A 72,089-nucleotide genomic window follows, 5' to 3' on the forward strand; every position below is an offset into this window, starting at 1 on the left:
AAACTGTCTTCGCTTTGATCGTTCCCTGGAAGACCAGTAGTGGTTTCCGAAGCACATCTGGAGGCATTCTGTAATCTGTGGAGCTTCAGAGTGTTGATGAAACACTGAAATTGCAGCGGGGTTAATACAACAGGCACGATTTGGACTTAGCTACATGGGAGTAACGTCTCAAACTGTCTACGATTTGTTCGTTCCCTGGAAGAACAGTACTAGTTTCCGAAGCACATCTGGATGCGTTTTGTAATCTGTGGAGCTTCAGTGTGTTGATGAAACACAGAAAAAGCATCGTCATTAAATACAACAGGCAGCATGCGGACTTTTGTCCATGGGAGTAATGTCTCAAACTGACTACCTTTTGGTCGATTCCTGGAAGACCAAAAGTAGTTTTCGAAGCACATCTGGAGGCATTCTGTAATCTCTGGACCTTCAGAGTGTTGATGAAACACAGAAATTGCTCTAAGATTGAATACAACAGGCACCATGCGGACTTTTTCCCATGGGAGTAATGTCTGATTCTGTCTACGCTTTGATCGATCCCTCGAATACCAGTGGTAGTTTCCGAAACACATCTGGAGTCATGCTGTAATCTGTGGACACAGAAATTGCATCGGGATTGAATAAAACATTCACTATGCGGAGTTTTCTCCATTGGAGTATTGTCTCAAACTGTCTTCATTTGATCGTTCCCTGGAAGACCAGCAGTATTTCCCGAAGCTCATCTGGAGGCATTCTGTAATCTGTGGACCTTCAGAGTGTTGATGAAACACAGCAATTGCATCGGGATTGAATACAGCAGGCACAATGCGGATTTTTCTCCATGGGAGTAATGTCTCAAACTCTCTTTCCTTTGATCGTTCCCTGGAAGACCAGTAGTAGTTTCCGAAGCACATCTGGAGGCATTCTGTAATGTGTGAGCTTCAGAGTGTTGATGAAACACAGAAATTGCATCAGGATTGAATACAACAGACACCGTGCGGAGTTTTCTATATGGGAGTAATGTCTCAAACTGTCTTCGCTTTGATCGTTCCCTGGAAGACCAGTAGTGGTTTCCGAAGCACATCTGGAGGCATTCTGTAATCTGTGGAGCTTCAGAGTGTTGATGAAACACTGAAATTGCATCGGGGTTAATACAACAGGCACGATTTGGACTTAGCTACATGGGAGTAACGTCTCAAACTGTCTACGATTTGTTCGTTCCCTGGAAGAACAGTACTAGTTTCCGAAGCACATCTGGATGCGTTTTGTAATCTGTGGAGCTTCAGTGTGTTGATGAAACACAGAAAAAGCATCGTCATTAAATACAACAGGCACCATGCGGACTTTTGTCCATGGGAGTAATGTCTCAAACTGACTACTTTTTGATCGATTCCTGGAAGACCAAAAGTAGTTTTCGAAGCACATCTGGAGGCATTCTGTAATCTGTGGACCTTCAGAGTGTTGATGAAACACAGAAATTGCATCGGGATTGAATACAACAGACACCATGTGGAGATTAGTCCATGGGAGTAATGTCTCAAACTGTCTTTGCTTTGATCGTTCCCTGGAAGACCAGTAGTAGTTTCCGAAGCACATCTGGAGGCATCTGCAATCTGTGGAGCTTCAGAGTGTTGATGAAACACAGAAATAGCTCTGGGATTGAATACAACAGGCACCATGCGGACTTTCCCCATGGGAGTAATGTCTGATTCTGCCTACGCTTTGATCGATCCCTCGAATACCAGTAGTAGTTTCCGAAACACATCTGGAGTCATGCTGTAATCTGTGGACACAGAAATTCATCGGGATTGAATAAAACATACACTATGCGGAGTTTTCTCCATTGGAGTATTGTCTCAAACTGTCTTCATTTGATCGTTCCCTGGAAGACCAGCAGTATTTCCCGAAGCTCATCTGGAGGCATTCTGTAATCTGTAGAGCTTCAGAGTATTGATGAAGCACAGAAATTGCATCGGGATTGAATACAACAGACACCATTCGGAGTTTTCTCCACTGGATTATTGTCTCTAACTGTCTTCGTTTGATCGTTCCCTGTAGACCAGCAGTATTTTCCGAAGCTCATCTGGAGGCATTCTGTAATCTGTGGACCTTCAGAGTGTTATTGAAAAACAGCAATTGCATCGGGATTGAATACAACATGCACCATGCGGACTTGTCTCCATGGGTGTAATGTCTCAAACTGTCTTTGCTTTGATCGTTCCCTGGAAGACCAGTAGTAGTTTCCGAAACACATCTGGAGGCATTCTGTAATCTGTGGAGCTTCAGAGTGTTGATGAAACACAGAAATTGCATCGGGATTGATACAACAGACACCATGCGGAGATTAGTCCATGGGAGTAATGTCTCAAACTGTCTTTGCTTTGATCTTTCCCTGGAAGGCCAGTAGTAGTTTCCTAAGCACATCTGGAGGCATTCTGTAATCTGTGGAGCTTCAGAGTGTTGATGAAACACAGAAATTGCATCGGGATTGAATACATCATGCACCATGCGGACTTTTCTCCATAGGAGTAACGTCTCAAACTCTCTACGCTTTGATCGTTCAATGGAAGACCAGTAGTAGTTTCCGAACCACATCTGGTAGGCATTCTGTAATCTGTGGACCTTCAGAGTGTTGATGAAACACAGAAATTGCATCGGGATTGAATACAACAGACACCATGCGGAGTTTTCTCCATGGGAGTAACGTCTCAAACTCTCTACGCTTTGATCGTTCAATGGAAGACCAGTAGTAGTTTCCGAAGCACATCTGGAGGCATTCTGTAATGTGTGGAGCTTCAGAGTGTTGATGAAACACAGTAATTGCATCAGGATTGAATACAACAGACACCGTGCGGAGTTTTCTATATGGGAGTAATGTCTCAAACTGTCTTCGCTTTGATCGTTCCCTGGAAGACCAGTAGTGGTTTCCGAAGCACATCTGGAGGCATTCTGTAATCTGTGGAGCTTCAGAGTGTTGATGAAACACTGAAATTGCATCGGGGTTAATACAACAGGCACGATTTGGACTTAGCTACATGGGAGTAACGTCTCAAACTGTCTACGATTTGTTCGTTCCCTGGAAGAACAGTACTAGTTTCCGAAGCACATCTGGATGCGTTTTGTAATCTGTGGAGCTTCAGTGTGTTGATGAAACACAGAAAAAGCATCGTCATTAAATACAACAGGCAGCATGCGGACTTTTGTCCATGGGAGTAATGTCTCAAACTGACTACCTTTTGGTCGATTCCTGGAAGACCAAAAGTAGTTTTCGAAGCACATCTGGAGGCATTCTGTAATCTCTGGACCTTCAGAGTGTTGATGAAACACAGAAATTGCTCTAAGATTGAATACAACAGGCACCATGCGGACTTTTTCCCATGGGAGTAATGTCTGATTCTGCTTACGCTTTGATCGATCCCTCGAATACCAGTGGTAGTTTCCGAAACACATCTGGAGTCATGCTGTAATCTGTGGACACAGAAATTGCATCGGGATTGAATAAAACATTCACTATGCGGAGTTTTCTCCATTGGAGTATTGTCTCAAACTGTCTTCATTTGATCGTTCCCTGGAAGACCAGCAGTATTTCCCGAAGCTCATCTGGAGGCATTCTGTAATCTGTGGACCTTCAGAGTGTTGATGAAACACAGCAATTGCATCGGGATTGAATACAGCAGGCACAATGCGGATTTTTCTCCATGGGAGTAATGTCTCAAACTCTCTTTCCTTTGATCGTTCCCTGGAAGACCAGTAGTAGTTTCCGAAGCACATCTGGAGGCATTCTGTAATGTGTGGAGCTTCAGAGTGTTGATGAAACACAGAAATTGCATCGGGATCGAATACAACAGACACCATGCGGAGATTAGTCCATGGGAGTAATGTCTCAAACTGTCTTTGCTTTGATCGTTCCCTGGAAGACCAGTAGTAGTTTCCTAAGCACATCTGGAGGCATTCTGTAATCTGTGGAGCTTCAGAGTGTTGATGAAACACAGAAATTGCATCGGGATTGAATACAACAGGCACCATACGGACTTTTCTCCATGGCAGTAATGTCTCAAACTGTCTTTGCTTTGATCGTTCCCTGGAAGACCAGTAGTAGTTTCCGAAGCACATCTGGAGGCATCTGCAATCTGTGGAGGTTCAGAGTGTTGATGAAACACAGAAATAGCTCTGGGATTGAATACAACAGGCACCATGCGGACTTTTTCCCATGGGAGTAATGTCTGATTCTGCCTACGCTTTGATCGATCCCTCGAATACCAGTAGTAGTTTCCGAAACACATCTGGAGTCATGCTGTAATCTGTGGACACAGAAATTCATCGGGATTGAATAAAACATACACTATGCGGAGTTTTCTCCATTGGAGTATTGTCTCAAACTGTCTTCATTTGATCGTTCCCTGGAAGACCAGCAGTATTTCCCGAAGCTCATCTGGAGGCATTCTGTAATCTGTAGAGCTTCAGAGTATTGATGAAGCACAGAAATTGCATCGGGATTGAATACAACAGACACCATGCGGAGTTTTCTCCACTGGATTATTGTCTCTAACTGTCTTCGTTTGATCGTTCCCTGTAGACCAGCAGTATTTTCCGAAGCTCATCTGGAGGCATTCTGTAATCTGTGGACCTTCAGAGTGTTGATGAAACACAGCAATTGCATCGGGATTGAATACAACGTGCACCATGCGGACTTTTCTCCATGGGTGTAATGTCTCAAACTGTCTTTGCTTTGATCGTTCCCTGGAAGACCAGTAGTAGTTTCCGAAACACATCTGGAGGCATTCTGTAATCTGTGGAGCTTCAGAGTGTTGATGAAACACAGAAATTGCATCGGGATTGAATACAACAGACACCATGCGGAGATTAGTCCATGGGAGTAATGTCTCAAACTGTCTTTGCTTTGATCTTTCCCTGGAAGGCCAGTAGTAGCTTCCTAAGCACATCTGGAGGCATTCTGTAATCTGTGGAGCTTCAGAGTGTTGATGAAACACAGAAATTGCATCGGGATTGAATACATCATGCACCATGCGGACTTTTCTCCATAGGAGTAACGTCTCAAACTCTCTACGCTTTGATCGTTCAATGGAAGACCAGTAGTAGTTTCCGAACCACATCTGGTAGGCATTCTGTAATCTGTGGACCTTCAGAGTGTTGATGAAACACAGAAATTGCATCGGGATTGAATACAACAGACACCATGCGGAGTTTTCTCCATGGGAGTAATGTCTCAAACTCTCTTTCCTTTGATCGTTCCCTGGAAGACCAGTAGTAGTTTCCAAAGCACATCTGGAGGCATTCTGTAATGTGTGGAGCTTCAGAGTGTTGATGAAACACAGAAATTGCATCAGGATTGAATACAACAGACACCGTGCGGAGTTTTCTATATGGGAGTAATGTCTCAAACTGTCTTCGCTTTGATCGTTCCCTGGAAGACCAGTAGTGGTTTCCGAAGCACATCTGGAGGCATTCTGTAATCTGTGGAGCTCAGAGTGTTGATGAAACACTGAAATTGCATCGGGGTTAATACAACAGGCACGATTTGGACTTAGCTATATGGGAGTAACGTCTCAAACTGTCTACGATTTGTTCGTTCCCTGGAAGAACAGTACTAGTTTCCGAAGCACATCTGGATGCGTTTTGTAATCTGTGGAGCTTCAGTGTGTTGATGAAACACAGAAAAAGCATCGTCATTAAATACAACAGGCACCATGCGGACTTTTGTCCATGGGAGTAATGTCTCAAACTGACTACTTTTTGATCGATTCCTGGAAGACCAAAAGTAGTTTTCGAAGCACATCTGGAGGCATTCTGTAATCTGTGGACCTTCAGATTGTTGATGAAACACAGAAATTGCATCGTGATTGAATACAACAGACACCATGCGGAGATTAGTCCATGGGAGTAATGTCTCAAACTGTCTTTGCTTTGATCGTTCCCTGGAAGACCAGTAGTAGTTTCCTAAGCACATCTGGAGGCATTCTGTAATCTGTGGAGCTTCAGAGTGTTGATGAAACACAGAAATTGCATCGGGATTGAATACAACAGGCACCATACGGACTTTTCTCCATTGCAGTAATGTCTCAAACTGTCTTTGCTTTGATCGTTCCCTGGAAGACCAGTAGTAGTTTCCGAAGCACATCTGGAGGCATCTGCAATCTGTGGAGCGTCAGAGAGTTGATGAAACACAGAAATAGCTCTGGATTTGAATACAACAGGCACCATGCGGACTTTTTCCCATGGGAGTAATGTCTGATTCTGCCTACGCTTTGATCGATCCCTCGAATACCAGTAGTAGTTTCCTAAACACATCTGGAGTCATGCTGTAATCTGTGCACACAGAAATTGCATCGGGATTGAATAAAACATACACTATGCGGAGTTTTCTCCATTGGAGTATTGTCTCAAACTGTCTTCATTTGATCGTTCCCTGGAAGACCAGCAGTATTTCCCGAAGCTCATCTGGAGGCATTCTGTAATCTGTAGAGCTTCAGAGAATTGATGAAGCACAGAAATTGCATCGGGATTGAATACAACAGACACCATGCGGAGTTTTCTCCACTGGATTATTGTCTCTAACTGTCTTCGTTTGATCGTTCCCTGAAGACCAGCAGTATTTTCGGAAGCTCATCTGGAGGCATTCTGTAATCTGTGGACCTTCAGAGTGTTGATGAAACACAGCAATTGCATCGGGATTGAATACAACAGGCACCATGCGGACTTTTCTCCATGGGTGTAATGTCTCAAAATGTCTTTGCTTTGATCGTTCCCTGGAAGACCAGTAGTAGTTTCCGAAACACATGTGGAGGCATTCTGTAATCTGTGGAGCTTCAGAGATTTGATGAAACACAGAAATTGCATCGGGATTGAATACAACATGCACCATGCGGACTTTTCTCCATAGGAGTAACGTCTCAAACTCTCTACGCTTTGATCGTTCAATGGAAGACCAGTAGTAGTTTCCGAACCACATCTGGTAGGGATTCTGTAATCTGTAGACCTTCAGAGTGTTGATGAAACACAGAAATTGCGTCGGGATTGAATACAACAGACACAATGCGGAGTTTTCTCCATGGGAGTAATGTCTCAAACTCTCTTTCCTTTGATCGTTCCCTGGAAGACCAGTAGTAGTTTCCGAAGCACATCTGGAGGCATTCTGTAATGTGTGGAGCTTCAGAGTGTTGATGAAACACAGAAATTGCATCAGGATTGAATACAACAGACACCGTGCGGAGTTTTCTATATGGGAGTAATGTCTCAAACTGTCTTCGCTTTGATCGTTCCCTGGAAGACCAGTAGTGGTTTCCGAAGCACATCTGGAGGCATTCTGTAATCTGTGGAGCTTCAGAGTGTTGATGAAACACTGAAATTGCATCGGGGTTAATACAACAGGCACGATTTGGACTTAGCTACATTGGAGTAACGTCTCAAACTGTCTACGATTTGTTCGTTCCCTGGAAGAACAGTACTAGTTTCCGAAGCACATCTGGATGCGTTTTGTAATCTGTGGAGCTTCAGTGTGTTGATGAAACACAGAAAAAGCATCGTCATTAAATACAACAGGCAGCATGCGGACTTTTGTCCATGGGAGTAATGTCTCAAACTGACTACCTTTTGGTCGATTCCTGGAAGACCAAAAGTAGTTTTCGAAGCACATCTGGAGGCATTCTGATATCTCTGGACCTTCAGAGTGTTGATGAAACACAGACATTGCTCTAAGATTGAATACAACAGGCACCATGCGGTCTTTTTCCCATGGGAGTAATGTCTGATTCTGCCTACGCTTTGATCGATCCCTCGAATACCAGTAGTAGTTTCCGAAACACATCTGGAGTCATGCTGTAATCTGTGGACACAGAAATTACATCGGGATTGAATAAAACATACACTATGCGGAGTTTTCTCCATTGGAGTATTGTCTCAAACTGTCTTCATTTGATCGTTCCCTGGAAGACCAGCAGTATTTCCCGAAGCTCATCTGGAGGCATTCTGTAATCTGTGGACCTTCAGAGTGTTGATGAAACACAGAAATTGCTTCGGGATTGAATACAACATGCACCATGCGGCCTTTTCTCCATAGGAGTAATGTCTCAATCTGTCAACGATTTCATCGTTACCTGAAAGACCAGTAGTAGTTTCCGAAGAACATCTGGAGGCATTCTGTAATCTGTAGAGCTTCAGAGTATTGATGAAGCACAGAAATTGCATCGGGATTGAATACAACAGACACCATGCGGAGTTTTCTCCACTGGATTATTGTCTCAAACTGTCTTCGTTTGATCGTTCCCTGAAGACCAGCAGTATTTTCCGAAGCTCATCTGGAGGCATTCAGTAATCTGTGGACCTTCAGAGTGTTGATGAAACACAGCAATTGCATCGGGATTGAATATAACAGGCACCATGCGACTTTTCTCCATGGGTGTAATGTCTCAAACTGTCTTTGCTTTGATCGTTCCCTGGAAGACCAGTAGTAGTTTCCGAAACACATCTGGAGGCATTCTGTAATCTGTGGAGCTTCAGAGTGTTGATGAAACACAGAAATTGCATCGGGATTGAATACAACAGACACCATGCGGAGATTAGTCCATGGGAGTAATGTCTCAAACTGTCTTTGCTTTGATCGTTCCCTGGAAGACCAGTAGTAGTTTCCTAAGCACATCTGGAGGCATTCTGTAATCTGTGGAGCTTCAGAGTGTTGATGAAACACAGAAATTGCATCGGGATTGAATACAACAGGCACCATACGGACTTTTCTCCATGGCAGTAATGTCTCAAACTGTCTTTGCTTTGATCGTTCCCTGGAAGACCAGTAGTAGTTTCCGAAGCACATCTGGAGGCATCTGCAATCTGTGGAGCTTCAGAGTCTTGATGAAACACAGAAATAGCTCTGGGATTGAATACAACAGGCACCATGCGGACTTTTTCCCATGGGAGTAATGTCTGATTCTGCCTACGCTTTGATCGATCCCTCGAATACCAGTAGTAGTTTCCGAAACACATCTGGAGTCATGCTGTAATCTGTGGACACAGAAATTGCATCGGGATTGAATAAAACATACACTATGCGGAGTTTTCTCCATTGGAGTATTGTCTCAAACTGTCTTCATTTGATCGTTCCCTGGAAGACCAGCAGTATTTCCCGAAGCTCATCTGGAGGCATTCTGTAATCTGTAGAGCTTCAGAGAATTGATGAAGCACAGAAATTGCATCGGGATTGAATACAACAGACACCATGCGGAGTTTTCTCCACTGGATTATTGTCTCTAACTGTCTTCGTTTGATCGTTCCCTGAAGACCAGCAGTATTTTCCGAAGCTCATCTGGAGGCATTCTGTAATCTGTGGACCTTCAGAGTGTTGATGAAACACAGCAATTGCATCGGGATTGAATACAACAGGCACCATGCGGACTTTTCTCCATGGGTGTAATGTCTCAAACTGTCTTTGCTTTGATCGTTCCCTGGAAGACCAGTAGTAGTTTCCGAAACACATCTGGAGGCATTCTGTAATCTGTGGAGCTTCAGAGTGTTGATGAAACACAGAAATTGCATCGGGATTGAATACAACAGACACCATGCGGAGATTAGTCCATGGGAGTAATGTCTCAAACTGTCTTTGCTTTGATCTTTCCCTGGAAGGCCAGTAGTAGTTTTATAAGCACATCTGGAGGCATTCTGTAATCTGTGGAGCTTCAGAGTGTTGATGAAACACAGAAATTGCATCGGGATTGAATACAACATGTACCATGCGGACTTTTCTCCATAGGAGTAACGTCTCAAACTCTCTACGCTTTGATCGTTCAATGGAAGACCAGTAGTAGTTTCCGAACCACATCTGGTAGGCATTCTGTAATCTGTGGACCTTCAGAGTGTTGATGAAACACAGAAATTGCATCGGGATTGAATACAACAGACACTATGCGGAGTTTTCTCCATGGGAGTAATGTCTCAAACTCTCTTTCCTTTGATCGTTCCCTGGAAGACCAGTAGTAGTTTCCGAAGCACATCTGGAGGCATTCTGTAATGTGTGGAGCTTCAGAGTGTTGATGAAACACAGAAATTGCATCAGGATTGAATACAACAGACACCGTGCGGAGTTTTCTATATGGGAGTAATGTCTCAAACTGTCTTCGCTTTGATCGTTCCCTGGAAGACCAGTAGTAGTTTCCGAAGCACATCTGGAGGCATTCTGTAATCTGTGGAGCTTCAGAGTGTCGATGAAACACTGAAATTGCATCGGGATTAAATACAACAGGCACGATTTGGACTTTTCTAAATGGGAGTAACGTCTCAAACTGTCAACGATTTGATCGTTCCCTTTAAGACAAGTAGTAGTTTCCGAAGCACATCTGGATGCGTTTTGTAATCTGTGGAGCTTCAGTGTGTTGATGAAACACAGAAAAAGCATCGTCATTAAATACAACAGGCACCAAGCGGACTTTTGTCCATGGGAGTAATGTCTCAAACTGACTACCTTTTGATCGGTTCCTGGAAGACCAAAAGTAGTTTTCGAAGCACATCTGGAGGCATTCTGTTATCTGTAGACTTTCAGAGTGTTGATGAAACAGAGAGATTGCATCGGTATTGAATAAAACATGCACCATGCCGACTTTCCTCCTTAGAAGTAATGTCTCAAACTGTGTCGCTTTGATCGTTCCCTGGAAGACCAGTAGTATTTTCCGAAGCACATCTGGAGGCATTCTGTAATCTGTGGAGCTTCGGAGTGTTGATGAAACACAGAAATAGCTCTGGGATTGAATACATCAGACACCATGCGGACTTTTCCCCATGGGAGTAATGTCTCAAACTGACTAAATTTGGATCGATTCCTGGAAGATTATTAGTAGTTTTCGAAGCACATCTGGACTCATTCTGTAATCTGTGGACTTTCAGAGTGTTGTTGAAACACAGAAATTGCATCGGGATTGAATACAACATGCACCATGCGCACTTTTCTCCATAGGAGTAATGTCTCAAACTTTCTACGCTTTGATCGTTCCCTGGAAGATCAGTAGTAGTTTCCGAAGCACATCAGTTAGGCATTCTGTAATCTGTGGACCCTCAGAGTGTTGATGAAACACAGAAATTGCATCGGGATAGAACACAACAGACACCATTCGGAGTTTTCTCCATTGGAGTATTGTCTCAAACTGTCTTCGTTTAATCGTTCCCTGGAAGACCAGTAGTATTTTCCGAAGCTCATCTGGAGGCATTCTGTAATCTGTGGACCTTCAGAGTGTTGATGAAACACAGAAATTGCTTCGGGATTGAATTCAACATGCACCATGCGGACTTTTCTCCATAGGAGGAATGTGTCAATCTGTCAACGATTTGATCGTTCCCTGGAAGACCAGTAGTAGTTTCCGAAGAACATCTGGAGGCATTCTGCAATCTGTAGAGCTTCAGAGTGTTGATGAAACACAGAAATTGCATCGGGATTGAATACAACAGACACCATGCGGAGTTTTCTCCATTGGATTATTGTCTCAAACTGTCTTCGTTTGATCGTTCCCTGAAGACCAGTAGTAGTTTCCGAAGCACATCTGGAGGCATTCTGTAATGTGTGGAGCTTCAGAGTGTTGATGAAACACAGAAATTGCATCAGGATTGAATACAACAAACACCGTGCGGAGTTTTCTATATGGGAGTAATGTCTCAAACTGACTTCGCTTTGATCGTTCCCTGGAAGACCAGTAGTGGTTTCCGAAGCACATCTGGAGGCATTCTGTAATCTGTGGAGCTTCAGAGTGTTGATGAAACACTGAAATTGCATCGGGGTTAATACAACAGGCACGATTTGGACTTAGGTACATGGGAGTAACGTCTCAAACTGTCTACGATTTGTTCGTTCCCTGGAAGAACAGTACTAGTTTCCGAAGCACATCTGGATGCGTTTTGTAATCTATGGAGCTTCAGTGTGTTGATGAAACACAGAAAAAGCATCGTCATTAAATACAACAGGCAGCATGCGGACTTTTGTCCATGGGAGAAATGTCTCAAACTGACTACCTTTTGGTCGATTCCTGGAAGACCAAAAGTAGTTTTCGAAGCACATCTGGAGGCATTCTGTAATCTCTGGACCTTCAGAGTGTTGATGAAACACAGAAATTGCTCTAAGATTGAATACAACAGGCACCATGCGGACTTTTTCCCATGGGAGTAATGTCTGATTCTGCCTACGCATGATCGATCCCTCGAATACCAGTAGTAGTTTCCGAAACACATCTGGAGTCATGCTGTAATCTGTGGACACAGAAATTGCATCGGGATTGAATAAAACATACACTATGCGGAGTTTTCTCCATTGGAGTATTGTCTCAAACTGTCTTCATTTGATCGTTCCCTGGAAGACCAGCAGTATTTCCCGAAGCTCATCTGGAGGCATTCTGTAATCTGTGGACCTTCAGAGTGTTGATGAAACACAGAAATTGCATCGGGATCGAATACAACAGACATCATGCGGAGATTAGTCCATGGGAGTAATGTCTCAAACTGTCTTTGCTTTGATCGTTCCCTGGAAGACCAGTAGTAGTTTCCTAAGCACATCTGGAGGCATTCTGTAATCTGTGGAGCTTCAGAGTGTTGATGAAACACAGAAATTGCATCGGGATTGAATACAACAGGCACCATACGGACTTTTCTTTATGGCAGTAGTGTCTCAAACTGTCTTTGCTTTGATCGTTCCCTGGAAGACCAGTAGTAGTTTCCGAAGCACATCTGGAGGCATCTGCAATCTGTGGCGCTTCAGAGTGTTGATGAAACACAGAAATAGCTCTGGGATTGAATACAACAGGCACCATGCGGACTTTTTCCCATGGGAGTAATGTCTGATTCTGCCTACGCTTTGATCGATCCCTCGAATACCAGTAGTAGTTTCCGAAACACATCTGGAGTCATGCTGTAATCTGTGGACACAGAAATTCATCGGGATTGAATAAAACATACACTATGCGGAGTTTTCTCCATTGGAGTATTGTCTCAAACTGTCTTCATTTGATCGTTCCCTGGAAGACCAGCAGTATTTCCCGAAGCTCATCTGGAGGCATTCTGTAATCTGTAGAGCTTCAGAGTATTGATGAAGCACAGAAATTGCATCGGGATTGAATAAAACGGACACCATGCGGAGTTTTCTCCACTGGATTATTGTCTCTAACTGTCTTCGTTTGATCGTTCCCTGTAGACCAGCAGTATTTTCCGAAGCTCATCTGGAGGCATTCTGTAATCTGTGGACCTTCAGAGTGTTGATGAAACACAGCAATTGCATCGGGATTGAACACAACAGGCACCATGCGGACTTTTCTCCATGGGTGTAATGTCTCAAACTGTCTTTGCTTTGATCGTTCCCTGGAAGACCAGTAGTAGTTTCCGAAACACATCTGGAGGCATTCTGTAATCTGTGGAGCTTCAGAGTGTTGATGAAACACAGAAATTGCATCGGGATTGAATACAACAGACACCATGCGGATATTAGTCCATGGGAGTAATGTCTCAAACTGTCTTTGCTTTGATCTTTCCCTGGAAGGCCAGTAGTAGTTTCCTAAGCACATCTGGAGGCATTCTGTAATCTGTGGAGCTTCAGAGTGTTGATGAAACACAGAAATTGCATCGGGATTGAATACAACATGCACCATGCGGACTTTTCTCCATAGGAGTAACGTCTCAAACTCTCTACGCTTTGATCGTTCAATGGAAGACCAGTAGTAGTTTCCGAACCACATCTGGTAGGCATTCTGTAATCTGTGGACCTTCAGGGTGTTGATGAAACACAGAAATTGCATCGGGATTGAATACAACAGACACCATGCGGAGTTTTCTCCATGGGAGTAATGTCTCAAACTCTCTTTCCTTTGATCGTTCCCTGGAAGACCAGTAGTAGTTTCCGAAGCACATCTGGAGGCATTCTGTAATGTGTGGAGCTTCAGAGTGTTGATGAAACACAGAAATTGCATCAGGATTGAATACAACAGACACCGTGCGGAGTTTTCTATATGGGAGTAATGTCTCAAACTGTCTTCGCTTTGATCGTTCCCTGGAAGACCAGTAGTGGTTTCCGAAGCACATCTGGAGGCATTCTGTAATCTGTGGAGTTTCAGAGTGTTGATGAAACACTGAAATTGCATCGGGGTTAATACAACAGGCACGATTTGGACTTAGCTACATGGGAGTAACGTCTCAAACTGTCTACGATTTGTTCGTTACCTGGAAGAACAGTACTAGTTTCCGAAACACATCTGGATGCGTTTTGTAATCTGTGGAGCTTCAGTGTGTTGATGAAACACAGAAAAAGCATCGTCATTAAATACAACAGGCAGCATGCGGACTTTTGTCCATGGGAATAATGTCTCAAACTGACTACCCTTTGGTCGATTCCTGAAAGACCAAAAGTAGTTTTCGAAGCACATCTGGAGGCATTCTGATATCTCTGGACCTTCAGAGTGTTGATGAAACACAGACATTGCTCTAAGATTGAATACAACAGGCACCATGCGGACTTTTTCCCATGGGAGTAATGTCTGATTCTGCCTACGCTTTGATCGATCCCTCGAATACCAGTAGTAGTTTCCGAAACACATCTGGAGTCATGCTGTAATCTGTGGACACATAAATTGCATCGGGATTGAATAAAACATACACTATGCGGAGTTTTCTCCATTGGAGTATTGTCTCAAACTGTCTTCATTTGATCGTTCCCTGGAAGACCAGCAGTATTTCCCGAAGCTCATCTGGAGGCATTCTGTAATCTGTGGACCTTCAGAGTGTTGATGAAACACAGAATTTGCTTCGGGATTGAATACAACATGCACCATGCGGACTTTTCTCAATAGGAGTAATGTCTCAATCTGTCAACGATTTCATCGTACCCTGGAAGACCAGTAGTAGTGTCCGAAGAACATCTGGAGGCATTCTGTAATCTGTAGAGCTTCAGAGTATTGATGAAGCACAGAAATTGCATCGGGATTGAATACAACAGACACCATGCGGAGTTTTCTCCACTGGATTATTGTCTCAAACTGTCTTCGTTTGATCGTTCCCTGACGACCAGCAGTATTTTCCGAAGCTCATCTGGAGGCATTCAGTAATCTGTGGACCTTCAGAGTGTTGATGAAAGACAGCAATTGCATCGGGATTGAATACAACAGGCACCATGCGGACTTTTCTCCATGGGTGTAATGTCTCAAACTGTCTTTGCTTTGATCGTTCCCTGGAAGACCAGTAGTAGTTTCCGAAACACATCTGGACGCATTCTGTAATCTGTGGAGCTTCAGAGTGTTGATGAAACACAGAAATTGCATCGGGATTGAATACAACAGACACCATGCGGAGATTAGTCCATGGGAGTTATGTCTCAAACTGTCTTTGCTTTGATCGTTCCCTGGAATACCAGTAGTAGTTTCCTAAGCACATCTGGAGGCATTCTGTAATCTGTGGAGCTTCAGAGTGTTGATTAAACACAGAAATTGCATCGGGATTGAATACAACAGGCACCATACGGACTTTTCTCCATGGCAGTAATGTCTCAAACTGTCTTTGCTTTGATCGTTCCCTGGAAGACCAGTAGTAGTTTCCGAAGCACATCTGGAGGCATCTGCAATCTGTGGAGCTTCAGAGTGTTGATGAAACACAGAAATAGCTCTTGGATTGAATACAACAGGCACCATGCGGACTTTTTCCCATGGGAGTAATGTCTGATTCTGCCTACGCTTTGATCGATCCCTCGAATACCAGTAGTAGTTTCCGAAACACATCTGGAGTCATGCTGTAATCTGTGGACACAGAAATTGCATCGGGATTGAATAAAACATACACTTTGCGGAGTTTTCTCCATTGGAGTATTGTCTCAAACTGTCTTCATTTGATCGTTCCCTGGAAGACCAGCAGTATTTCCCGAAGCTCATCTGGAGGCATTCTGTAAACTGTAGAGCTTCAGAGAATTGATGAAGCACAGAAATTGCATCGGGATTGAATACAACAGACACCATGCGGAGTTTTCTCCACTGGATTATTGTCTCTAACTGTCTTCGTTTGATCGTTCCCTGAAGACCAGCAGTATTTTCCGAAGCACATCTGGAGGCATTCTGTAATCTGTGGACCTTCAGAGTGTTGATGAAACACAGCAATTGCATCGGGATTGAATACAACAGGCACCATGCGGACTTTTCTCCATGGGTGTAATGTCTCAAACTGTCTTTGCTTTGATCTTTCCCTGGAAGGCCAGTAGTAGTTTCCTAAGCACATCTGGAGGCATTCTGTAATCTGTGGAGCTTCAGAGTGTTGATGAAACACAGAAATTGCATCGGGATTGAATACAACATGCACCATGCGGACTTTTCTCCATAGGAGTAACGTCTCAAACTCTCTACGCTTTGATCGTTCAATGGAAGACCAGTAGTAGTTTCCGAACCACATCTGGTAGGCATTCTGTAATCTGTGGACCTTCAGAGTGTTGATGAAACACAGAAATTGCATCGGGATTGAATACAACAGACACCATGCGGAGTTTTCTCCATGGGAGTAATGTCTCAAACTCTCTTTCCTTTGATCGTTCCCTGGAAGACCAGTAGTAGTTTCCGAAGCACATCTGGAGGCATTCTGTAATGTGTGGAGCTTCAGAGTGTTGATGAAACACAGAAATTGCATCAGGATTGAATACAACAGACACCGTGCGGAGTTTTCTATATGGGAGTAATGTCTCAAACTGTCTTCGCTTTGATCGTTCCCTGGAAGACCAGTAGTGGTTTCCGAAGCACATCTGGAGGCATTCTGTAATCTGTGGAGCTTCAGAGTGTTGATGAAACACCGAAATTGCATCGGGGTTAATACAACAGGGACGATTTGGACTTAGCTACATGGGAGTAACGTCTCAAACTGTCTACGATTTGTTCGTTCCCTGGAAGAACAGTGCTAGTTTCCGAAGCACATCTGGATGCGTTTTGTAATCTGTGGAGCTTCAGTGTGTTGATGAAACACAGAAAAAGCATCGTCATTAAAAAACAACAGGCAGCATGCGGACTTTTGTCCATGGGAGTAATGTCTCAAACTGACTACCTTTTGGTCGATTCCTGGAAGACCAAAAGTAGTTTTCGAAGCACATCTGGAGGCATTCTGATATCTCTGGACCTTCAGAGTGTTGATGAAACACAGAAATTGCTCTAAGATTGAATACAACAGGCACCATGCGGACTTTTTCCCATGGGAGTAATGTCTGATTCTGCCTACGCTTTGATCGATCCCTCGAATACCAGTAGTAGTTTCCGAAACACATCTGGAGTCATGCTGTAATCTGTGGACACAGAAATTGCATCGGGATTGAATAAAACATACACAATGCGGAGTTTTCTCCATTGGAGTATTGTCTCAAACTGTCTTCATTTGATCGTTCCCTGGAATACCAGCAGTATTTCCCGAAGCTCATCTGGAGGCATTCTGTAATCTGTGGACCTTCAGAGTGTTGATGAAATACAGAAATTGCTTCGGGATTGAATACAACATGCACCATGCGGTCTTTTCTCCATAGGAGTAATGTCTCAATCTGTCAACGATTTCATCGTTCCCTGGAAGACCAGTAGTAGTTTCCGAAGAACATCTGGAGGCATTCTGTAATCTGTAGAGCTTCAGAGTATTGATGAAGCACAGAAATTGCATCGGGATTGAATACAACAGACACCATGCGGAGTTTTCTCCACTGGATTATTGTCTCAAACTGTCTTCGTTTGATCGTTCCCTGAAGACCAGCAGTATTTTCCGAAGCTCATCTGGAGGCATTCAGTAATCTGTGGAACTTCAGAGTGTTGATGAAACACAGCAATTGCATCGGGATTGAATACAACAGGCACCATGCGGACTTTTCTCCATGGGTGTAATGTCTCAAACTGTCTTTGCTTTGATCGTTCCCTGGAAGACCAGTAGTAGTTTCCGAAACACATCTGGAGGCATTCTGTAATCTGTGGAGCTTCAGAGTGTTGATGAAACACAGAAATTGCATCGGGATTGAATACAACAGACACCATGCGGAGATTAGTCCATGGGAGTAATGTCTCAAACTGTCTTTGCTTTGATCTTTCCCTGGAAGACCAGTAGTAGTTTCCTAAGCATATCTGGAGGCATTCTGTAATCTGTGGGGCTTCAGAGTGTTGATGAAACACAGAAATTGCATCGGAATTGAATACAACAGGCACCATACGGACTTTTCTCCATGGGTGTAATGTCTCAAACTGTCTTCACTTTGATCGTTCCCTGGAAGACCAGTAGTAGTTTCCGAAGCACATCTGGAGGCATTCTGTAATCTGTGGAGCTTCAGAGTGTCGATGAAACACTGAAATTGCATCGGGATTAAATACAACAGGCACGATTTGGACTTTTCTAAATGGGAGTAACGTCTCAAACAGTCTACGATTTGATCGTTCCCTTTAAGACCAGTAGTAGTTTCCAAAGCACATCTGGATGCGTTTTGTAATCTGTGGAGCTTCAGTGTGTTGATGAAACACAGAAAAAGCATCGTCATTAAATATATCAGGCACCAAGCGGACTTTTGTCCATGAGAGTAATGTCTCAAACTGACTACCTTTTGATCGATTCCTGGAAGACCAAAAGTAGTTTTCGAAGCACATCTGGAGGCATTCTGTTATCTGTAGACTTTCAGAGTGTTGATGAAACAGAGAGATTGCATCGGTATTGAATAAAACATGCACCATGCGGACTTTCCTCCTTAGAAGTAATGTCTCAAACTGTGTCGCTTTGATCGTTCCCTGGAAGACCAGTAGTATTTTCCGAAGCACATCTGGAGGCATTCTGTAATCTGTGGAGCTTCGGAGTGTTGATGAAACACAGAAATAGCTCTGGGATTGAATACATCAGACACCATGCGGACTTTTCCCCATGGGAGTAATGTCTCAAACTGACTAAATTTGGATCGATTCCTGGAAGATTATTAGTAGTTTTCGAAGCACATCTGGACTCATTCTGTAATCTGTGGACTTTCAGAGTGTTGTTGAAACACAGAAATTGCATCGGGATTGAATACAACATGCACCATGCGCACTTTTCTCCATAGGAGTAACGTCTCAAACTCTCTACGCTTTGATCGTTCAATGGAAGACCAGTAGTAGTTTCCGAACCACATCTGGTAGGCATTCTGTAATCTGTGGACCTTCAGGGTGTTGATGAAACACAGAAATTGCATCGGGATTGAATACAACAGACACCATGCGGAGTTTTCTCCATGGGAGTAATGTCTCAAACTCTCTTTCCTTTGATCGTTCCCTGGAAGACCAGTAGTAGTTTCCGAAGCACATCTGGAGGCATTCTGTAATGTGTGGAGCTTCAGAGTGTTGATGAAACACAGAAATTGCATCAGGATTGAATACAACAGACACCGTGCGGAGTTTTCTATATGGGAGTAATGTCTCAAACTGTCTTCGCTTTGATCGTTCCCTGGAAGACCAGTAGTGGTTTCCGAAGCACATCTGGAGGCATTCTGTAATCTGTGGAGTTTCAGAGTGTTGATGAAACACTGAAATTGCATCGGGGTTAATACAACAGGCACGATTTGGACTTAGCTACATGGGAGTAACGTCTCAAACTGTCTACGATTTGTTCGTTACCTGGAAGAACAGTACTAGTTTCCGAAGCACATCTGGATGCGTTTTGTAATCTGTGGAGCTTCAGTGTGTTGATGAAACACAGAAAAAGCATCGTCATTAAATACAACAGGCAGCATGCGGACTTTTGTCCATGGGAGTAATGTCTCAAACTGACTACCCTTTGGTCGATTCCTGAAAGACCAAAAGTAGTTTTCGAAGCACATCTGGAGGCATTCTGATATCTCTGGACCTTCAGAGTGTTGATGAAACACAGACATTGCTCTAAGATTGAATACAACAGGCACCATGCGGACTTTTTCCCATGGGAGTAATGTCTGATTCTGCCTACGCTTTGATCGATCCCTCGAATACCAGTAGTAATTTCCGAAACACATCTGGAGTCATGCTGTAATCTGTGGACACATAAATTGCATCGGGATTGAATAAAACATACACTATGCGGAGTTTTCTCCATTGGAGTATTGTCTCAAACTGTCTTCATTTGATCGTTCCCTGGAAGACCAGCAGTATTTCCCGAAGCTCATCTGGAGGCATTCTGTAATCTGTGGACCTTCAGAGTGTTGATGAAACACAGAATTTGCTTCGGGATTGAATACAACATGCACCATGCGGACTTTTCTCAATAGGAGTAATGTCTCAATCTGTCAACGATTTCATCGTACCCTGGAAGACCAGTAGTAGTTTCCGAAGAACATCTGGAGGCATTCTGTAATCTGTAGAGCTTCAGAGTATTGATGAAGCACAGAAATTGCATCGGGATTGAATACAACAGACACCATGCGGAGTTTTCTCCACTGGATTATTGTCTCAAACTGTCTTCGTTTGATCGTTCCCTGACGACCAGCAGTATTTTCCGAAGCTCATCTGGAGGCATTCAGTAATCTGTGGACCTTCAGAGTGTTGATGAAAGACAGCAATTGCATCGGGATTGAATACAACAGGCACCATGCGGACTTTTCTCCATGGGTGTAATGTCTCAAACTGTCTTTGCTTTGATCGTTCCCTGGAAGACCAGTAGTAGTTTCCGAAACACATCTGGACGCATTCTGTAATCTGTGGAGCTTCAGAGTGTTGATGAAACACAGAAATTGCATCGGGATTGAATACAACAGACACCATGCGGAGATTAGTCCATGGGAGTTATGTCTCAAACTGTCTTTGCTTTGATCGTTCCCTGGAATACCAGTAGTAGTTTCCTAAGCACATCTGGAGGCATTCTGTAATCTGTGGAGCTTCAGAGTGTTGATTAAACACAGAAATTGCATCGGGATTGAATACAACAGGCACCATACGGACTTTTCTCCATGGCAGTAATGTCTCAAACTGTCTTTGCTTTGATCGTTCCCTGGAAGACCAGTAGTAGTTTCCGAAGCACATCTGGAGGCATCTGCAATCTGTGGAGCTTCAGAGTGTTGATGAAACACAGAAATAGCTCTTGGATTGAATACAACAGGCACCATGCGGACTTTTTCCCATGGGAGTAATGTCTGATTCTGCCTACGCTTTGATCGATCCCTCGAATACCAGTAGTAGTTTCCGAAACACATCTGGAGTCATGCTGTAATCTGTGGACACAGAAATTGCATCGGGATTGAATAAAACATACACTTTGCGGAGTTTTCTCCATTGGAGTATTGTCTCAAACTGTCTTCATTTGATCGTTCCCTGGAAGACCAGCAGTATTTCCCGAAGCTCATCTGGAGGCATTCTGTAAACTGTAGAGCTTCAGAGAATTGATGAAGCACAGAAATTGCATCGGGATTGAATACAACAGACACCATGCGGAGTTTTCTCCACTGGATTATTGTCTCTAACTGTCTTCGTTTGATCGTTCCCTGAAGACCAGCAGTATTTTCCGAAGCACATCTGGAGGCATTCTGTAATCTGTGGACCTTCAGAGTGTTGATGAAACACAGCAATTGCATCGGGATTGAATACAACAGGCACCATGCGGACTTTTCTCCATGGGTGTAATGTCTCAAACTGTCTTTGCTTTGATCTTTCCCTGGAAGGCCAGTAGTAGTTTCCTAAGCACATCTGGAGGCATTCTGTAATCTGTGGAGCTTCAGAGTGTTGATGAAACACAGAAATTGCATCGGGATTGAATACAACATGCACCATGCGGACTTTTCTCCATAGGAGTAACGTCTCAAACTCTCTACGCTTTGATCGTTCAATGGAAGACCAGTAGTAGTTTCCGAACCACATCTGGTAGGCATTCTGTAATCTGTGGACCTTCAGAGTGTTGATGAAACACAGAAATTGCATCGGGATTGAATACAACAGACACCATGCGGAGTTTTCTCCATGGGAGTAATGTCTCAAACTCTCTTTCCTTTGATCGTTCCCTGGAAGACCAGTAGTAGTTTCCGAAGCACATCTGGAGGCATTCTGTAATGTGTGGAGCTTCAGAGTGTTGATGAAACACAGAAATTGCATCAGGATTGAATACAACAGACACCGTGCGGAGTTTTCTATATGGGAGTAATGTCTCAAACTGTCTTCGCTTTGATCGTTCCCTGGAAGACCAGTAGTGGTTTCCGAAGCACATCTGGAGGCATTCTGTAATCTGTGGAGCTTCAGAGTGTTGATGAAACACCGAAATTGCATCGGGGTTAATACAACAGGGACGATTTGGACTTAGCTACATGGGAGTAACGTCTCAAACTGTCTACGATTTGTTCGTTCCCTGGAAGAACAGTGCTAGTTTCCGAAGCACATCTGGATGCGATTTGTAATCTGTGGAGCTTCAGTGTGTTGATGAAACACAGAAAAAGCATCGTCATTAAAAAACAACAGGCAGCATGCGGACTTTTGTCCATGGGAGTAATGTCTCAAACTGACTACCTTTTGGTCGATTCCTGGAAGACCAAAAGTAGTTTTCGAAGCACATCTGGAGGCATTCTGATATCTCTGGACCTTCAGAGTGTTGATGAAACACAGAAATTGCTCTAAGATTGAATACAACAGGCACCATGCGGACTTTTTCCCATGGGAGTAATGTCTGATTCTGCCTACGCTTTGATCGATCCCTCGAATACCAGTAGTAGTTTCCGAAACACATCTGGAGTCATGCTGTAATCTGTGGACACAGAAATTGCATCGGGATTGAATAAAACATACACAATGCGGAGTTTTCTCCATTGGAGTATTGTCTCAAACTGTCTTCATTTGATCGTTCCCTGGAATACCAGCAGTATTTCCCGAAGCTCATCTGGAGGCATTCTGTAATCTGTGGACCTTCAGAGTGTTGATGAAATACAGAAATTGCTTCGGGATTGAATACAACATGCACCATGCGGTCTTTTCTCCATAGGAGTAATGTCTCAATCTGTCAACGATTTCATCGTTCCCTGGAAGACCAGTAGTAGTTTCCGAAGAACATCTGGAGGCATTCTGTAATCTGTAGAGCTTCAGAGTATTGATGAAGCACAGAAATTGCATCGGGATTGAATACAACAGACACCATGCGGAGTTTTCTCCACTGGATTATTGTCTCAAACTGTCTTCGTTTGATCGTTCCCTGAAGACCAGCAGTATTTTCCGAAGCTCATCTGGAGGCATTCAGTAATCTGTGGAACTTCAGAGTGTTGATGAAACACAGCAATTGCATCGGGATTGAATACAACAGGCACCATGCGGACTTTTCTCCATGGGTGTAATGTCTCAAACTGTCTTTGCTTTGATCGTTCCCTGGAAGACCAGTAGTAGTTTCCGAAACACATCTGGAGGCATTCTGTAATCTGTGGAGCTTCAGAGTGTTGATGAAACACAGAAATTGCATCGGGATTGAATACAACAGACACCATGCGGAGATTAGTCCATGGGAGTAATGTCTCAAACTGTCTTTGCTTTGATCTTTCCCTGGAAGACCAGTAGTAGTTTCCTAAGCATATCTGGAGGCATTCTGTAATCTGTGGGGCTTCAGAGTGTTGATGAAACACAGAAATTGCATCGGAATTGAATACAACAGGCACCATACGGACTTTTCTCCATGGGTGTAATGTCTCAAACTGTCTTCGCTTTGATCGTTCCCTGGAAGACCAGTAGTAGTTTCCGAAGCACATCTGGAGGCATTCTGTAATCTGTGGAGCTTCAGAGTGTCGATGAAACACTGAAATTGCATCGGGATTAAATACAACAGGCACGATTTGGACTTTTCTAAATGGGAGTAACGTCTCAAACAGTCTACGATTTGATCGTTCCCTTTAAGACCAGTAGTAGTTTCCAAAGCACATCTGGATGCGTTTTGTAATCTGTGGAGCTTCAGTGTGTTGATGAAACACAGAAAAAGCATCGTCATTAAATATATCAGGCACCAAGCGGACTTTTGTCCATGAGAGTAATGTCTCAAACTGACTACCTTTTGATCGATTCCTGGAAGACCAAAAGTAGTTTTCGAAGCACATCTGGAGGCATTCTGTTATCTGTAGACTTTCAGAGTGTTGATGAAACAGAGAGATTGCATCGGTATTGAATAAAACATGCACCATGCGGACTTTCCTCCTTAGAAGTAATGTCTCAAACTGTGTCGCTTTGATCGTTCCCTGGAAGACCAGTAGTATTTTCCGAAGCACATCTGGAGGCATTCTGTAATCTGTGGAGCTTCGGAGTGTTGATGAAACACAGAAATAGCTCTGGGATTGAATACATCAGACACCATGCGGACTTTTCCCCATGGGAGTAATGTCTCAAACTGACTAAATTTGGATCGATTCCTGGAAGATTATTAGTAGTTTTCGAAGCACATCTGGACTCATTCTGTAATCTGTGGACTTTCAGAGTGTTGTTGAAACACAGAAATTGCATCGGGATTGAATACAACATGCACCATGCGCACTTTTCTCCATAGGAGTAATGTCTCAAACTTTCTACGCTTTGATCGTTCCCTGGAAGATCAGTAGTAGTTTCCGAAGCACATCAGTTAGGCATTCTGTAATCTGTGGACCCTTAGAGTGTTGATGAAACACAGAAATTGCATCGGGATAGAATACAACAGACAGCATGCGGAGTTTTCTCCATTGGAGTATTGTCTCAAACTGTCTTCGTTTAATCGTTCCCTGGAAGACCAGTAGTATTTTCCGAAGCTCATCTGGAGGCATTCTGTAATCTGTGGACCTTCAGAGTGTTGATGAAGCACAGAAATTGCTTCGGGATTGAATTCAACATGCACCATGCGGACTTTTCTCCATAGGAGGAATGTGTCAATCTGTCAACGATTTGATCGTTCCCTGGAAGACCAGTATTAGTTTCCGAAGAACATCTGGAGGCATTCTGTTATCTGTAGTGCTTCAGAGTGTTGATGAAACACAGAAATTGCATCGGGATTGAATACAACAGACACCATGCGGAGTTTTCTCCATTGGATTATTGTCTCAAACTGTCTTCGTTTGATCGTTCCCTGAAGACCAGCAGTATTTTCCGAAGCTCATCTGGAGGCATTCTGTAATCTGTTGACCTTCAGAGTGTTGATGAAACACAGAAACTGCATCGGGATTGAATACAACAGACACCAGGGGCCTTATCTCGCCCCCAGGGGCTCAGCATTCACTTGCTGAGTACGGGCTTGGCGACCCCGGGTTTCTGAGCTGGGGACTGGTCTGCGCCGCCAGTGTCCTGTCACCGTAACCCCCGAACATGCTTCAGCGACCACCGTACGGCGCGGCGGTGAAATGTTGTGTGCTGCGGGGAATGGTAATCTTGGCTTGACCGCCTGGATTGCGAGGAAGGCCAACCTCTATACAAGCCCCTCAATCTTTCGGTGTGCTCCGCACCTAGAAGATGCATGGCTGTTGGGGTGGAACAGTCGCAAGCGGGCAACCTCTGGGGCACCTGCCGCACCCCAGTTGTATAAGGCTTACTCAGGCACGCGGGGCTCTGTCTGAGCGGACTTTTAGTTCCCTAGCTGCTCGTGGGACCGCAATGGACCCTTCGACCTCTACATTTCCCCCTACCAGTGGCTTGGGTGGGCCGCTGATAGGAAAACACACCCAATCGAAAAAGCGGCTACGCGCTGCGAGTCCTCCAGCGCCTGGTGTTGCTAGAGATTTAACAGAATGTAGTAACGGAGCACATGCTGATAATCAGAATGTGTTTTTGATTATTAAAAGGAAGGAGGGTAGCTTTGAGAGGGTTTCTCCCTTTTACATCCACAAGGGTCTTGAGGGAATTGCAGGAACACTGAAATCTGTAAAGCGACTGCGCAATGGGACTCTGTTAGTTGAAACTTCTAGTTCCCGTCAAGTCGCTGCCCTTCGGAAAGCAAATTGTCTAGGAGAGTACGCTGTCGAGACCGAGCTCCACTCCACTTTGAATTATAGTAAGGGTGTTGTGACGTGTAGGGACTTGGTGGATATCCCCATAGACGTGCTAAAATCTGAGTGGGCTGACGAAGGAATTGTTGACGTGCAGCACATTATGAAACGAGTCAATGGGGACCTCGTCAAATCTGACTCGTTTATTCTCACATTCAGTTGCCCGAGACTCCCGGAGCATGTTAAAGCGGGGTTCTTACGTTTGCCCGTACGGCCATATTTCCCCAACCCAATGCGGTGTTTTAAATGTCAGCGCTTTGGGCATACTACGTTGGGGTGCAATGGGATAGCCACGTGTGGTCAATGTGGTCAGCCTGCCCATGACGGAGCCGATTGTTCATCACCTGTGAAATGCGTGAATTGCTCTGGGAGTCACCCTGTCTGGAGCCGGATCTGCCCCATCTATCTCGAAGAGCGGAAGGTACAGGAGATTAAAACATCTAAGCGCATCCCCTATGGTGAGGCCAACAAGATCTTCAAGGCCATGCAACCTCCTGTGTTTTCAACATCTTTCGCTTCCGCTCTGAGAAAACCGGTACAAATGGCCACTGTTGCTACGCAAACGGAGGTTGCTAGTGTTAGCACTAAAACCTGCGCTTGCCAGTGCACTTGTGCTGCTGCGGTTGTTTTGCAATCTGCGGCTCTCCCCGCTACATCGGACAAGGCCGTGGTTGCTGACATTGAGGTACTTCCAGCCTCCCCCCCATATGGCGCCTTCTGCCCAGGCGAGTCAACCTCCAACTGTTGACAAGGCTCTGCATTCCAAGCCCCCCAAGACAAAGCCTCAGAAGATGAAGGTTCTGCCACCTGAGGAGACTAGTCAGCGTCGGTCCGATGATGATGCCATCGTACTGTCTGACATCTCCCGTGGGTCGTCATCGGATCTTATGGACATTGATGTCGACCGGGGGCGATCTTCTCGCCCCAGGAATAAATCTCCGGCCAGTACGGTCTCTCCTCCAAAGCACAGAGGCAGGGTGAAAGTTCAGCCACCCTGATCACTGGCTCCCATATTACAGTGGAACCTGAATGGTTTCAGGACGCATGTGGCCGAATTACAACTCCTTATACGAGAGTGCCCCTTGTGCTTATGTATCCAAGAGACACATTTTCGGGCCACTGATTCTCCTTCTTTACGCGGCTATACCGTATATCGGAAAGATGATCTGACGGGGCAAAGGGCAAAGGGTGGTGTTGCGGTTTTTGTCCGTGACGTGCACCCCTCATCTGAGCTCCCTCTCGTCACCGACTTGCAAGCAGTTGCAGTTGACATTCTTGTGGGTCGGAGGCTCACAGTCTGTTCTGTTTATTTACCACCTCCGGATGCGATAGACTCTGAGGCTCTCACGGACCTTATTAGCCAACTCCCTCGCCCATTTCTTCTTCTGGGGGACTTCAACGCTCATAATGTCTTATGGGGCTCTCCGACTACTTGCCCCAGGGGTCGCATTCTGGAAAGCGTCATGATGTCTGAAGAACTGTGCCTCCTCAACTCTTGTGCTCCCACTCATTTCTGTACTGCTTCCGGATCGTCATCGGCTATTGACCTTTCCTTTTGCTCTCCAGCACTCGCGGATTCTGCTCTGTGGGAGGCTGCAGCTGACCTCCATTCTAGTACCACTTCCCCCTCTGGATTCGCCTCCTGGATGAGGCTGTGGCATTACCATTGCCGCCCCGGTGGCACCTTTGCAGAGCTGACTGGACACTTTTCAGCCAACTGGCTGTTTTGGAACACCGTGCCAGCGTCCACGAATGGGTAGACCAAGTTGCAGCCGTGATCTCTCATGCTGCTGAATTGTCAATCCCACGGTCATCCGGTCATCCCAAGAGGCGTCCTGTCCCTTGGTGGACCACTGAGTGCCACTCAGCCATCCGCGCCCGCCGTGCAGCACTGCGCCGCTTCAAGTGCCGTCCCTCAGCTGACAATCTTGCGGCCTTTCGGGTGGCAAGGGCCAGAGCGCGGCGAGTGATTAAAGAGAGCAAACGACGGTCATGGCAATCGTTCTTGAATTCCATCTCTCGCTCCACTAGTTCTACGAAAGTATGGGAAGCCATCAGGAGGATTTCCGGGAAACTCAGCCAGCTACCTGTCACGGCATTGCTGCATCAGGGATGTCTCCTCACGGCGCCGAGAGACATTGCCCAGACACTGGCCATGCATTTTGCGGAATCTACCGCCACTATTAACTGTGATCCAGATTTCTGCCGCTAACGCACTGCCGTCGAAAGGGGTCACTTGGACTTCCGGTCTCTAAATTCTGAACCCTATAACTGCCCCTTCACAATGTGGGAACTGGATTCTGCGCTGTCTGTGGCTCATGATACTGCGCCTGGTCATGATCAAATCCGGTACAGCATGCTGCGGCACCTGTTGCTGCCATCCAAGGAAGTTCTCCTGAACTGTTTCAATATGATATGGTTATCTGGCACGTACCCTGACTCGTGGAGGGGGCAATTTTGTTTCCCCTCCTCAAACCAGGGAAGGACCGAACGCATCCCAGTAGTTATCGGAGTATTGCCTTGACGAGCTGTGTTGGGAAGACGTTGGAACGCATGGTCAACCGCCGCCTGGTTTGGCTGCTCGAGACCAGGCAGCTCCTTAGCCCCTCTCAGTGTGGCTTTCGGAGATGTCGTTCCACTATAGACAACTTGACCCTGCTTGAGGCCGCCATCCAGCAGGCCGTTCTACGTAACCAGCATTGTCTAGGGGTCTTCTTTGACATTAATAAGGCGTATGACACTACTTGGCGCCGCCTTATCCTCAATCAACTCCATGAGTGGGGCTTTCGTGGCCGTCTCCCCATCTTCATTCAGTCCTTTCTTTCTCACCGTCTCGTTCGGTATCGGGTTGGTAATGTGCTATCGGATTTGTACGTGCAGAAGAATGGTGTTCCTCAGGGCAGCGTTTTAAGTGTCACCGTCTTTGCCGTTGCTATTAACAGTATCACGTCCACTATCCGGAGTCCTGCCCAATGCTCCTTGTTTGTGGACGATTTTGCTGTTTTCTGTTCTTCCTCCAGTCTTGTCACTGCTAGTCGGCAGTTACAGCTTACGATAAAGCGCTTAGAGGCATGGACTGCAAAGACGGGTTTTATCTTTTCTGCAGACAAATCTGTGTGTGTTCATTTTAATCGTTTTCGGCGTCTTTTTACCTCCCCTGAATTGCGTCTGAGGGACACCGTTCTTCCTTTTAGAGACACTGTGAGGTTCCTGGGCCTCACTTTTGATTCCAAGTTGTCGTGGTTGCCTCACCTTAAAGACCTCAAGGTGCGGGCCCTGAAGGCACTGAATATTTTGAAGTGTCTGAGCCATCGGTCCTGGGGAGCAGATCGGCGCGTCTGCTGCAGTTTTATAGGGCTTTCGTCCGATCGCGTCTTGACTATGCTTGCACCGTGTATGGGTCAGCAAGGCCTTCTTATCTGAAGATCCTTGACGCAGTACACCATGAGGGTATCAGGCTGGCCACTGGTGCCTTCCGTACCAGTCCCATCCCCAGCCTGTGTGCTGAGGCAGGGGAACCGCCGCTCGCCATCCGGCGGAAACTCCTCATGGTGCGGCGAGTGTGTCATTTCCTTGCCTGTCCTACCTCCCCTGCGTACCCTACCGTTGCCCGACCACCTATGGAACGTCTCTTTTCCAGTCGTCCCAGGGCAACAAAACCATTTGGGATTCGTGCCAAGCATTTGCTCGAGTCCCTTGGTGTGGAGCGTGTGGCCCCCCAACGACAAGGTTTTACTCGCCTGCCTCCCTGGTTGCTCCAGAGGCCCAGCATCCTTCTAGACTTGTCGGAGTACCGGAGGAACTGCACTCCGGCGTTTGTTTTTACCTCCTTATTTTACGATATTTTAAACCAGCGTCAGGACCATGTACCTGTATTCACAGATGGCTCTAAACAGGGGGACATTGTTGGTTGTGCTGTTGTTTTCCCTGATCGAGTCGTCAAGTTACGGCTTCCTGCGGCGTTTACCATCAACGATGCCGAATTGTTTGCAATCTTGCGGGCATTGGAGCAGATGAGATGTGTTACCAGTCTTAAGTTCCTCATCTTTTCTGACTCCCTGAGTGCACTTCAGACCATGCAACACTTGTACCCAGCGGATACGGTCGTCCAGAACATCCATGATGCCCTACTCCACCTGCAACGGCAGGGGAAGGAGGTTTCTTTCTGCTGGGTGCCGGGGCACGTGGGTATTAGGGGAAACGAACTGGCGGATGTGGCTGCCAAAGGTGCATGTTCCCTCCCTCACGTTGTTGAATGTGCCGTCCCCCTCCATGCTGTAACCTCCCTTTTGCGTTTTCGTGTTATGCATCAATGGGAAGAGGAGTGGTTGGCAGTTTCTGACAATAAGCTGCGTCTGGTAAAGGCTACTACGCGACCATGGCGTACGTCCTACCAGTCATACAGGCGGGATGAGGTTCTCCTCACTCGCCTCCGCATTGGACACAGTCCCTTCACCCATGGTTTTTTACTCCGGCGGGAGGACCCCCCAATCTGCAGTGCTTGTGGCGTCCAGATTACTGTCCGCCACATTTTACTTGACTGTCATTTATTCCCTGACCAGAGGGCGGTGGTTTCCTTGCCACCGGATTTGCCCTCTATTTTGCAAGACGACGCAGCGACTGTGGTTAAGGTCTTACGGTTTTGTGTCCTGTCCAATCTGTTGCATCGGATTTTAGGGAGAAGGTTTTAAGGTGCTGCTGGGTGACTGGCTCTCCCAGGTTTTAGGTAAGAGGTCCGCCAGTCACGATTACCTCCTTGTTTCCCTTCGATATCTGTTCCCTTTTCTTTGTGTTTCCTTTCCTTTTTTAATGTGTTTCTTCTCCTCTTGTTTTGCCTCTGTATGTGCGCCTTTGGAAATGCGTCAGGCCTCTGTCTTTTAGCCGTTCTCCTTGTTCGCCGTCCGTCTTCGTCCCTTCACCGCTTGTGTTCCTGTTTCTATGCGTTTGGGTGCTGATGACCACGCTGTTTAGCGCCCATAAACCTCAAACACACACACACACACACACACACGCGGACTTTTCTCCATGGGAGTAATGTCTCATTCTGCTTACGCTTTGATCGATCCCTCGAATACCAGTAGTAGTTTCCGAAACACATCTGGAGTCATTCTGTAATCTGTGGACACAGAAATTGCATCGGGATTGATTAAAACAGACATCATGCGGAGTTTTCTCCATTGGAGTATTGTCTCAAACTGTCTTCGTTTGATCGTTCCCTGGAAGACCAGCAGTAATTCCCGAAGCTCATCTGGAGGCATTCTGTAATCTGTGGACCTTCAGAGTGTTGATGAAACACAGCAATAGCATCGGGATTGAATACAACAGGCACCATGCGGACTTTTCTCCAAGGGTGTAATGTCTCAAACTGTCTTTGCTTTGATCGTTCCCTGGAAGACCAGTAGTATTTTCCGAAGCACATCTGGAGGCATTCTGTAATCTGTGGACCTTCAGAGTGTTGATGAAACACAGAAATTGCATCGGGATTAAATAAAACAGACACCATGCGGAGTTTTCTCCATGGGAGTAATGTCTCAAACGGTCTTCGCTTTGATCGTTCCCTGGAAGACCAGTAGTAGTTTCCGAAGCACATCTGGAGGCATTCTGTAAACTGTGGAGCTTCAGAGTGTTGATGAAACACTGAAATTGCATCGGGATTAAATACGACAGTCACGATTTGGACTTTCCTACATGGCAGTAACGTCTCAAACTGTCTACGATTTCATCGTTCCCTGGAAGACCAGTAGTAGTTTCCGAAGCACATCTGGATGCGTTTTGTAATCTGTGGAGCTTCAGTGTGTTAATGGAACACAGAAAAAGCATCGTCATTAAATACAACAGGCACCATGCGGACTTTTGTCCATGGGAGTAATGTCTCAAACTGACTACCTTTTGATCGATTCCTGGAAGACCAAAAGTAGATTTCGAAGCACATCTGGAGGCATTCTGTAATCTGTGGACTTTCAGAGTGTTGATGAAACACAGAGATTGCATCGGTATTGAATATAACATGCACCATGCGGACTTTTCTCCTTAGAAGGAATGTCTCAAATTGTGTACGCGTTGATCGTTCCGTGGAAGACCAGTAGTAGTTTCCGAAGCACATCTGGAGGCAGTCTGTAATCTGTGGAGCTTCAGAGTGTTGATGAAAAGCAGAAATTGCATCGGGATTGAATACAACAGACACCATGCGGAGTTTAGTCCATGGGAGTAGTGTCTCAAACTGTCTTTGTTTTGATCGTTCCCTGGAAGACCAGTTGTAGTTTCCGAAGCACATCTGGAGGCATTCTGTAATCTGTGGAGCTTCAGAGTGTTGTTGAAACACAGAAATTGCATCGGGATTGAATACAACACGCACCATGCGGACTTTTCTCCATAGGAGTAATGTCTCAAACTCTCTACGCTTTGATCGTTCCCTGGAAGACCAGTAGTAGTTTCCGAAGCACATCTGGAGGCATTCTGTAATCTGTGGAGCTTCAGAGTGTTGATGAAACACAGAAATTTCATCGGGATTGAATACAACAGAGACCATGCGGAGTTAAGTGCAATGGAGTAATGTCTCAAACTGTCTTTGCTTTGAACGTTCCCTGGAAGACCAGTAGTAGTTTAAGAATAACATCTGGAGGCATTCTGTAATCTGTGGAGCTTCAGAGTGTTGATGAAACACAGAAATTGAATCGGGATTGAATACAACAGGCACCATGCGGACTTTTTCCATGGGTGTAAAGTCTCAAACTGTCTTTGCTTTGATCGTTCCCTGAAAGACCAGTAGTAGTTTCCGAAGCACATCTGGAGGCATTCTGTAATCTGTGGAGCTTCAGAGTGTTGATGAAACACAGAAATTGCATCGGGATTGAATACAACAGACACCATGCGGAGTTTAGTGCATGGGAGTAATGTCTCAAACTGTCTTTGCTCTGATCGTTCCATGGAAGACCAATAGTAGTTTCCGAAGCACATCTGGAGGCATTCTGTAATCTGTGGAGCTTCAGATTGTTGATGAAACACAGAAATTCCATCAGGATTGAATACAATAGGCACCATGCGGGCTTTTCTCCATGGGTATACAGTCTCAAACTGTCTTTGCTTTGATCGTTCCCTGGAAAACCAGTAGTAGTTTCCGAAGCACATCTGGAGGCATTCTGTAATCTGTGGACCTTCAGAGTGTCGATGAAACACAGAAATTGCATCGGGATTGAATACAACAGACGCCTTGCGGACTTTTCTCCATGGGAGTAATGTCTCATTCTGCCTACGCTTTGATCGATCCCTCGAATACCAGTAGTTGTTTCCGAAACACATCTGGAGTCATTCTGTAATCTGTGGACTTTCAGAGTGTTGATGAAACTCAGAAATTGCTCTATGATTGAATCCAACAGGCACCATGCGGACTTTTCAGAATGGAAGTAATGTCACAAACTGAATTAATTGTGATCGATTCCTGGAAGACCATTAGTAGTTTTCGAAGCACATCTGGGGGCATTCTGTAATATGTGGACTTTCAGAGTGTTGTTGAAACACAGAAATTGCATCGGGATTGAATACAACATGCACCATGCGGACTTTTCTCCATAGGAGTAATGTCTCAAACTCTCTACGCTTTGATCGTTCCCTGGAAGACCAGTAGTAGTTTCCGAAGCACATCTGGAGGCATTCTGTAATCTGTGGAGCTTCAGAGTGTTGATGAAACACAGATATTGCATCGGGATTGAATACAATAGACACAATGCCGAGTTTTCTCCATTGGAATATTGTCTCAAACTACCATCGTTTCATCGTTCCCTGGAAGACCAGTAGTATTTTCCGAAGCTCATCTGGAGGCATTCTGTAATCTGTGGACCTTCAGAGTGTTGATGAAACACAGCAATTGCATCGGGATTGAATACAACAGGCACCATGCGGACTTTTCTCCATGGGTGTAATGTCTCAAACTGTCTTTGCTTTGATCGTTCCCTGGAAGACCAGTAGTATTTTCCGAAGCACATCTGGAGGCATTCTGTAATCTGTATACTTTCAGAGTGTTGATGAAACACAGAAATTGCATCGGGATTGAATACAACAGACACCATGCGGAGATTAGTCCATGGGAGTAATGTCTCAAACTGTCTTTGCTTTGATCTTTCCCTGGAAGACCAGTAGTAGTTTCCTAAGCACATCTGGAGGCATTCTGTAATCTGTGGAGCTTCAGAGTGTTGATGAAACACAGAAATTGCATCGGGATTGAATACAACAGGCACCATACGTACTTTTCTCCATGGGAGTAATGTCTCAAACTGTCTTTGCTTTGATCGTTCCCTGGAAGACCAGTAGTAGTTTCCGAAGCACATCTGGAGGCATTCTGTAATCTGTGGAGCTTCAGAGTGTTGATGAAACACAGAAATTGCATCGGGATTGAATACAACAGACACCATGTGGAGTTTTCTCCATGGGAGTAATGTCTCAAACGGTCTTCGCTTTGATCGTTCCCTGGAAGACCAGTAGTAGTTTCCGAAGCACATCTGGAGGCATTCTGTAATCTGTGGAGCTTCAGAGTGTTGATGAAACACTGAAATTGCATCGGGATTAAATACGACAGTCACGATTTGGACTTTCCTACATGGGAGTAACGTCTCAAACTGTATACGATTTGATCGTTCCCTGGAAGACCAGTAGTAGTTTCCGAAGCACATCTGGATGCGTTTTGTAATCTGTGGAGCTTCAGTGTGTTAATGAAACACAGAAAAAGCATCGTCATTAAATACAACAGGCAAAATGCGGACTTTTGTCCATGGGAGTAATGTCTCAAACTGACTACATTTTGATCGATTCCTGGAAGACCAAAAGTGGTTTTCGAAGCACATCTGGAATCATTCTGTAATCTGTGGACTTTCAGAGTGTTGATGAAACACAGAGATTGCATCGGTATTGAATATTACATGCACCATGCGGACTTTTCTCCTTAGAAGGAATGTCTCAAATTGTGTACGCGTTGATCGTTCCCTGGAAGACCAGTAGTAGCTTCCGAAGCACATCTGGAGGCATTCTGTTATCTGTGGAGCTTCAGAGTGTTGATGAAAAGCAGAAATTGCATCGGGATTGAATACAACAGACGCCTTGCGGCCTTTCTCCATGGGAGTAATGTCTCATTCTGCCTACGCTTTGATCGATCCCTCGAATACCAGTAGTAGTTTCCGAAACTCATCTGGAGTCATTCTGTAATCTGTAAACTTTCAGAGTGTTGATGAAACACAGAAATTGCTCTATGATTGAATACAACAGGCACCATGCGGACTTTTCCACATGGGAGTAATGTCACAAACTGACTAAATTTTGATCGATTCCTGGAAGACCATTAGTAGTTTTTGAAGCACATCTGGAGGCATTCTGTAATCTGTGGACTTTCAGAGTGTTGTTGAAACACAGAAATTGCATCGGGATTGAATACAACATGCACCATGCGGACTTTTCTCCATAGGAGTAATGTGTCAAACTCTCTACGCTTTGATCGTTCCCTGGAAGACCAGTAGTAGTTTCCGAAGCACATCTGGAGGCATTCTGTAATCTGTGGAGCTTCAGAGTGTTGATGAAACACAGAGATTGCATCGGGATTGAATACAACAGACACCATGCGGAGTTTAGTGCATGGGAGTAATGTCTCTAACTGTCTTTGCTTTGAACGTTCCCTGGAAGACCAGCAGTAGTTTAAGAAGCACATCTGGAGGCATTCTGTAATCTATGGAGCTTCAGAGTGTTGATGAAACACAGAAATTGCATCGGGATTGAATACAACAGACACCATGCTGAGTTTAGTGCATGGGAGTAATGTCTTAAACTGTCTTTGCTCTGATCGTTCCATGGAAAACCAGTAGTAGTTTCCGAAGCTCATCTGGAGGCATTCTGTAATCTGTGGAGCTTCAGAGTGTTGATGAAACACAGAAATTGCATCGGGATTGAATACAACAGGCACCATGCGGACTTTTCTTAATGGGTGTACTGTCTCAAACTGTCTTTGCTTTGATCGTTCCCTGGAAAACCAGTAGTAGTTTCCGAAGCACATCTGGAGGCATTCTGTAATCTGTGGAGCTTCAGAGTGTTGATGAAACACAGAAATTGCATCGGGATTGAATACACCAGACACCATGCGGAGTTTAGTGCATGGGAGTAATGTCTCAAACTGTCTTTCCTTTGAACGTTCCCTGGAAGACCAGTAGTAGTTTCCGAAGCACATCTGGAGGCATTCTGTAATCCGTGGAGCTCCAGAGTGTTGATGAAACACAGAAATTGCATCGGGATTGAATACAACAGACGCCTTGCGGACTTTTCTCCATGGGAGTAATGTCTCAATCTGCCTACGCTTTGATCGATCCCTCGAATACCAGTAGTAGTTTCCGAAACACAACTGGAGTCATTCTGTAATCTGTGGACTTTCAGAGTGTTGATGAAACACAGAAATTGCTCTATGATTGAATCCAACAGGCACCATGCGGACTTTTCCAAATGGGAGTAATGTCACAAACTGACTAAATTGTGATCGATTCCTGGAAGACCATTAGTAGTTTTCGAAGCACATCTGGCGGCATTCTGTAATCTGTGGACTTTCAGAGTGTTGTTGAAGCACAGAAATTGCATCGGGATTGAATACAACATGCACCATGCGGACTTTCCTCCATAGGAATAATGTCTCAAACTCTCTACGCTTTGATCGTTCCCTGGAAGACCAGTAGTATTTTCCGGAGCTCATCGGGAGGCATTCTGTAATCTGTGGACCTTCAGAGTGTTGATGAAACACAGCAATTGCATCGGGATTGAATACAATAGGCACCATGCGGACTTTTCTCCATGGGTGTAATGTCTCAAACTGTCTTTGCTTTGATCTTTCCCTGGAAGACCAGTAGTAGTTTCCGAAGCACATCTGGAGGCATTCTGTAATCTGTGGAGCTTCAGAGTGTTGATGAAACACAGATATTGCATCGGGATTGAATACAACAGACACCATGCGGAGTTTAGTCAATGGGAGTAATGTCTCAAACTGTCTTTGCTTTGAACGTCCCCTGGAAGACCAGTAGTAGTTTCCGAAGCACATCTGGAGGCATTCTGTAATCTGTGGAGCTTCAGAGTGTTGATGAAACACAGAAATTGCATCGGGATTGAATACAAAAGGCACCATGCGGACTTTTCTCCATGGGTGTAATGTCTCAAACTGTCTTTGCTTTGATCGTTCCCTGAAAGACAAGTAGTAGTTTCCGAAGCACATCTGGAGTCATTCTGTAATCTGTGGAGCTTCAGAGTGTTGATGAAACACAGAAATTGCATCGGGATTGAATACAACAGGCACCATGCGGAGTTTAGTGCATGGGAGTAATGTCTCAAACTGTCTTTGCTTTGAACGTTCCCTGGAAGACCAGTAGTAGTTTCCGAAGCACATCTGGAGGCATTCTGTAATCTGTGGAGCTTCAGAGTGTTGATTAAACACAGAAATTGCATCGGGATTGAATACAACAGACACCATGCGGAGTTTTCTCCATTGGAGTATTGTTTAAATCTGTCTTCGTTTGATCGTTCCCTGGAAGGCCAGTAGTATTTTCCGAAACTCATCTGGAGGCATTCTGTAATCTGTGGACTTTCACAGTGTTGATGAACCACAGCAATTGCTTCGGGATTGAATACGACAGGCACAATGCGGACTTTTCCAAATGGGAGTAATGTCACAAACTGACTAAATTGTGATCGATTCCTGGAAGACCATTAGTAGTTTTCGAAGCACATCTGGAGGCATTCTGTAATCTGTGGACTTTCAGAGTGTTGTTGAAGCACAGAAATTGCATCGGGATTGAATACAAAAGGCCCCATGCGGACTTTTCTCCATGGGTGTAATGTCTCCAACTGTCTTTGCTTTGATCGTTCCCTGAAAGACAAGTAGTAGTTTCCGAAGCACATCTGGAGTCATTCTGTAATCTGTGGAGCTTCAGAGTGTTGATGAAAGACAGAAATTGCATCGGGATTAAATAAAACAGACACCATGCGGAGTTTTCTCCATGGGTGAAATGTCTCAAACTGTCTTTGCTTTGATCGTTCCCTGGAAGACCAGTAGTAGTTTCCAAAGCACATCTGGAGGCATTCTGTAATTTGTGGAGCTTCAGAGTGTTGATGAAACACAGAAATTGCTTCCGGATTGAATACAACAGACACCATGCGGCCTTTTCTCCGCGGGAGAAGTGTCTCATACAGTCTACGTTCTGATCGATTCCTGGAAGACCAGTAGTAGATTCCAAAGCACATCTGCAAGCATTCTGTAATCTGTGAACCTTCAGAGTGTTGATGTAATACAGAAAATGCAACATGATTGATTACAAGAAGCACAATGCGGACTTTTCTCTATAGGAGTAATGTCTCAAACTGTCTACGCTTTGATCGTTCCCTGTAAGTCCAGTAGAAGATTTCGAAGCACAGGTGGAGGCGTTCTGTAATCTGTGGACTTTCAGAGTGTTGGTAAAACACAGCAATTGCATCGGGATTGAATACAAAAGGCACCATGCGGTCTTTTCTCCATGGTTGTAATGTCTCAAACTGTCTTTGCTTTGATCGTTAACTTGAAGTCTAGTAGAGGTTTCCGAATCACAGGTGGAGGCGTTCTGTAATCTGTAGACATTCAGAGTGTTGTTGAAAAAAGAAATTATATTGTAATTAAATACAACAGGCACTTTGTGGACTTTTCTCCATGGGAGTAATGTCTCAAATTGTCTACGCTTTGGTCGTTCCCTGGAAGACAAGTAGTAGTTTCCGAAGCACATCTGGAGGCGTTCTGTAATCTGGGGAACTTCAGAGTGGTGATGAAACAAAGAAATTGCATCCGGATTGAATACAACAGGCACCATGCGGACATTTCTCCATGGAAGAAACGTCACGAACAGTCTACGATTCGATCGTTCCCTAGAAGACCAATAGTAGTTTCCGAAGCACTTCTGTTGGCGTTCTGTAATCCGTGGACCTTCAGAGTGTTAATTAAACAAAGAAATTGGATCGGGATTGAATACAACAGGCACCATGGGGACTTTTCGCGATGGGAGTAATGTCTCATTCTGCCTACGCTTTGATCGACGCCTCGAATACCAGTAGAAGTTTCCGAAACACATCTGGAGTCATTCTGTAATCTGTGGGCCTTCAGAGTATTGATGAAACACAGCAATTGCATCGGGATTGAATACAAAAGGCAACATGCGGACTTTTCTCCATAGGTGTAATGTCTCAAACTGTCTCTGCTGTGATCGTTCCCTGGAAGACCAGTAGTAGTTTCCGAAGCACATCTGGAGGGATTTTGTAATCTATAGACCTTCAGAGTGTTGATGAAACACTGAAATTGCATCGGGATTGAATACAACAGGCACCATGCGGAATTTTCTCCATGGGAGTAATGTCTCAAACTGTCTACGCTTTCACGATTCCGGAAGACCAGTAGCAGTTTCCAAAGCACATCTGGAGGCGTTGTGTAATCTGTGGACCTTCAGATTGTTGCTGAAACACAGAAAAAGCATCGGGATTGAATACAAAAGGCACCATTTGGCCTTTTCGACATGGGAGTAACAACTCAATCAGTCTACGCTTTGATCGTTGCCTGGAAGACCAATTGTAGTTTCCGAAGCACACCTGGTGGCGTTATGTAATCTGTGGACCTTCAGTGAGTAGATGAAAAACAGAAATTGCATCGGGATTGAATACATCAGGCACCATGCGGACTTTTCCCCATGGGAGTAATGTCTCTATCTGGCTACGCCTTGATTGCTCCCTGGAAGACCAGTTGTATTTTCCGAGCACAGCTGGAGGCATTCTGTAATCTGTGGACCCTCAGAGTGTTGATCAAACACAGAAATTGCATCGGGATTCAATACAATAGCCTCCATGGAGACTTTTCTCCATGGGAGTAATGTCTCAAACTTTTACAATTGGATCGTTCCCTGGAAGATCAGTTGTAAATTTCGAAGCACATCTGCAGGCGTTCTGTAATCTATGGACCTTCAGAGTGGTGATGAAACAAAGAAATTGCATCGGGATTGAATCCAATAGGCTCCATGAAGACTTTTATCCATGGTAGTAATGTATCAGACTGTTACGCTTTGATCGTTCCCTGGAAGACCAGTTGTAGTTTCCGAAGCACATCTGGAGGCGTTCTGTAATCTGTGGACCTTCAGAGTGGTGATGAAACAAATAAATTGCATCGGGATTGAATACAACCGGCACCATGTTGAAATTTCTCCGTGGAAGTAACGTCTCAATCTGCCTACGCTTTGATCTTTCCCTGGAGGAACAGTAGTAGCTTCCGAAGCTCATCTGGATTCATTTTGTAATGTATGGACCTTCAGAGTGTTGATGAAACACTGAAATTGCAACGGGCTTGAATACAACAGGCACCATGCAGACTTTTCTCCGTGGGAGAAACGTCTCAAACTGTCTACGATTCGAACGTTCCCTGGAAGTCCAATAGTAGTTTCCGAAGCACTTCTGGTGGCGTTCTGTAATCCGTGGACCTTCAGAGTGTTAATGAAACAAAGAAATTGCATCGGGATGGAATACAACAGGCACCATGGGGACTTTTCTCCATGGGAGTAATGTCTCATTCTGCCTACGCTTTGATCGATCCCTCGAATACCAGTAGTAGTTTCCGAAACACATCTGGAGTCATTCTGTAATCTGTGGACCTTCAGAGTGTTGATGAAACACAGCAATTGCATCGGGATTGAATACAACAGACACCATGCGGAGATTAGTCCATGGGAGTAATGTCTCATACTGTCTTTGCTTTAATCGTTCCCTGGATGACCAGTAGTAGTTTCCGAAGCACATCTGGAGGCATTCTGTAATCTGTGGAGCTTCAGAGTGTTGATGAAACACAGAAATTGCATCGGGATAGAATACAACAGGCACCATGTGGACTTTTCTCCATGGGTGTAATGTCTCAAACTGTCTTTGCTTTGATCGTTCCCTGGAAGACCAGTAGTAGTTACCGAAGCACATCTGGAGGCATTCTGTAATCTGTGGAGCTTCAGAGTGTTGATGAAACTCAGAAATTGCATCGGTATTGAATACAACACGCACCATGCGGACTATTCTCCTTAGAAGTAATGTCTCAAACTGTGTACGCTTTGATCGTTCCCTGGAAAGACCAGTAGTAGTTTCCGAAGCACATCTGGAGGCATTCTGTAATCTGTGGACCTTCAGAGTGTTGATGAAACACAGCAATTGCATCGGGATTGAATACAACAGGCACCATGCGGACTTTTCTCCATGGGAGTAATGTCTCAAACTTTTACAATTGGATCGTTCCCTGGAAGATCAGTTGTAAATTTCGAAGCACATCTGCAGGCGTTCTGTAATCTATGGACCTTCAGAGTGGTGATGAAACAAAGAAATTGCATCGGGATTGAATCCAATAGGCTCCATGAAGACTTTTATCCATGGTAGTAATGTATCAGCCTGTTACGCTTTGATCGTTCCCTGGAAGACCAGTTGTAGTTTCCGAAGCACATCTGGAGGCGTTCTGTAATCTGTGGACCTTCAGAGTGGTGATGAAACAAATAAATTGCATCGGGATTGAATACAACCGGCACCATGTTGAAATTTCTCCGTGGAAGTAACGTCTCAATCTGCCTACGCTTTGATCTTTCCCTGGAGGAACAGTAGTAGCTTCCGAAGCTCATCTGGATTCATTTTGTAATGTATGGACCTTCAGAGTGTTGATGAAACACTGAAATTGCAACGGGCTTGAATACAACAGGCACCATGCAGACTTTTCTCCGTGGGAGAAACGTCTCAAACTGTCTACGATTCGAACGTTCCCTGGAAGTCCAATAGTAGTTTCCGAAGCACTTCTGGTGGCGTTCTGTAATCCGTGGACCTTCAGAGTGTTAATGAAACAAAGAAATTGCATCGGGATGGAATACAACAGGCACCATGGGGACTTTTCTCCATGGGAGTAATGTCTCATTCTGCCTACGCTTTGATCGATCCCTCGAATACCAGTAGTAGTTTCCGAAACACATCTGGAGTCATTCTGTAATCTGTGGACCTTCAGAGTGTTGATGAAACACAGCAATTGCATCGGGATTGAATACAACAGACACCATGCGGAGATTAGTCCATGGGAGTAATGTCTCATACTGTCTTTGCTTTAATCGTTCCCTGGATGACCAGTAGTAGTTTCCGAAGCACATCTGGAGGCATTCTGTAATCTGTGGAGCTTCAGAGTGTTGATGAAACACAGAAATTGCATCGGGATAGAATACAACAGGCACCATGTGGACTTTTCTCCATGGGTGTAATGTCTCAAACTGTCTTTGCTTTGATCGTTCCCTGGAAGACCAGTAGTAGTTACCGAAGCACATCTGGAGGCATTCTGTAATCTGTGGAGCTTCAGAGTGTTGATGAAACTCAGAAATTGCATCGGTATTGAATACAACACGCACCATGCGGACTATTCTCCTTAGAAGTAATGTCTCAAACTGTGTACGCTTTGATCGTTCCCTGGAAAGACCAGTAGTAGTTTCCGAAGCACATCTGGAGGCATTCTGTAATCTGTGGACCTTCAGAGTGTTGATGAAACACAGCAATTGCATCGGGATTGAATACAACAGGCACCATGCGGACTTTTCTCCATGGGTGCAATGTCTCAAACTGTCTTTGCTTTGATCGTTAACTGGAAGTCTAGTAGAAGTTTCCGAATCACAGGTGGAGGCGTTCTGTAAGCTGTGGACATTCAGAGTGTTGTTGAAAATAGAAATTATTTGGAATTGAATACAACAGGCACTTTGCGGACTTTTCTCCATATGAGAAATGTCTCAAATTGTCTACGCTTTGATCGTTCTCTGGAAGACCAGTAGTAGTTTCCGAAGCACATCTGGAGGCGTTCTGTAATCTGTGGACCTTCAGAGTGTTGATGAAAAACATAAATTGCATCGGGATTGAATACAAAAGGCTCCATGAAGACTTTTCTCCATGGGAGTAATTTCTCAAACTGTTATGATTTGACCGTTCCCTGGAAGACCAGTTGTAGTTTCCGAAGCACATCTGGAGGCGTGGTGTAATCTGTGGACCTTCAGAGTGGTGATGAACCAAAGAAATTGCATCGGGATTGAATACAACAGGCACCATGCGGAGTTTTCTCCATTTGAGTAATGACCTAATCTGCCTACGCTTTGATCGTTCGCTGGAGGAACAGTAGTAGCTTCTGAAGCTCATCTGGAGACATTTTGTAATCTATGGACCTTCAGATTGTTGATGAAACACTGAAATTGCATCGGGATTGAAAACAACCGGCATCATGCGGACTTTTGTTTATGGGAATCATGTATCAATCTGCTTACGCTTTGATCGTTCCCTGGAAGACTGGTAGTATTTTCCGAGCACATCTGTAGGCATTCTGTAATCGTTGGACCTTCAGAGTGTTGATGAAACACAGAAAATGCATCCGGATTGAATACAACAGGCTCCATGAAGACTTTTCTCCATGGGAGTAATGTCTCAAACTGTTACGCTTTGATCGTTCCCTGGAAGACCAGTTGTAGTTTCGGAAGCACATCTGGAGACGTTCTGTAATCTGTGGACCTTCAGAGTGTTGATGAATCACAGAAATTGCTTGCGGATTGAATACAATAGGCTCCATGAAGATTTTCTCCATGGGAGTAATGTCTCAGACTGTTACACTTTGATCGTTCCCTGGAAGAGCAGTTGTAGTTTCCGAAGCACATCTGGAGGCGTTCTGTAATCTGTGGACCTTCAGAGTGGTGATGAAACAAAGAAATTGCATTGTGATTGAATACAACAGGCACCATGCGGAATTTTCTCCGTAGGAGTAGTGTCTCAATCTGCCTACGCTTTGATCTATCCCTGGAGGAACAGTAGTAGCTTCCGAAGCTCATCTGGATTCATTTTGTAATGTATGGACCTTCAGAGTGTTGATGAAACACTGAAATTGCATCGGGCTTGAATAAAACAGGCACCATGCGGACTTTTCTCCATGCGAGGAACGTCTCAAACCGTCTACGATTCGATCGTTCCCTGGAAGACCAATAGTAGTTCCCGAAGCACATCTGGTGGCGTTCTGTAATCCGTGGACCTTCGGAGTGTTAATGAAACTCAGAAATTGCATCGGGATTGAATACAACAGGCACCATGCGGACTTTCTCCATGGGAGTAATGTCTCAAACTGTCTACGCTTTGACGATTCCGGGAAGACCAGTAGTAGTTTCCAAAGCACATCTGGAGGCGTTGTGTAATCTGTGGACCTTCAGATTGATGCTGAAACAAAGAAAAAGCATCGGGATTGAATACAACAGGCACCATGCGGACTTTTCTCCATCGGATTAATGTCTCGATTGTCTACGTTTTGATCGTTCCCTGGAAGACCAGTAGTAGTTTCCAAAGCACATCTGAAGGCGTTGTGTAATCTGTGGACATTCAGATTGTTGCTGAAACACAGAAATTGCATCGGGATTGAATACAATAGGCTCCATGAAGACTTTTCTCCATGGGAGTAATGTCTCAGACTGTTACACTTTGATGGTTCCCTGGAAGAGCAGTTGTAGTTTCCGAAGCACATCTGGAGGCGTTCTGTAATCTGTGACCCTTCAGAGTGTAAATGAAACACAGAAACTGCAACGGGATTGAAAACAACAGTCACCATGCTGAATTTTCTCCGTGGGAGTAGTTTCTCTATCTGCCTAAGCTCTGATCTTTCCGTAGTGGAACAGTAGTAGCTTCCGAAGCACATATGGATTCTTTTGTAATGTATGGACCTTCAGTGTGTTGATGAAACACTGAAATTGCATCGGGCTTGAATAAAACAGGCACCATGCGGACTTTTCTCCGTTTGAGAAACGTCTCAAACTGTCTACGATTCGATCGTTCCCTGGAAGGCCAATAGTAGTTTCCGAAGCACATCTGGTGGCATTCCGTAATCCGTGGACCTTCAGAGCATTAATGAATCTCAGAAATTGAATAGGGATTGAATACAACAGGCACCATGCGGACTTTTCTCCATGGGAGAAACGTCTCAAACAGTCTACGATTCGATCGTTCCCTGGAAGACCAATAGTAGTTTCCGAAGCACATCTGGTGGCGTTCTGTAATCCGTGGACCTTCAGAGTGTTAATGAAACAAAGAAATTGCATCGGGATTGAATACAACAGGCACCTTGGGGACTTTTCTCCATGGGAGTAATGTCTCAAACTGTCTACGCTTTGATCGTTCCCTGGAAAACCGGTAGTAGTGTCCGAAGCACATCTAGAGGTATTACGTATTCTGTGGATTTTCAGAGTGTTGATGAAACTCAGAAATTGCATCGGGATTGAATACAACAGGCACCATGCGGACTTTTCTCGATGGGAGTAATGTCTCAAACTGTCTACGTTTTGACGATTCCGGGAAGACCAGTGGTAGTTTCCAAAGCACATGTGGAGGCGTTGTGTAATCTGTGGACCTTCAGATTGTTGCTGAAACACAGAAAAAGCAATGGGATTGAATACAACAGGCACCATGCGGACTTTTCTCCATGGGAGAAACGTCTCAAACAGTCTACGATTCGATCGTTCCCTGGAAGACCAATAGTAGTTTCCGAAGCACATCTGGTGGCGTTCTGTAATCCGTGGACCTTCAGAGTGTTAATGAAACAAAGAAATTGCATCGGGATTGAATACAGCAGTCACCATGCGCACTTTCCTCCATGGGAGTAATGTCTCAAATTGTCTACGCATTGATCGTTCCCTGGAAGACCAGTAGTAGTTTCCGAAGCACATCTGGAGGCGTTCTGTAATCTTTGGACTTTCAAAGTGTTGATGAAACACAGAAATTGCATTGGGATTGAATACAACTGGCACAATGCTGACTCTTCTCCATGGGAGAAATGTATCAATCTGCCTACGATTTTATCACTCCCTGGAAGACCAGTAGTATTTTCCGAGCACAGCTGGAGGCATTCTGTAACTTGTGGACCTTCAGAGCGTTAATAAAACAAGGAAATTGTATCGTGATTGAAGACAGCAGGCACCATGCGGACTTTTCTACATGGTTGTAATGTCTCAAACTGTGTAATCTTTGATCGTTAGGTTGAACACCAGTAGTAGTTTGCGAGGCACATCTGGAGGCATTCTGTAATCTGTGGACCTTCAGAGTGTTGATGTAACACAGAAATAGCATCGGGATTGAATACAACAGGCACCATGCTGACTTTTCTCCACGGGAGTAATGTATCATACTGTCTACGTTGTGAACGTTTCCTGGAAGACCAGTAGTAGTTTCCGAACCACATATGGGGGCATTCTGTAATCTGTTGAGCTTCAGAGTATTGATGAAATACAGAAATTGCATCGGGATTGAACGCACCAGGAACCAAGCGGACTTTTTTTCATGGGAGTAATGCCTCATACTGTCTACGCTTTGATCGTTCCCAGGAAGACCAGAAGTAGTTTCTAAGAACATGTGGAGGTATTCTGTAATCTGTGGACCTTCAGAGTGTTGATGAAACACAGAAATTGCATCGGGATTGAATACATCAGGCACCATGCGGACTTTTCTCCATGGGAGTAATGTCTCAAATTGTCTTCGCTTTGATCGTTCCCTGGAAGACAGTATCAGTTTCCAAAGCGCATGTGGAGGCGTCCTGTGTCTGTGGACCTTCAGAGTGTTGATGAAACATACAAATTGCATCGGGATTGAATAAAACCGACACCATTCGGACTTTTCTCCATGGGAGTAATGTCTCAAACTGTCTACGCAGTGATTGTTTCGTGAAGACCAGTAGTAGATTCCGAAGCACATCTCGAGGCATTCTGTAACAGAATGTTGATGAAACACAGAAATTGCATCGGGATTGAATAGAACAGGCACTATGCGGACTTTTCTCCATGGGAGTGACGCCTCAATCTGTATACGCTTTGATCGTTCCCTATAAGACCAGTAGCAGTTTCCGAAGCACATCTTTAACCATTCAGTAATCTGTGGACTTTCAGAGTGTTGATGAAACACAGAAATTGCATCAGAATTGATTACAACAGGCTCCATGGGGACATTTCTCCATGGGAGTAATGTCTCCAAATGTCTACGCCAGGATCGTTCCCTGGAAGACCATTAGTAGTTTCCAAAGCACATCTGATGGCGTTCTGTAATCTGTGGACGTTCAGAGTGTTAATGAAACACAGAAACTGCATCGGGATTGTATTCAACAGGCATCGTGCGTACTATTCTCCATGGGAATAATGTATCAATCTGCCTACGCTTAGATCGATTCCTGGAAGACCAGTAGTAGTTTACGAAGCACATCTGGAGTCATTCTGTAATCTTTGGCCCTCAGAGTGTTGATGAAACACAAAAATTGCGCGGAATTGAATGCAACAGGCTCCATTAGCACGTTTCCCCATGGGAGTAATGTCTCAAACTGTCTATGGTTTGATCATTCCCTGGAGGAGAGTAGAAGTTTCAGAAGCACAAGTGGAGGCGGTCTGTAATCTGTGGACCTTCAGAGTGTTGATGAAACTAGAAATTATATTGGAATTGAATACAACAGGCTCCATGAGGACTTTTCCCCATGGGTATAATGTCACAAACTGACTACGTTTTGATCGATTCCTGGAAGACCAGTAGTACTTTCCGAAGCACGTCTAGAAGCATTCTGCAATCTGTGGACGTTCAGAGTGTTAGTGAAACACGTAAATTGCATAGGGATTGAATACGACAGGCATCATGCGGACTTTTCTCCATGGGAGTAATGTCACAAACTGACTAAATTGTGATCGATTCCTGGAAGACCATTAGTAGTTTTCGAAGCACATCTGGAGGCATTCTGTAATCTGTGGACTTTCAGAGTGTTGTTGAAGCACAGAAATTGCATCGGGATTGAATACAACATGCACCATGCGGACTTTCCTCCATAGGAATAATGTCTCAAACTCTCTACGCTTTGATCGTTCCCTGGAAGACCAGTAGTATTATCCGGAGCTCATCGGGAGGCATTCTGTAATCTGTGGACCTTCAGAGTGTTGATGAAACACAGCAATTGCATCGGGATAGAATACAATAGGCACCATGCGGACTTTTCTCCATGGGTGTAATGTCTCAAACTGTCTTTGCTTTGATCTTTCCCTGGAAGACCAGTAGTAGTTTCTGAAGCACATCTGGAGGCATTCTGTAATCTGTGGAGCCTCAGAGTGTTGATGAAACACAGATATTGCATCGGGATTGAATACAACAGACACCATGCGGAGTTTAGTCAATGGGAGTAATGTCTCAAACTGTCTTTGCTTTGAACGTCCCCTGGAAGACCAGTAGTAGTTTCCGAAGCACATCTGGAGGCATTCTGTAATCTGTGGAGCTTCAGAGTGTTGATGAAACACAGAAATTGCATCGGGATTGAATACAAAAGGCACCATGCGGACTTTTCTCCATTTGTGTAATGTCTCAAACTGTCTTTGCTTTGATCGTTCCCTGAAAGACAAGTAGTAGTTTCCGAAGCACATCTGGAGTCATTCTGTAATCTGTGGAGTTTCAGAGTGTTGATGAAAGACAGAAATTGCATCGGGATTAAATAAAACAGACACCATGCGGAGTTTTCTCCATGGGTGAAATGTCTCAAACTGTCTTTGCTTTGATCGTTCCCTGGAAGACCAGTAGTAGTTTCCAAAGCACATCTGGAGGCATTCTGTAATTTGTGGAGCTTCAGAGTGTTGATGAAACACAGAAATTGCTTCCGGATTGAATACAACAGACACCATGCGGCCTTTTCTCCGCGGGAGAAGTGTCTCATACAGTCTACGTTCTGATCGATTCCTGGAAGACCAGTAGTAGATTCCAAAGCACATCTGCAAGCATTCTGTAATCTGTGAACCTTCAGAGTGTTGATGTAATACAGAAAATGCAACATGATTGATTACAAGAAGCACAATGCGGACTTTTCTCTATAGGAGTAATGTCTCAAACTGTCTACGCTTTGATCGTTCCCTGTAAGTCCAGTAGAAGATTTCGAAGCACAGGTGGAGGCGTTCTGTAATCTGTGGACTTTCAGAGTGTTGGTAAAACACAGCAATTGCATCGGGATTGAATACAAAAGGCACCATGCGGTCTTTTCTCCATGGTTGTAATGTCTCAAACTGTCTTTGCTTTGATCGTTAACTTGAAGTCTAGTAGAGGTTTCCGAATCACAGGTGGAGGCGTTCTGTAATCTGTAGACATTCAGAGTGTTGTTGAAAAAAGAAATTATATTGTAATTAAATACAACAGGCACTTTGTGGACTTTTCTCCATGGGAGTAATGTCTCAAATTGTCTACGCTTTGGTCGTTCCCTGGAAGACAAGTAGTAGTTTCCGAAGCACATCTGGAGGCGTTCTGTAATCTGGGGAACTTCAGAGTGGTGATGAAACAAAGAAATTGCATCCGGATTGAATACAACAGGCACCATGCGGACATTTCTCCATGGAAGAAACGTCACAAACAGTCTACGATTCGATCGTTCCCTGGAAGACCAATAGTAGTTTCCGAAGCACTTCTGTTGGCGTTCTGTAATCCGTGGACCTTCAGAGTGTTAATTAAACAAAGAAATTGGATCGGGATTGAATACAACAGGCACCATGGGGACTTTTCGCGATGGGAGTAATGTCTCATTCTGCCTACGCTTTGATCGACGCCTCGAATACCAGTAGAAGTTTCCGAAACACATCTGGAGTCATTCTGTAATCTGTGGGCCTTCAGAGTATTGATGAAACACAGCAATTGCATCGGGATTGAATACAAAAGGCAACATGCGGACTTTTCTCCATAGGTGTAATGTCTCAAACTGTCTCTGCTGTGATCGTTCCCTGGAAGACCAGTAGTAGTTTCCGAAGCACATCTGGAGGGATTTTGTAATCTATAGACCTTCAGAGTGTTGATGAAACACTGAAATTGCATCGGGATTGAATACAACAGGCACCATGCGGAATTTTCTCCATGGGAGTAATGTCTCAAACTGTCAACGCTTTGACGATTCCGGAAGACCAGTAGCAGTTTCCAAAGCACATCTGGAGGCGTTGTGTAATCTGTGGACCTTCAGATTGTTGCTGAAACACAGAAAAAGCATCGGGATTGAATACAAAAGGCACCATTTGGCCTTTTCGACATGGGAGTAACATCTCAATCAGTCTACGCTTTGATCGTTGCCTGGAAGACCAATTGTAGTTTCCGAAGCACACCTGGTGGCGTTATGTAATCTGTGGACCTTCAGTGAGTAGATGAAAAACAGAAATTGCATCGGGATTGAATACATCAGGCACCATGCGGACTTTTCCCCATGGGAGTAATGTCTCTATCTGGCTACGCCTTGATTGCTCCCTGGAAGACCAGTTGTATTTTCCGAGCACAGCTGGAGGCATTCTGTAATCTGTGGACCCTCAGAGTGTTGATCAAACACAGAAATTGCATCGGGATTCAATACAATAGCCTCCATGGAGACTTTTCTCCATGGGAGTAATGTCTCAAACTTTTACAATTGGATCGTTCCCTGGAAGATCAGTTGTAAATTTCGAAGCACATCTGCAGGCGTTCTGTAATCTATGGACCTTCAGAGTGGTGATGAAACAAAGGAATTGCATCGGGATTGAATCCAATAGGCTCCATGAAGACTTTTATCCATGGTAGTAATGTATCAGACTGTTACGCTTTGATCGTTCCCTGGAAGACCAGTTGTAGTTTCCGAAGCACATCTGGAGGCGTTCTGTAATCTGTGGACCTTCAGAGTGGTGATGAAACAAATAAATTGCATCGGGATTGAATACAACCGGCACCATGTTGAAATTTCTCCGTGGAAGTAACGTCTCAATCTGCCTACGCTTTGATCTTTCCCTGTAGGAACAGTAGTAGCTTCCGAAGCTCATCTGGATTCATTTTGTAATGTATCGACCTTCAGAGTGTTGATGAAACACTGAAATTGCAACGGGCTTGAATACAACAGGCACCATGCAGACTTTTCTCCGTGGGAGAAACGTCTCAAACTGTCTACGATTCGAACGTTCCCTGGAAGTCCAATAGTAGTTTCCGAAGCGCTTCTGGTGGCGTTCTGTAATCCGTGGACCTTCAGAGTGTTAATGAAACAAAGAAATTGCATCGGGATGGAATACAACAGGCACCATGGGGACTTTTCTCCATGGGAGTAATGTCTCATTCTGCCTACGCTTTGATCGATCCCTCGAATACCAGTAGTAGTTTCCGAAACACATCTGGAGTCATTCTGTAATCTGTGGACCTTCAGAGTGTTGATGAAACACAGCAATTGCATCGGGATTGAATACAACAGACACCATGCGGAGTTTAGTGCATGGGAGTAATGCCTCAAATTGTCTTTGCTTTGATCGTTCCCTGGAAGACCAGTAGTAGTTTCCGAAGCACATCTGGATGCATTCTGTAATCTGTGGAGCTTCAGGGTATTGATGAAACACAGAAATTGCATCGGGATTGAATACAACAGACACCATGCGGAGTTTAGTGCATGGGTGTAATGCCTCAAACTGTCTTTGCTTTAATCGTTCCCTGGATGACCAGTAGTAGTTTCCGAAGCACATCTGGAGGCATTCTGTAATCTGTGGAGCTTCAGAGTGTTGATGAAACACAGAAATTGCATCGGGATAGAATACAACAGGCACCATGTGGACTTTTCTCCATGGGTGTAATGTCTCAAACTGTCTTTGCTTTGATCGTTCCCTGGAAGACCAGTAGTAGTTACCGAAGCACATCTGGAGGCATTCTGTAATCTGTGGAGCTTCAGAGTGTTGATGAAACTCAGAAATTGCATCGGTATTGAATACAACATGCACCATGCGGACTATTCTCCTTAGAAGTAATGTCTCAAACTGTGTACGCTTTGATCGTTCCCTGGAAAGACCAGTAGTAGTTTCCGAAGCACATCTGGAGGCATTCTGTAATCTGTGGACCTTCAGAGTGTTGATGAAACACAGCAATTGCATCGGGATTGAATACAACAGGCACCATGCGGACTTTTCTCCATGGGTGCAATGTCTCAAACTGTCTTTGCTTTGATCGTTAACTGGAAGTCTAGTAGAAGTTTCCGAATCACAGGTGGAGGCGTTCTGTAAGCTGTGGACATTCAGAGTGTTGTTGAAAATAGAAATTATTTGGAATTGAATACAACAGGCACTTTGCGGACTTTTCTCCATATGAGAAATGTCTCAAATTGTCTACGCTTTGATCGTTCTCTGGAAGACCAGTAGTAGTTTCCGAAGCACATCTGGAGGCGTTCTGTAATCTGTGGACCTTCAGAGTGTTGATGAAAAACATAAATTGCATCGGGATTGAATACAAAAGGCTCCATGAAGACTTTTCTCCATGGGAGTAATTTCTCAAACTGTTATGATTTGACCGTTCCCTGGAAGACCAGTTGTAGTTTCCGAAGCACATCTGGAGGCGTGGTGTAATCTGTGGACCTTCAGAGTGGTGATGAACCAAAGAAATTGCATCGGGATTGAATACAACAGGCACCATGCGGAGTTTTCTCCATTTGAGTAATGACCTAATCTGCCTACGCTTTGATCGTTCGCTGGAGGAACAGTAGTAGCTTCTGAAGCTCATCTGGAGACATTTTGTAATCTATGGACCTTCAGATTGTTGATGAAACACTGAAATTGCATCGGGATTGAAAACAACCGGCATCATGCGGACTTTTGTTTATGGGAATCATGTATCAATCTGCTTACGCTTTGATCGTTCCCTGGAAGACTGGTAGTATTTTCCGAGCACATCTGTAGGCATTCTGTAATCGTTGGACCTTCAGAGTGTTGATGAAACACAGAAAATGCATCCGGATTGAATACAACAGGCTCCATGAAGACTTTTCTCCATGGGAGTAATGTCTCAAACTGTTACGCTTTGATCGTTCCCTGGAAGACCAGTTGTAGTTTCGGAAGCACATCTGGAGACGTTCTGTAATCTGTGGACCTTCAGAGTGTTGATGAATCACAGAAATTGCTTGCGGATTGAATACAATAGGCTCCATGAAGATTTTCTCCATGGGAGTAATGTCTCAGACTGTTACACTTTGATCGTTCCCTGGAAGAGCAGTTGTAGTTTCCGAAGCACATCTGGAGGCGTTCTGTAATCTGTGGACCTTCAGAGTGGTGATGAAACAAAGAAATTGCATTGTGATTGAATACAACAGGCACCATGCGGAATTTTCTCCGTAGGAGTAGTGTCTCAATCTGCCTACGCTTTGATCTATCCCTGGAGGAACAGTAGTAGCTTCCGAAGCTCATCTGGATTCATTTTGTAATGTATGGACCTTCAGAGTGTTGATGAAACACTGAAATTGCATCGGGCTTGAATAAAACAGGCACCATGCGGACTTTTCTCCATGCGAGGAACGTCTCAAACCGTCTACGATTCGATCGTTCCCTGGAAGACCAATAGTAGTTCCCGAAGCACATCTGGTGGCGTTCTGTAATCCGTGGACCTTCGGAGTGTTAATGAAACTCAGAAATTGCATCGGGATTGAATACAACAGGCACCATGCGGACTTTCTCCATGGGAGTAATGTCTCAAACTGTCTACGCTTTGACGATTCCGGGAAGACCAGTAGTAGTTTCCAAAGCACATCTGGAGGCGTTGTGTAATCTGTGGACCTTCAGATTGATGCTGAAACAAAGAAAAAGCATCGGGATTGAATACAACAGGCACCATGCGGACTTTTCTCCATCGGATTAATGTCTCGATTGTCTACGTTTTGATCGTTCCCTGGAAGACCAGTAGTAGTTTCCAAAGCACATCTGAAGGCGTTGTGTAATCTGTGGACATTCAGATTGTTGCTGAAACACAGAAATTGCATCGGGATTGAATACAATAGGCTCCATGAAGACTTTTCTCCATGGGAGTAATGTCTCAGACTGTTACACTTTGATGGTTCCCTGGAAGAGCAGTTGTAGTTTCCGAAGCACATCTGGAGGCGTTCTGTAATCTGTGACCCTTCAGAGTGTAAATGAAACACAGAAACTGCAACGGGATTGAAAACAACAGTCACCATGCTGAATTTTCTCCGTGGGAGTAGTTTCTCTATCTGCCTAAGCTCTGATCTTTCCCTAGTGGAACAGTAGTAGCTTCCGAAGCACATATGGATTCTTTTGTAATGTATGGACCTTCAGTGTGTTGATGAAACACTGAAATTGCATCGGGCTTGAATAAAACAGGCACCATGCGGACTTTTCTCCGTTTGAGAAACGTCTCAAACTGTCTACGATTCGATCGTTCCCTGGAAGGCCAATAGTAGTTTCCGAAGCACATCTGGTGGCATTCCGTAATCCGTGGACCTTCAGAGCATTAATGAATCTCAGAAATTGAATAGGGATTGAATACAACAGGCACCATGCTGACTTTTCTCCATGGGAGAAACGTCTCAAACAGTCTACGATTCGATCGTTCCCTGGAAGACCAATAGTAGTTTCCGAAGCACATCTGGTGGCGTTCTGTAATCCGTGGACCTTCAGAGTGTTAATGAAACAAAGAAATTGCATCGGGATTGAATACAACAGGCACCTTGGGGACTTTTCTCCATGGGAGTAATGTCTCAAACTGTCTACGCTTTGATCGTTCCCTGGAAAACCGGTAGTAGTTTCCGAAGCACATCTAGAGGTATTACGTATTCTGTGGATTTTCAGAGTGTTGATGAAACTCAGAAATTGCATCGGGATTGAATACAACAGGCACCATGCGGACTTTTCTCGATGGGAGTAATGTCTCAAACTGTCTACGTTTTGACGATTCCGGGAAGACCAGTAGTAGTTTCCAAAGCACATGTGGAGGCGTTGTGTAATGTGTGGACCTTCAGATTGTTGCTGAAACACAGAAAAAGCAATGGGATTGAATACAACAGGCACCATGCGGACTTTTCTCCATGGGAGTAATGTCTCAAATTGTCTACGCATTGATCGTTCCCTGGAAGACCAGTAGTAGTTTCCGAAGCACATCTGGAGGCGTTCTGTAATCTTTGGACTTTCAAAGTGTTGATGAAACACAGAAATTGCATTGGGATTGAATACAACTGGCACAATGCTGACTCTTCTCCATGGGAGAAATGTATCAATCTGCCTACGATTTTATCACTCCCTGGAAGACCAGTAGTATTTTCCGAGCACAGCTGGAGGCATTCTGTAACTTGTGGACCTTCAGAGCGTTAATAAAACAAGGAAATTGTATCGTGATTGAAGACAGCAGGCACCATGCGGACTTTTCTACATGGTTGTAATGTCTCAAACTGTGTAATCTTTGATCGTTCCGTTGAACACCAGTAGTAGTTTGCGAGGCACATCTGGAGGCATTCTGTAATCTGTGGACCTTCAGAGTGTTGATGTAACACAGAAATAGCATCGGGATTGAATACAACAGGCACCATGCTGACTTTTCTCCACGGGAGTAATGTATCATACTGTCTACGTTGTGAACGTTTCCTGGAAGACCAGTAGTAGTTTCCGAACCACATCTGGGGGCATTCTGTAATCTGTTGAGCTTCAGAGTATTGATGAAATACAGAAATTGCATCGGGATTGAACGCACCAGGAACCAAGCGGACTTTTTTTCATGGGAGTAATGCCTCATACTGTCTACGCTTTGATCGTTCCCAGGAAGACCAGAAGAAGTTTCTAAGAACATGTGGTGGTATTCTGTAATCTGTGGACCTTCAGAGTGTTGATGAAACACAGAAATTGCATCGGGATTGAATACATCAGGCACCATGCGGACTTTTCTCCATGGGAGTAATGTCTCAAATTGTCTTCGCTTTGATCGTTCCCTGGAAGACAGTATCAGTTTCCAAAGCGCATGTGGAGGCGTCCTGTGTCTGTGGTCCTTCAGAGTGTTGATGAAACATACAAATTGCATCGGGATTGAATAAAACCGACACCATTCGGACTTTTCTCCATGGGAGTAATGTCTCAAACTGTCTACGCAGTGATTGTTTCGTGGAGACCAGTAGTAGATTCCGAAGCACATCTCGAGGCATTCTGTAACAGAATGTTGATGAAACACAGAAATTGCATCGGGATTGAATAGAACAGGCACTATGCGGACTTTTCTCCATGGGAGTGACGCCTCAATCTGTATACGCTTTGATCGTTCCCTATAAGACCAGTAGCAGTTTCCGAAGCACATCTTTAACCATTCAGTAATCTGTGGACTTTCAGAGTGTTGATGAAACACAGAAATTGCATCAGAATTGATTACAACAGGCTCCTTGGGGACATTTCTCCATGGGAGTAATGTCTCCAAATGTCTACGCCAGGATCGTTCCCTGGAAGACCATTAGTAGTTTCCAAAGCACATCTGATGGCGTTCTGTAATCTGTGGACGTTCAGAGTGTTAATGAAACACAGAAACTGCATCGGGATTGTATTCAACAGGCATCGTGCGTACGATTCTCCATGGGAATAATGTATCAATCTGCCTACGCTTAGATCGATTCCTGGAAGACCAGTAGTAGTTTACGAAGCACATCTGGAGTCATTCTGTAATCTTTGGCCCTCAGAGTGTTGATGAAACACAAAAATTGCGCGGAATTGAATGCAACAGGCTCCATTAGCACGTTTCCCCATGGGAGTAATGTCTCAAACTGTCTATGGTTTGATCATTCCCTGGAGGAGAGTAGAAGTTTCAGAAGCACAAGTGGAGGCGGTCTGTAATCTGTGGACCTTCAGAGTGTTGATGAAACTAGAAATTATATTGGAATTGAATACAACAGGCTCCATGAGGACTTTTCCCCATGGGTATAATGTCACAAACTGACTACGTTTTGATCGATTCCTGGAAGACCAGTAGTACTTTCCGAAGCACGTCTAGAAGCATTCTGCAATCTGTGGACGTTCAGAGTGTTAGTGAAACACGTAAATTGCATAGGGATTGAATACGACAGGCATCATGCGGACTTTTCTCCATGGGAGTAATGTCTCCATATATCTACGCTTTGATCGTTCCCGGGAAGACCAGTAGTAGTTTCCGAGCACAGCTGTAGGTTTTCTGTAACCTGTGAACCTTCAGAGTGTTGATGAAACACAGAAATGTTATCGGGATTGAATACAACAGGCACCTTGGGGACTTTTCTCCATGGGAGTAATGTCTCAAACTGTCTACGCTTTGATCGTTCCCTGGAAAACCAGTAGTAGTTTCCGAAGCACATCTAGAGGTATTATGTATTCTGTGGATTTTCAGAGTGTTGATGAAACACAGAAATTGCATCGGGATTGAATACAACAGGCAACCATGCGGACTTTTCTCCATGGGAGTAATGTCTCAAACTGTCTACGTTTTGACGATTACGGGAAGACCAGTAGTAGTTTCCAAAGCACATTTGGAGGCGTTGTGTAATCTGTGGACCTTCAGAATGTTGCTGAAACACAGAAATTTCAAGGGACTGAATACAACAGGCACCATGTGGACTTCTCCCATGGGAGTAATGTCTCAAACTGACAAGGCTTTGATCGATTCCTGGAAGACCAGTAGTAGTTTCCGATCCACATCTGTAGCCATGATGTAATCTGTGGTGCTTCAGAGTGTTGATGAAATACAGAAATTGCATCGGGATTGAATACAACAGGCACCATGCGGACTTTTTGCATGGGAGTAATGCCTCATACTTTCTACGCTTTGATCGTTCGATGGAAGACCAGTAGTAGTTTCGAAGCACACCTGGGGGCATTGTGTAATCTGTGGACCTTCAGAGTATTGATGAAACACAGAAATTGCGTAGGGATTGAATACAAGGGGCAGCATGCGGACTTTTATATATGGGAGAAATGTCTCAAACTGTCTATGGTTTTATCGATTCCTGGAACACCAGTAGTAGTTTCCGTAGCACATCTGGAGTTACTCTGTAACCTGTGGACCTTCAGAGTGTTGATGAAACACAGAAATTGCATCGGGATTGAATACAACATGCACCATGCGGTCTTTTCCCCATAGGTTTAATGTCTCACACGGTCTACGCTTTGATAGTTCCCTGGAAGACCAGTAGTAGTTTCCGAAGCAAATCTAGAGGCGATCTGTAATCTGTGGAACTTCCGAGTGTTAATGAAACACAGAAACTGCATCGAGATTGAATGCAACAGGCACCCTGCGGTATTTTCTCCATGGGAGTAATGTCTCAAACCGTCTATGCTTTGATCGTTCCCTGGAAGACCAGTAGCAGTTTCCGAAGCACATGTGAAGGCGTTCTGTAACCTGTGGACCTTCAGTGTGTTTATCAAACATAGAAATTGCGTCGGGATTGAATACAACAGACACCATTCGGACTTTTCTCCATGGGAGTAATGTCTCAAATTGTCTTCGCTTTGATCGTTCCCTGGAAGACCAGTAGCAGTTTCCGAAGCACATGTGAAGGCGTTCTGTAACCTGTGGACCTTCAGTGTGTTTATCAAACATAGAAATTGCGTCGGGATTGAATACAACAGACACCATTCGGACTTTTCTCCATGGGAGTAATGTCTCAAACTACCTACGATTTGATCGTTCCCTAGAAGACCAGTAGTAGATTGCGAAGCACATCTGAGGGCATCCTGTAATCTGTGGACCATCAGAGTGTTCATGAATCACAGAAATTGCATCGGGATTGAATACAACAGGCACCATGCGGACTTCTCTCCATGGGAGGAATGTTTCAAACTGTCTACGCTTTGATCGATTCCTTGAAGACCAGGAGTAATTTCCGTAGCACATCTGGAGGAATTCGGTAATCTGTGGACCTTCAGAGTGTTGATGAAACACAGAAAATGCATCGGGATTGAATACAACAGGCTCCATGCTGACTTCTCTCCACTGGAGTAATGTCTAAAACTGTTTACGCTGTGACCGTTTGCTGGAAGACCAGTAGTAGTATCCGAAGTACACCTGGAGGCATTTTGTAATCTATGGACCTTCAGAGTGTTGATGAAACACAGAAATTGCAACGGGATTGAATACAACAGACACCATGCTAACCATTCTCCATGGGAGTAATGTTTTAAACTGTCTCCGCTGTGATCGTTCCCTGGAAGACCAGTAGCAGTTTCCGAAGCACATGTAGAGGCGTTCTCCAATCTATGGGCCTTCAGAGTGTTGATGACACACAGGAATTGCATCGGGATTGAATACAACAGGCACAATGCGGACTTTTCTCCATGGGAGTAGTGTCTCAAACTCTCTACGCTGTGATTGTTAACTGGAAGACCTGTATTAGCTTCCGAAGCACATCTGGTGGCATTCTGTATCAGAGTGTTGATGAAACACAGAAGTTGTATCGGGATTGAATACAACAGGCACCATGCCGACTTTTCTCCATGGGCGTAATGTCACAAACTGTCTACGCTTTGATGGATTCCTGGAAGACCAGTAGTAGTATCCGAAGTACACCTGGAGGCATTTTGTAATCTATGGACCTTCACGGTGTTGATGAAACACAGAATTTGTATCGGGATTAAATACAACAGGCACAATGCGGACTTTTACCATGGGAGTAATGTCTCAAACGCTCTACGCTTTGACCGTTCCCTGGAAGACCAGTAGCAGTTTCCGTAGCACATCTGGAAGCATTCTGTAATCTGTGGCCTTCAGAGTGGTGATGAAACACAGAAATTGCATCGGGATTGAATACAACAGGCACCATGCGGACTTTCTTCCATGGAAGTAAAGTCTCAGTATGTCTATGCTTTGATATATTTCTTGAAGACCGGTAGTAGATTCCGAAGCACATGTGGAGGCATTCTGTAACAGAATGTCGATGAAACACAGAAATTGCTTCGGGTTGAATACAACAGGCTCCATTCTGACTTCTCTCCACTGGAGTAATGTCTAAAACTGTTTACGCTGTGACCGTGTCCTGGAAGACCAGTGGTAGTTTGCGGAGCACATCTGGAGGCATTCTGTAAACTGTGTACCTTCAGAGTGTTGATGAAACACAGAAATTGCATCGGTATTGAATACAACAGGCACCATGCGGACTATTCGCCATGGGAGTAATGTTTTAAACTGACTTCGTTTTGATCGTTAACTGGAAGACCAGTAGCATTTTCCGAAGCACATGTAAAGGCGTTCTGCAATCTGTGGACCTCCAGAGTGTTGTTCAAACATAGATACTGCATCGGTATTGAATACAAAAGGCACCATGCGGACTTTTCCCAACGCGAGTAATGTCTCAAACTGTCACGCTGTAATCGTTACCTAGAAGACCAGTAGTAGCTTTCGAAGCACATCTGGAGGCATTCTGTAACAGAATGTTCATGAAACACAGAAAATGCATCGGGATTGGATACAACGGGTACTATGCGGACTTTTCTCCATGGGAGTAATGTCTTAAACTATCTACGATTTGATCGTTCCCTAGAAGACAAGTAGTAGATTGCGAAGCACATCTGAGGGCATCCTGTAATCTGTGGACCATCAGAGTGTTGAAAAAACACATAAATTGCATCGGGATTGAATAAAACAGGCTCCATGCTGACTTCTCTCCACTGGAGTAATGTCTAAAACTGTTTACGCTGTGACCGTTTCCTGAAGGACCAGTAGTAGTTTCCGGAGCACATCTGGAGGCATTCTGTAATCTGTGGATTATCAGAGTGTTGATGAAACACAGAAATTGCATCGGGATTGAATACAACAGGCCCCATGCGGAGTTTCTTCCATGGGAGTAATGTCTCAAACTGTCTTCGCTTTCAACGTTCCCTGGAAGTCCAGTAGAAGTTTCCGAAGCACAGGTGGAGCCCATCTGTAATCTGTGGAGCTTCAGAGTGTTGACGAAACGTAGAAATTATATCGGAATTGAATACAACAGGCACCATGCGGACTTTTCTCACTGGGAATAATGTTTCAAACTGTCTACGCTTTGATCGATTGCTGGAAGACCAGTAGTAGTTTTCGAAGCACATCTGGAGGCATTTGTAATCTGTGGACCTTCAGAGTGTTGATGAAACACAGAGATTGCATCGGGATTGAATACAACAGGCACCATGCGGAGTTTCTTCCATGGGAGTAATGTCTCAGTATGTTTACGCTTTGATACATTTCTGGAAGACCAGTAGTAGTTTCCGAAGCACATCTGGAGGCATTCTGTAACTGAATGTTGAATAAACACTGAAATTGCAATGGGATTGAATACAACAGGCACCATAAGGAGTTTCCTCCATGGGCGTAATGTCTCAAATTGTCTTCGCTTTGATCGTTCCCTGGAAGACCTGTAGCAGTTGCCGAAGCACATGTGGAGGCGTTCTGTAACCTGTGGACCTTCAGAGTGTTGACGAAAGACAGAAAATGCATCGGTATTGATTACAACAGGCACCATGTGGACTTTTCTCCATGGGAGTAATGTATCAATCTGCCTACTCTTTGATCGATCCCTGGAATTCCAGTTGTAGTTTCCGATGCTCATCTCGAGGCATTCTGTAATCTGTGGACCTTCAGAGTGTTGATGAAACACATAAATTGCATCCTGATTGAATACAACAGACACCATGCGAACTTTTCTCCATGTGAGTAATGACTCAAACTGTCTACGCTTTGATCTTTTTCTGGAAGACCAGTAGTAGTTTCCGAAGCACATCTGGAAGCATTCTGTAAGCTGTGGACTTTCAGAGTATTGATGAAACACAGAAATTGCATCGGGATTGAATATAACATGCACCATGCGGTCTTTTCTCCATAGGAGTAAAGTCTCAAACTGTCTGCGCTTTGTTCTTTCCCTGGAAGACCAGTTGTAGTTTTCGAAGCACATCTGGAGGCATTCAGTAACCTGTGGACCTTCAGTGTGTTGATGAAACACAGAAATTGGTTCAGGATTGAATTCAACAGGCACCATGCTAACCTTTCTCCATGGGAGTAATGTTTTAAACTGTCTCCGCTTTGATCGTTCCCTGGAAGACCAGTAGCAGTTTCCGAAGCACATGTAGAGGCGTTCTGCAATCTATGGGCCTTCAGAGTGTTGATGACACACAGGAATTGCATCGGGATTGAATACAACAGGCACAATGCGGACTTTTCTCCGCGGGAGTAGTGTCTCAAACTCTCTACGCTGTGATTGTTTACTGGAGGACATGTAGTAGCTTCCGAAGCACATCTGGAGGCATTCTGTATCAGAGTGTTGATGAAACACAGAAGTTGTATCGGGATTGAATACAACAGGCACCATGCCGACTTTTCTCCATGGGAGTAATGTCTCAAACTGTCTACGCTTTGATGGATTCCTGGAAGACCAGAAGTAGTTTCCGAAGCACATCTGGAGGCGTTCTGTAATCTGTGGTCCTTCAGAGTGTTAATGAAACACAGAAACTGCAACGGGATTGAATACAACAGGCACCGTGCGGACTTTTCCCCATGGGAGTAATGCCTCAAACTGACTACGCTTTGATCGATTCCTGGAAGACCAGTAGTAGTTTCCGAAGCACATCTGGTGTCATTCTGTAACAGAATGTTGATGAAACACAGAAATTGCATCGGGTTGAATACAACAGGCACTATACGGACTTTTCTCCATGGGAGTAATGTCTCAAATAGTCTTCGCTTTGATCGTTCCCTTGAAGACCAGTAGTAGATTGCGAAGCACATCTGAGGGCATCCTGTAATCTGTGGACCATCACAGTGTTCATGAATCACAGAAATTGCATCGGGATTGAATACAACAGGCACCATGCGGACTTTTCTCCATGGGAGGAATGTCTCAAACTGTCTACGCTTTGATCGATTCCTTGAAGACCAGGAGTACTCTCCGTAGCACATCTGGAGGCATTCGGTAATCTGTGGACCTTCAGAGTGTTGATGAAACACAGAAAATGCATCAGGATTGAATACAACAGGCTCCATGCTGACTTCTCTCCACTGGAGTAATGTCTAAAACTGTTTACGCTGTGACCGTTTCATGGAAGCCCAGTAGTAGTTTCCGGAGCACATCTCGAGGCATTCTGTAATCTGTGTACCTTCAAAGTGTTGATGAAACACAGAAATTGCATCGGATTTGAATACAACAGGCACCATGCGGACTTTTCTCAACGCGAGTAATGTCTCAAACTGTCTGCGCTTTGTTCTTTCCCTGGAAGACCAGTAGTAGTTTTCGAAGCACATCTGGAGGCATGCCGTAATCTGTGGACCTTCAGAGTGTTGATGAAACACAGAAATTGGTTCAGGATTGAATACAACAGGCACCATGCTGACTTCTCTCCACTGGAGTAATGTCTAAAACTGTTTACGCTGTGACCGTTTCCTGGAAGACCAGTAGTAGTTTCCGGAGCACATCTGGAGGCAATCTGTAATCAGTGTACCTTCAGAGTGTTGAAAAAACTCATAAATGGCATCGGGATTGAATACAACAGGCTCCATGCTGACTTCTCTCCACTGGAGTAATGTCTAAAACTGTTTACGTTGTGACCGTTTCCTGGAATACCAGTAGTAGTTTCCGGAGCACATCTGGAGGCATTCTGTAATCTGTGTACCTTCAGAGTGTTGATGAAACACAGAAATTGCATCGTGATTGAATACAACAGGCACCATGCGGACTATTCTCCATGATAGTAATGTTTTAAATTGACTTCGCTTTGAACGTTCCCTGGAAGTCCAGTAGAAGTTTCCGAAGCACAGTTGGAGACGTTATGTAATCTGTGGACCTTCAGAGTGTTGATGAAACGTAGAAATTATATCGGAATTGAATACTACAGGCACCATGTGGACATTTCTCACTGGGAATAATGTTTCAAACTGTCAACGCTTTGATCGATTGCTGGACGACCAGTAGTAGTTTTCGAAGCACATCTGGAGGCATTTGTAATCTATGGACCTTCAGAGTGTTGATGAAACACAGAGATTGCATCGGGATTGAATACAACAGGCACCATGCGGAGTTTCTTCCATGGGAGTAATGTCTGAGTATGTTTACGCTTTGATACATTTCTGGAAGACCAGTAGTAGTTTCCGAAGCACATCTGGAGGCATTCTGTAACTGAATGTTGATTAAACACTGAAATTACATCGGGATTGAATACAACAGGCACCATGAGATGTTTTCTAAAGGGGCGTAATGTCTCAAATTGTCTTCGCTTTGATCGTTCCCTGGAAGACCTGTAGCAGTAGTAGTTTACGAACCACATCTGGAGGCACACTGTAATCTGCGGAGCTTCAGAGTGTTGATGAAATACAGAAATCGCATCGGGATTGAATACAACAGTTACCATGCCGACTTTTCCCAATGGGAGTAATGTCTCAAACTAACTACGTTTTGATCGATTCCTGGAAGACCAGTAGTACTTTCTGAAGCTCATATAGATGCATTCTGTAATCTGTGGACCCTCATAGTGTTGATGAAACACATAAATTGTATCGGAGTTGAATACAACAGGCACCATGCGGTCTATTCGCCATGGGAGTAATGTCTCCAACTGTCTACGCTTTGATCGTTCCCTTATAGACCAGTTGTAGTTTCCGTAGCACATGTGGAGGTGATCGGTAATCTGTGGACCCTCAGAGTATTGATCACACACAGAAATTGCATCGGGATTGAATACAACTAGCACCATTGCGGACATTCCTCCATGGGAGTAATGTCTCAAACTGTCTAAGCTTTGATCGTTCATTGGAAGTGCAGTAGTGATTTCTGAAGCACATCTGGAGACATTCTGTAATCTATGGACCATCAGAGTGCTGATGAAACAGAGAAATTGTATCGGGATTGAAGACAACAGGCGAGATGCGGACATTTCTCCATGGGAGTAATGTCTCCAAATTTCTATGCCTTGATCGTTCCCTGGAAGACCAGTAGTAGCTGCGAAGAACATCTGGAGAAATTCTGTAATTTTTGGACCTTCAGAGTGTTAATGAAACACAAACTGCATTGGGATTGAATACAACATGCACCGTGCGGACTTTTCCCCATGGGAGTAATGTCTCAAACTGACTACGTTTTGATCGATTCCTGGAAGACCAGTAGTACTTTCTGAAGCACATCTAGAGGCATTCTGTAAACTGTGAACCTTTATAGTGTTGATGAAAAACATAACTTGCATTGGGGTGAATACACCATGCGGTCTATTCTGAATGGGAGTAATGTCTCAAACTGTCTACGCTTTGATCGTTCCCTGATAGACCAGTAGTAGTTTTCCAAGCACATCTGGATGCATTCTGTAATCTGTGGACCTTCAGAGTGGTGATGAAACACAGCAATTGCAACGGGATTGAATACAACAGGCACCATGCGGCCTTTTTTCCATGGGAGTAATGTCTCAAATTGTCTTGGGTTTAATCGTTCCCTGGAAGACCAGTAGCTGTTTCCAAAGCAGATGTGGAGGCGTCCTGTAATCTGTGGACCTTCAGAGTGTTGATCAATCATAGAAATTGCATCGGGATTGAATACAACAGACACAATTCGCACTTTTCTATATGGGAGTAATATCTCAAACTGTCTACGACTTGATCGTTCCCTGGAAGACCAGTAGTAGTTTGAGAAAGACATCTGAGGGTATCCTGTAATCTGTGGACTTTCAGAGTGTTGATGAAACACAGAAATTGCATCGGGATTCAATACAACAGGCACCATGCGGACTTTTCTCCATGGGAGTAATGTTTTAAACTGTCTTCGCTTTGATCGTTCCCTCGAAGACCAGTAGCAGTTTCCGAAGCACATCTAAAGGCATTCTGTAATCTGTGGACCTTCAGAGTGTTGATGAAACACAGAAATTGCATCGGGATTGAATACAACAGGCACTATGCGTTTGTCCATGGGAGTAATGTCACAAATTGTCTTTGGTTTAATCGTTCCCTGGAAGACCAGTAGCTGTTTCCAAAGCAGATGTGGAGGCGTCCTGTAATCTGTGGACCTTCAGAGTGTTGATCAATCATAGAAATTGCATCGGGATTGAATACAACAGGCACCATGCGGACTTTTCTCCATGGGAGAAATGTTTTAAACTGTCTTCACTTTGATCGTTCCCTCGAAGACCAGTAGCAGTTTCCGAAGCACATGTGGAGGCGTTCTGCAATCTGTGGACCTTCAGAGTGTTGATGAAATACAGAAATTGCATCGGGATTGAATACAACAGGCACCACGCGGACTTCTCTCCACGGGGGTAATGTCTTAACTGTCTACGCTATTACCGTTTCCTTGAAGACAAGTAGCAGTTTCCGAAGCGCATCTAAAGGCATTGTGTAATATGAGGACCTTCAGAGTGTTGACGAAATACAGAAATTGAATCGGGATTGAATACAACAGGAACCATGCGGACTTTTTTCCGTGGGAGTAAAGTCTGAAATTGTCTTCGCTTTGATCTTTCTCTGGAAGACCCGTAGCAGTTTCCAAAGCACATGTGGAGGCGTCCTGTAATCTGTGGACATTCAGAGTATAGATCAAACATAGAAATTACATCGGGATTGAATACAATCCACGGGAGTAATGTCTCAAACTGTCTAGGCTCTGATTGATCCCTGGAAGACTAGTAGTAGTTTCCGAATCACATATCGAGGCATTCTGTAATCTGTGGACCTTCAGAGTGTTGATGAAACACAGAAATTGCATCGGGATTGAATACAACAGGCACTATGCGTTTGTCCATGGGAGTAATGTCACAAATTGTCTTTGGTTTAATCGTTCCCTGGAAGACCAGTATCTGTTTCCAAAGCAGATGTGGAGGCTTCCTGTAATCTGTGGACCTTCAGAGTGTTGATCAATCATAGAAATTGCATCGGGATTGAATACAACAGACACCATGCGGTCTATTCTCCACGGGGGTAATGTCGCAAACTGTCTACGCATTGATCGTTCCCTGATATACCAGTAGTAGTTTCCGAAGCACATGTGGATGTGATCTGTAATCTGTGGACCTTCAGAGTGTTGATCGAACATAGAAATTGCATCGGGATTTAATACAACTAGCACCATGCGGACGTTTCTCCATGGGAGTAATGTCTCAAACCGTCTACGCTTTGATCCATTCCTGTAAGAATAATAGTAGTTTTCGAATCACATCTGGAGGCATTCTGTAATCTGTGGACGTGCAGATTGGTGATGAAACACAGCAATTGCAACGTGATTGAATACAACAGGCGCCATGCAGTCTTTTCTGCATGGGAGTAATGTCTCAAACTGTCAACGATTTGATCATTCCCTGCAAAACCAGTACTAGTTGCGAAGCCATCTGGAGTTATTCTTCAATCCGTTGACCTTCAGAGTGTTGATGAAACACAGACATTGTATCGGGATTGAGTACAACAGCACCATGTTGACTTTTCTCCATGGGAGTAATGTTTAAAACTGTATTCGTTTTGATCGTTTCCTCGAAGACCAGTAGCATTTTCCGAAGCACATGTGGAGGCGTTCTGCAATCTGTGGACCTTCAGAATGTTGATGAAGTACAGAAATTGCATCGGGATTGAATACAACAGGCACCATGCGGACTTCTTTCCATGAGAGTAATGTCTCAAACTGTCTTCGCTTTGATCGTTCCCTGGAAGAGCAGTAGCAGTTTCCAAAGCACATGTGGGGGCGTCCTGTAATCTGTGGACCTTGAGAGTGTTGATTAAACACAGAAATTGCATCTGGATTGAATACAACAGACACCATTCGCACTTTTCTCCATGGGAGTAATATCTTAAACTGTCTACGTTTTGATCTTTACCTGGAAGACCTGTAGTAGTTTGCGAAGTACATCTGAGGGCATCCTGTAATCTGTGGACCTTCAGAGTGGTGATTAAACACTGCAATTGCATTGGTATTGCATACAACAGGCACCATGCTGTCCTTTCTCCATTGGAGTAATGTCTCAAACGGTCTAAGGTTTGGTCGTTCCCTGGCAGACTAGTAGTAGTTTCGAAGCACATCTGGAGGAACTCTGTAATCTATGGACCTTCAGAGTGTTGATGAAACACAGAAATTGCGTCGGGATTGAATACAACAGGTACCATGCGGACTTTTCTCCATGGGAGTCATGTTTTAAACTGTCTTCGCTTTGCTTGTTCCCTCGAAGACCAGTAGCAGTTTCCGAAGCACATGTGGAGGCGTTCTCCAATCTGTGGACCTTCTGAGTGTTGATGAAATACAGAAATTGCATCAGGATTGAATCCAACAGACACCATACGCACTTTTCTCCATGGGAGTAATATCTTCAACTGTCTACGCCTTGATCGTTCAATGGAAGACCAGTAGTAGTTGCGAAGCACATCTGGAGGCAGTCTGTAATCTGAGGAGCTTCAGAGTGTTGATGAAATACAGAAATTGCATCGGGATTGAATACAACAGGCACCATGCGGACTTCTTTCCATGGGAGTAATGTCTCACACTGTCTACGTTTTGGTCGTTCATTGGAAGACCAGTGGTGTTTTCCGAAGCACATCTGGAGGAATTCTGCTATTTTTGGACCTTCAGAGTGTTGATGAAACACAGAAATTGCATCGGGGTTGATTACAACGGGCACCATGCGGACTTTTCTCCATGTTAGTAATGTCTCAAACTGTGTACGATTTGATCGATCCCTGGAAGACCAGAAGTAGTTTCTGTAGCACATCTGGAGGCATTCTGTAATCTGTTGATCTTCAGAGTGTTGATGAAACAGAAATTGCATATGGGGGTGAATACAGCAGGCACCATGCGGTCTATTTCCATGGGAGTACTGTCTCAAATTGTCTACGATTTGAACGTTCCCTAGAAGACCAGTAGCAGTTTCCGAAGCACTTGTGGAGGCATTCTGCAATCTATGGACCTTCAGAGTGATGATCAAACATAGAAATTGCATTGGGATTGAATACAACAAGCACGATACGGTCTTTTCTGCACAGGAGTAATGTTTCAAACTGTCAACGCTGTAATCGTTACCTGGAAGACCAGTAGTAGTTTACGAAGCACATCTGTAGACAGTCTGTAGTCTGTGGATCTTCAAAGTGTTGAGGAAACACAGAAATTGCATCGGGATTGAATACAAAAGGCACCATATCGACTTTTCTCCATGGGAGTAATGTCTCAAACTGCCTTCGCTTTGACCGTTGACTGGATGACCAGTAGTAATTTAAGAAGCACGTGTGGAAGCGTTCTGTATTCTGTGGATCTTCACAGTGTTGATCAAACACAGAAATTGCATCGGTATTGAATACATCAGGGACCATGCGGACTTTTCTTCATGGGAGTAATGTCTCAAACTGTCTACAACTTGATAGTTCCCTGGAAGAAAAGTAGTAGTTCCCGGGGCACATCTGGAGGCATCCTGTAATCTGTGGATCTTCAGAGTGTTGATGAAACACAGTACTTGCATCGGGATTGAATACAAAAGGCACTATGCGGACTTTTCTTCATGGGGGTAATGTATAAAACTGTCTACGCCTTGATCGATCCCTGGAAGAAAAGTAGTAGTTTCCGAAGCACATCCGGAGGCAGTCTGTAATCTGTGGACCTTCAGAGTGTTGATGAAACACAGAAATTGCATCGGGATTGAATACAACAGGCACAAAGATCACTTTTCTCCATGGGAGAAATGTTTTAAACTGTCTTCTCTTTGATCGTTCGCTGGAAGACCAGTAGCAGTTTCCGAAGCACATGTGTAGGCGTTCTGCAATCTTTGGACCTTCAGAGTGTGGATCAAACATAGAAATTGCATCGGGATTGAATACAACATGCACCATGCGGACTTTTCTCCATGGGAGAAATGTCTCAAACTGTCTACGCTTTGATCGATTCATGAAGGACAAGTAGAAGTTTCCGAAGCACATCGTTAGGCATTCTGTAATCTGTGGACCTTCAGAGTGTTGACGATACGCAGAAATTGCATAGGGATTCAATACAACAGGCACCATGCGGACTTTCCTCCATGGGAGTAATGTCTCATACTGTCTACGTTTTGATCGTTCCCTGGAAGACCAGTAGTAGTTTCCGATGCAAATCTGGAGGATTTCTGTAACCTGTATACCTTCAGAGTGTTGATGAAAGACAGAAATTGCATAGGGATTGAATGCAACAGGCACCATGCGGACTTTTCTAAATGGCAGTAATGTGTCAAATTGTCTACGTTTTGAACGTTCTCTGGAAGACCACAAGTAGTTTCCGAAGCACATCTGGATGCGTTATGTAATCTGTGTCGTTCAGGGTGCTGATAAAACAGAGAAAATTAATCTTGATTGTATGCAACATGCACCATGCGGACTTTTCTCCATGGGAGTAAGGTCTCAAATTGTCTACGATTTGATCGATTCCTCGAAAACCAGTACTAGTTTCCGAAGGACACCTGGAGGCATCCTGTAATGTGTTCACCTTCAGAGTGTTGATGAAACACAGAAATTGCAATGGGATTGGATACAACAGGCAACCTGCCTACTTTTCTCCATGGGAGTAATATCTCTAACTGTCTTCGACGTGATCGATTCCTGAAAGACCAGAAGTAGTTTCTTAAGCACATCTGGAGGCATTATGTAATCTGTGGACCTGCAGAGTGTTGATGAAACACAGAAATTGAATCGGAATTGAATACATCAGGCACCATGCGGACTTTTCTCCATGGGAGAAACGTCTCAAACTGTCTACGCTTTGATCGATTCATTGAGGATAAGTATCAGTTTCCGAAGCACATCGTTAGGCATTCTTTCATCTGTGGACCTTCAGAGTGTTGACGAAACACAGAAATTGCATCGTGATTGAATACTAAAGCCACAATGCGGAATTTTCTATATGGGAGTAATGTCTCAAGCTGGCTACTCTTTGATCGTTCCTTGGAAGACCAGTAGTAGTTTCCGAAGCACAAATGGAGGCGTTCTGTAATCTCTGGACCTTCTGAGTGTTTATGAAACACAGAAAGTGCAGCAAGATTTAATATTACAGGCACCATAACTGCTTTCTCCATGGGAGTAATGCCTCAAACTGTCAACGCTTTGATCGACTCCTGGAAGACCAGTAGTAGTTTTCGATGCACATCTGGTGTCTGTCTGTAATCTGTGGACCTTCAGAGTGATGATGAAACACAGATATTGAATCGGGATTGAATACAACAGGCACTATGCGAGCTTTTCTCCATGGGACTAATGTCTCTAAGTGTCTACGCTTTGATCGTCCCCTGTAAGACCAGTAGTAGTTCCCGAAGCAATTCTGGAAGCGTTGTGTAATATGTGGTCCTTCAGAGTGTTGATGAAACACAGAAATTGCATCTGGATTGAATACATCATGCACCATGCGGGCTTTTCGCCATGGGAGTAATGTCTGAAACTGTCTAGGCTTTGATCGTTCCCTGGAAGACCAAGAAGTAGCTTCCGAAGCACATCTGTAGACATTCTGTAATCTGTGGACCTTCAGAGTTTTGATGAAACACAGAAATTGCATCGGGATTGAATACGACAGGCACCATGCGGACTTTCCTCCATGGGAGTAATGTCTCAAACTGTCTACGCTTTGATCGTTTCGTTTAAGACTTGTAGTAGTTTCCGAAGCACATCTGGGGGCAATATGTAACCTGTGGACCTTCAGAGTGTTGATGGAACACAGAATTTGCATCGAGATTGAATACAACAGTCACCATGCTGACTTTTCTCCATGGGAGAAGTGTCTCATTCTGTCTACACTTTTCTCGTTTCCTGGAAGACCAGTAGCAGTTTCCGAAGCACATCTGGAGGCATTCTGTAATCTGTATACCTTCAGAGTGTTGGTTCAACACAGAAATTGCATCGGATTGAATACAACAGGCACCATGCCGACTTTTCTCCATGGGAGTTATGTCTCAAACTGTCTACGCATTGATCGACTCCTGGAAGACCAGTACTAGTTTCCAAAGCACATCTAGAGGAATTCTGTAATCTGCGGACCTTCAGAGTGATGATGGACAACAGAAATTGCATCGGGATTGAATACAACAGGCACCATGTGGACTTTTCTCCATGGGAATAATGTCACAAACTGTCTACGCTTTTATCGTTCTGTTTAAGACCAGTAGTAGTTTCTAAAGCACGTCTGAAGGCATTCTGTAATATGTGGACCTTCAGAGTGTTGATGAAGCACAGAAATTCCATCGGGATTGAATACAACAGGCACCATGCGAACTTTTCTCCATGGGAGTAATGTCTGAAAGCGTCTACGCTTTGCTCGTCACCTGGAAGACCAGTAGTAGTTTCCGATGCACATCTGGAGCCTTTTCGATATCTGTGGCCCTTCAGAGTTTTGATGAAAATAAAAAATTTCATCTTCATTGAATCTAATAGGCACCAAGCTGACTTTTCTCCATGGGAGTAATGTCTCAAACTGCCTACACTTTGATCGTTC

Source organism: Schistocerca gregaria, chromosome 10 (assembly GCF_023897955.1).
Source record: "Schistocerca gregaria isolate iqSchGreg1 chromosome 10, iqSchGreg1.2, whole genome shotgun sequence".
Classification (NCBI taxonomy): domain Eukaryota; kingdom Metazoa; phylum Arthropoda; class Insecta; order Orthoptera; family Acrididae; genus Schistocerca; species Schistocerca gregaria.